Genomic DNA, 70,415 nt, shown 5'->3' on the forward strand with positions numbered 1-70,415 from the left:
GCCCCTTATCCAGCTCAGCAGCAGAACCAGGACGGGAAATTGGCTTCAGACACAACAAAAACCTAGAAGGGGAAATCTTGACACATGTGAAATGAGAACGGCAGCAGGTGGGGGGCGGCGTGGCCCTGGGCTAAGGAGGGGGTTCCTGGGGTCCTCTCTTCTCTGCCTGGGGTCTGTGTGTGTATAAGGGAGAGGGGGAGGGCGCCAGCAGCAGCTGGGCAGGTCCAGGCTTGGGCCTGGACCGAGTGAGGGATTCCCACACCTGAGCCAGGTGGCCTTGCCCTGTCTGGGATCCCTGGAGGCTGTGCTGAGCCCCCAGCAGTGACAGCGAGCACACGAGATGACAAGCCGCCAAGGTGCAGGAATAACATTTCCTAGCTGACACTTCTGCCCCTGTCCTCGGGCCCTTTCTCTCTGAGGAAACCGGAGCACGTTTATTCCCCAGTGCCCACCTCCCCCTGCAGAAGGTCCCTGTCCCCGCACCGCAGGCCCCAGCACATCTCGTTTAGCAGCGCTAAATGGCGCGCCCCGAGGTACAGCGACGGAAGGGGCCGGGGTAATGAACTCCCATTGGCTTCCTCCACGAGATCACTGCCTTAATTTACGAGGCCTGAGTGAGTCTCATTTCCCCAGTGCGCATTGAGTAATTAACTATTAATAAAAGCATTACTGAGTTAACCACGGGGGCATGTTTAATTCATGGGGCAGCCCAGGAACAGGATGGGAGGCTGGGGCTCAGTGGGGGATTCCTCCCAGAGCAAAATATTGCCAGCAGGATGCCTCCAGACCCTAGCCCCTGCCCTATTTCTGTCCCTAACCAGAGGGGCCTAATCGCGGGAGGGTGGCAAGAGGCGGCCCCAACCACAGGGCCACTGAGAGGAGAAGAGGAGAGAGCAGAGCTCTGAGAGGTGTGAGCCCCGGGTGGGCAGAAGGGCCCCCTGCTTGGTGGCTAATGAGGTGAGTGACCTTAGGCAAGTCACTTAGCCTCTCTGCACCTGTTTCTCATCTGGGAAGTGGGGAAGTGGGCTGCTAAGAACAAGGACCTCCCAGGGAGGACAGCAGAACAGGAAACTAAGGATGGGGAAGGGTGCGTAAAGGACCCATTGCTCTTCACTTGTATGGACTTGTCAATAGCACCTCCCTCCTCCGCCTCCCCCACCTAGAGACACAGGCCATTGTTGTCATTGTTGAGTCCTGGCTGATACCTGCTTGTTCAAGAGAACTGGTGGAACAGTCCCCATCAGGATACCTCCTGGGGACTTGTGGGCTTTTTGAAGGTGACTCAGTAGCCCCCTACCTTTCCTTGCTCCCCAGCTGCACCTCTGGCCACCATGGCAAACTGATGCTCACAGTGCCCAAGCACACCACCCTCCAGCTCACTCACACCTCTGTGCCTTTGCTTCTGCTCTCCCCTCTCCATGGTACACCTGTCCTCTCTTATCTGCCCGGTAAACTTCTACCTAGTCCTCAAGACTCAATTCGAAAAGGTCAGCTCTTCCTGGAAGTCTTTGCTCTCCTAACAGAATTGGTTGCTCCATTTTCTTTACTTCTCATACATTTGTCTCTTATGGCTTCCATCCATCCACCCACCCATTCACGCACCCACCCATCCATCCACCCACCCATCCATCCACCCACCCATCCATCCACCCACCCATTCACCCACCCATTCACCCACCCACCCATCCATCCACCCACCCACCCATCCATCCACCCACCCATTCACCCACCCACCCATCCATCCACCCACCCACCCATCCATCCACCCATCCATCCACCCACCCACCCATCCATCCACCCACCCATCCACCCACCCATCCATCCACCCACCCATTCACCCACCCACCCATCCATCCACCCACCCACCCATCCATCCACCCACCCATTCACCCACCCACCCATCCATCCACCCACCCACCCATCCATCCACCTACCCATTCACCCACCCAGCCATCCATCCACCCAGTCATCCTTTTATATTTATTGAACACCTAGAGTGTGCACCTCTGATCACATTGTTTTTAAGTTATGGATGAGTCTGGCCTTCCATAAGCCAGCAGTTCTTAATCTTTTAGGGGTCAAGGACACTCTCTCCCAGAAAAACGCACATAGGTACGTACATGCCAGATACTGCTCTCCTCTTCAGGGATCCTGGTGGTCACTGAAGCTAGGCTGTGGACCCTGGGTGTGGTAGGTGCCGCGATGCTCAGACCCCCCTTTGGGAATGAAGGACTTGCTCCCTCAGCTGCTGGGAGCATGGCTGGAAGACAGTCCTCAGCTGTTAGTCATTTTGGGGCATTGTCTTGATTTGAAGAAAACTGCCTCACCCAAAATCACACCTCTCTCCAGGGGCAGGCCCACTTCCAGTGACAGGTCAAGGGTGAGGTATGAAGGCCCGAACCTCTCACCCCCACTCGGGACAACTCTGAGAGGCCCCATCTCAGCTCTACAGCCCTGATGGGGTTGGCTGAGGACTGAATTGGGACTGCCTCGAAGCTTAGCTTTCCCCCTCTGCCAAAACCTGCATCTTCGCCTCCCTTCCTCGGCTGTTTTTCCCACTTTCTAATAAACAGCCTGCCCTCTAATCTCCATCTCTGCGTCTGCTTCCCAGGGAACCCACTGGATCAAAAAGCCCTGCAGAAGTTCCTTGAGGACAGGGACAGAGTTTTAATGACTTTTCTATCTCCAGCAGCTATCACTGGGCAGGGCACACTGCAGATGCTCCAGAAACATTTACCGAATGCATTTTAATGCATTTTCTTTTGGTTCTATGTTCTGTTCCCCTGTTGTCTCCAGCAGGAGAATTCTCATCAGACATCCAGGAGGAAGGAAAGCCCCACCAGCAAGATGCCAGCAGGACTGAGGGCTGCGGACCTGTTTCTGGGAAATGTAATGGTTGCCAACAAAATTTTAAATAACCATGGGACAAGTATCAAGCTAATCGGTTACTACAAAGCAGGGGTGCAGGGGCCTGGCGGATGGCAGGGCCGTGCCGTTGGGGTGAAGCTCCACGGGCTGGCGGCTGGCAGGATGGGCGGTGCTGGCAGGGAGCAGCCTCTGCTCACAGGGCAAATCATTTTGTTTCCACTGTCAGAAATTCCTTCACAAAACAAACATCTATTAAGCGCCTCCTCTGCGCCGGGCACCGCAGCAAGGATGGGGCAACAGAAAGCTCCAACACTGGCTCCTCCTCTCACTTGCTTTGTCATCCGGCAAGTTGTGTGACATCCTCATCGCCGGCATTTACCGAGTGGTAACGACTGTGTGCCCTGCACTGTGCAAACTGCGTCACTCGCATCGTCTTCTTTCATCTCTACAGTAGCTTCATCGGGAGGTTTGTGTTATTATTCCTTCCTCATAGACAAGGAAACAACGGGCTTAGAGCAGACCAGCAGCACGCCCAGGACCACACTGCTAATCACAGGGCAGAGAGGAGACGCGTCATTCAGCCTGCGGCATCCCGAGGCTGTGTTCTGAGCCACTATTATGCTCCGCCGCTACGAGCCGAGTTTCCACCACTATGAAATAGGTACAATCGATTCGCACTGGAATGTTATGAATTAAATCACCTACGTGGAGGGCCTAGAAGCTGCCCAGTGAACATTCTACTCTTGTTCTTTTTCCCCATTCCCCACCCTCCTGCTTCAACATTTCCCTGGGCTGGGAGGAAGGATGGCTCCAAGGACAAATGTCTCTGTCCCCAAGTCCAGCAGTGTCTGCTTTGTGGCCAGCACTCACTGAATGCTGTCGACCTAAATGGATGATCTGGGAGTCCCTCCCCTCAGTCCTCTAGACTACAAATCGGGGACTCAACTCAGTTCATCACTAGTCCATGATGCAGAAAGCTTTGGCAAGCACCATGAAGAGAATTCTCTTGGTGCCATGTAATTCTCCTCTCGAGCCACTGGGATTTTCAGGTTTTTCACAGCAGAATGGAGCAGAAACAGATGGAGACGATCCCTTGCGCCCTCAAGGCAGAGAGGGTACCAGAATGAAGATGAAGGTATGCCAGGTCCCACCTGGTGGCTCGGGTCTCCCCCACAGGCAAACTCCAGCCCGTCCTCATCCCCACCACACCGCCAGCCACAGTCGTCCTCGTATATTGGGGGCATTCACCTTCCTTCCACTGCAGGCTCCTGGGAGAGGCGGTGGCCATATAAGCACTTAAAACTTGAGCCTGCAGGTCAGCCCTCCTCTCCTCCCCCTTCTGCAGAAGCCTTGGAGCTGGAGGCTGTGTGGGGACAAACACCACAGCCTTGGAGAGACCAGTCATATCCTCAGCTTCCCTCAACCTGTGCAATCACCGAGTTGCCATGGCGACACTGCAGCCCTGAGATGCAATGGCTGCAAACAGCATGGGTGGTTCTGGGGCTCCAAGCCGAGGGTGGACGCTGTCTGGCCTGGGAGGCCAGGCGATTGGGCAGGCCGGGTGGGGAGGAGGAGAGGGAGCCCTCCTCCAGGCCTGGCTGGTAATTGCCGCTAAATGAGGGGCTGTCATTGAGCCCAACATGCGTGAGGTAAGGGCCCCCCGCTCCGCACCCTGTAATTACTGCACCAGACAGCACCAGACAGCAGCGCTTGTTCCCTGTGCCGGGGAGGGGGGCAGTGGGGAGCAGACAGGAAGCTCTCATCCACCTGAGCCAGCGGGGCTCTGGCAGCCTCTCCCCGCTGCCCAAGCAGCCTCTCAGACGGAGGCGATCACTCTCCTGTCATCCGGCTGGGGCAGGAGCTTCCTTTAATCCTGGCCTCTGGGCTAAAAACCCAAAGGGGGGCAGAGGTGCAGGAGCCAGATAAGGCACCGCTTTGGAGCAGCCTTGGTGCTACAGCTCCACATGCCGAGTCTGTGCTGGGAATCTGAATTAGCGACAGATATTGGTTCCAACTCCTTCGGAACACAGCGGATCTGAAGGCCTTGGGCTAGTCACCGCCCCCTCCTAGGCCTCAGTCTCTCTAGCTGTAAAACTGGAAGTTGCACTCAGTAATTCTTAAGGATTCTTTTACAGCAGGGGTTGGCAAACTACATACAGCTGGCAAGTCGAATCCTACTTTTGTAAACAAGGTTTCCCTGGAATATAGCCACGCCCTTTTGTTTCTGTATCGTCTATGGCTGATTTCATGCTACAACGGCAGTAGTTGCGACAGATGCCATATGGTCCTCAAACCAAAAATATTTACTATCTGGCCCTTTACAGAAAGTTTGCAGGCCCGTTTCTAAAACATTTACATTCTCCTAGGTTTCACCAAGTGAGCTTCAGCGACTCCAGTCTGATGAGAATAATTTTATAACAGGCCCTATCCTGGTCCCCACCATGGACACCCAGTGTCCTCTTCCAAGGACCCTTTTTCTCCTGGATTTGGATAGCGGTGGCAGGTCGGACTGGGCTCTGGGGCTGTAGCGTAGTGCAATGGCGCCACCTGCTGTGAGTGGCTAAAAGCACTTCTGCCTGGAACGCCTGGGCCCCACGTCAGGGCACCCAGCCCTCAGGGGCAGGCCGGGCAGAGCCCAGAGCACAGCCCATGGGACGTGGAAACCAGGTCTTGTCCGCTCCCCGTTTCAGAGGGAGGACTGCAGTCTAAACAGTCCAAGGGACGTGAGTGGAAGGCCCAGGTCCCAGCGGCCCATAAACCCTTCCTGGAGACGGCTGGATCAGTGATGCAGGGACAGGGACATAGAGGCGCACAGGCCTGGATGTGAACCCCAGCCTGGCCACTCATTTTAAGATCTTTACCTTTTCTAGGCTGCAGTCTCTTGGTTGCTAAAAGGATTAAAATAAACACTTATGTAACTCTCTGTTACCAATTCAGACTCAATTTTCCAAATAACTTTGAGACAGACATTCTCCCCATTTCACAGATCATGCAAAGCCTCCAGAACACAGTGCTCAGTAAATATTAATTTATTTCCTGCCTGCAGGTGTGGCAGGGCCTCAAGGAGGGGGCACACACGCTGGAACGGGAGGCCTGGCTTACGACCAGTCGTTTGAGGAAAGGGGAAAGGAGGGGAGAGGCCAGGCCCGCACCGCCCCCTCCATGGCCCCACACCTCCAGCAACGCAAGGCGGCCAGTGAACTGTGAACCATTTATTTCAAAACTATCAATAAATCAGCTCTCTGAGAAAAGCCGCCCGTGGGTGATGAGGCCCTGACCCCTCCAGGTCCCCTTCCCAGTTGCTCTGCAGGCCAAACCCAGCCCCCTGGAAACCCACTATGGCTCTGAAACCAGTCTCGGCTGCCAGAGCCCGGCAAATGGTTGGGAAGAACCAGCCCTCTCCATTCTCCTGCTGAGATTCCAGCACAGCGTGGTCCCAGCCCCACCGGGTCTCAAACTGCCCAGGTGCTCACCACCTGTTTGGCCAAGCTCCAAAGGGTGAGATAGGAGCCACAAGCCTCAGACCTAGCCTCACCACACGGTCAAACCCGGGTCTGGGTGACTCCCTGGCCACTGTTCTCAGCTGCCGTGAAGAGCCACCTGGGGCCCTGAGCCGCTGGCAGGTGTTGGCAGCAGGATGGGATGGGGAGGGTCTGCTTGCAAGCTGCTCCCCCTGGCTGGTCACAGCTGCCCCTGGGCCACAAAGTACTGCTCCTCCTCATTGTCATCTTCCTCCTGCTGGCTGCTCCGGAGCAGCAGCTCCAGGTCGGGGCTGGAGCCCAGGCCCTTCAAGGGCTTAGGGCCACCATCACCTTAAGGTAGAGAGAGACCACAGTTAGGAACCCAACAGTGGTTTTCTTGGTTTGCCCTGATTTGCATGTGTACTGATTCAAGTCCCCACCCACTCTCTGGAGATGACCCCTACATCTTCCCAGGAGTGGCGGTGGCAGAGCCACCAGGCACTGCCTGAATTAGAGCGACAGCCGACGCAGAGGCAGCTGAACCATGGAGACAGCCACCCGACTGGAACTGCCTTGGGGAGGGCAGGAGCCACCTGGCTCTTCCTGGCAGGGCTGGGGCTGGGTCAAGGGGAAATCTGAAGTGCTAAGAGTCGTGGGGGGACGACATCAGAAAACAGGCTCCTGGAAGGGGCTCTGGGTTACCTCTGGAGTGCAGGGCTTTGAGGGCAACATGCAGGGATATTCCCGAGAGGCAGAGGGCAAAGCCCAGCCAGTTCAGGAGGCTGATCTGATCGCCCAGAAGATGAGCTGCCAACAGCAAAGTGCAGACTTCCTGGGGGCAGAGAGGCAGGAAGGGGAAGGGATCAGCAGGAGGATGTGGCTCCTGTGCAAGGAGGGTGCGGGGCGGGGGCCCCGGGCACACTCATAAGACCCATCCGGACCCGCCCGAACTCCCTGGCCCAGGCACGGCAGGCTGGCCTGCAGGGCAGGCGGGCCAGGGTCGCAGGCCGGCCTGTAACACTCCCCTGCCGGCCTCCCTTTGTGTCACTGAGATGCAACTACAGAGGAGCTTCTCACAGAATTCTGTCATGAATAAAGAGGCAAAGCTGATCCAGGGCTGGGGACGCAGCTGTCCGGCCCACACCACGCCCACAGGAATAGAGGAGAGCTGCCCTCCAGAAGGCCCTACGGGTGGGGAGCCCCCAGCTTCCAGTGAGAAGGCAGCGTGACACTGGGCTCTGAGGACACACACTGGTCCCAGGGTCCTTTGTAACCAGTGACTGCAAGCAGGACTGCCGAGGCAATGCACTCTGAGAAGCACAGCTGTGCCTCACTGTTCCTCGGGCAGCCAGAGCCCCTTGGGGAGGCCTGTGTTCCAGGTTAGGCTCATGCTCCGGTATCAGTGTCCATCTGGTCAAAGAGGAGTTGAGGTGTGGTGGGGGAGGGGAAGGGAGAACTGAGAGGAGGGAGCAGGGGGGACGGAGAAGAGAGCTGCCAGGTGGCAGCAAAACAAGACTGACTACCCGTGGCACTCGTGATGTAACTGTCCCTGGCTGTGCCAGCAGCAGATACTGCCAATCAATCATGGAACTCTCTACTGATGAGTCTGGATGAGGGCTTCTCAGCCTATGGCTCCAGCCCACTGCCAGTGGGCATTCAAGGCAAAACGTAAATGTGCCCCAGCCCCAGCCCTGCAGCCCTGGGTGGAGCGCTCCGTGCTCCCTGGTGACGAGAGGGGCAGAGAGAAGAGCACAGTACTCAGCACAGTGCTGGCGCCTAATGGGGCACTTCTGGGCCCTCCCCGGGGCCCTGGTGCAAGTGCAGGGATGGAAGCTGCTGCTGAGAAACCCTCAGGGGCTCCCCTCTAAGACAGGACCCCCAAGTCTGTACCTTAAAAATGCCAGCAATGGAGAGAGTGAGGCTGGAGGTTCTGGAGACCAGGAGGAACTCAGAGAAGCCCAAACCAAAGGCGAGAATCCCGCCAAGGAAGAGGCTCCCAAGTACCCGCAGAAGCAGCCCTGTGTCCTGGAAACGGAAGATTTTCTCAGATGTGGACAAATGGAGACCTGAAAGCAACGGGGGGAGAGAGAGCGGGAGGCCGGGTCCTGGGCTGCCTTGGCCGGCCTGCCAGCCAGATGAGCTCTGCCGTGATCACCGTCACCGTGAGCACTCACGGAGCACCTGCGGACTGTCCGAGGCCGAGAGAAAGGATGGGAGGTACAAAAGGATCCCATGACATGGCCCGAGACTTGGAGAAACCAAGGAAGCAGTGCCGGCTGCCCGAGAGCCCCGGGGCAATACACGCCTGTGATGACCCACCTGAGCCTCTGGGCTGAAGTAGAGGGGGACAGCCCCACACGGAAAGTCACGCATGGAAACACCCTGCTCCTTCAGACAGTTTTTGCCTACTGGCCTTCGGGGGGAGTTGGTGATTTCATATGGCCTTTGCAGCTGGGACAACCAATGGGACAAAGAGAGGCAGGGCGACCCATCAAGCTCAGGACTGACAATGCCCTGGTCCACTGGGGAAGTTCCTCAGTCTAAATTTCAGCTGGGCCACCTACAAACAGGTACAAAATTCTAACCCTACAAATCTCCATTTTAATCTAGGTGGGTTAAAATTGCTATTACAAAGCTGTGGGACTTGGGCTGAGATATGTCCCCTTTCTGGACCTCAGTTTCCCTTCTGATAGAATGAGAGGACTGGGACCAGACTGGTGTTTCTCAAACAAGCAGTATAACTGGATGAACATTTCCCCCAAAGCAAACACACAAACACATAAATACGTGATGGAAGCCACGGCTCCTTGCTCTAGAAACATACACACATGCACGTAGCCCCCAAATTTTGCTTAGACTTTCAGAGGAGTCCCAGCCCCTCCAACACTGTCCCTCCCACAGGACAGGCCCCGTGGTGGACCAGCAGAGGCAAGGGAAGCCCCCCGCTGGGCACAGCAGAGATACCTGTGGTAGCTAGAAGCTGGACGGTGCTTTGAGATTTTTGGAAGGAAGGACTGAAGAAAGGCAGAGTGACGGTCCTCCCACCCCAGGCAAAACAGCCCCACAATGCAGGACATCTTGTTTGGTGCTGGGCTCAGCAGTACTGCAAAGGTTTCGGCAAATTGAAGGGAAGTCGGGGAAAAGCAACATAAGTAACGAAGGTGCTTGGGGGATTAATTTACCAGAAAAGATTAAAAGAGCTAAATCCATGCAGCTTTGCTGAGTGACGACTACCATGGGCTTTCGGATGAGGTTTTGCAGAGATGGGGCATGGTGTAAACACCCAGGAAGGGAGGGAGAGTGTGGCGTCTGGTATGAGCGGGTACAAAGGAGGAATGGGGAGAGATTTGAAAAAGGAAAAAAAGAAAAAAACCAAAAAACCAGGACTCGAATGGAAGTTTCCTGGACAACGGGCTGCGGAATAATTTTCTCAGGGAGGTTGGAGACGCTTCACTGCTTGAAACTTAAATGGATGTGGGACAGAATTTTCTGTAACAACCCTGAGGGCAGATGGGATTCTGGGAGGAAGGATAAACAGACAGGGAACAAAGACTAATCCCAAAACATCAGCGAGAGGAAGGTGGCACCGCACGCCCTAGCCTGCACAGTTCTCCCTGCCTCTCCTCTCCTCTGGAACACGACGGTGGAGGGGACCTGCTCACGTCCCCAGGCTCCTGCGTGCTGCCCCTGGCCTCCAGCCCCTGGCCACTCACACTCGGCCTGCGCTGCCTGAACACACAGCCCAGTGTTACGTGCCTGGACACAGCGAACCTGCTGTCCCACTTCCTGTCGCCATGCCTCCCTCCGACTGCCAAAATCCCACTCCTCGTCCAAACTATGTCATCTGGGAAGGCTTTCTGACTTGCCTCACTCCACCATCCTGAAACAATTCATGACAATTCTTAGAGCCAGCATGCACAGCAGCTACCGGGAGGGCTGAACCACTCGGAGCCAGGCCGCTGGCTCCCAAGCCTGGCTCATTTATGAGCTATGGGACCTTGGGCATGTTATCCTCTGTGCCTCAGTTCCCTCCACCTGCAAAATGGGGTAATAATAGCACTGCCACACAGCACAATGGTCCGCAACCTTTTTGGCACCAGGGACCGGTTTCACGGAAGGTAATTTTTCCTCGGATTGGGGAGGGGGGCGTGGGCGTGTGCTGCGGGTCCTGCGCAGCCCGTTTCCTAACAGGCCACGGACAGGTACTGGGGGTTGAGGACCACAGACAGGATTCTTGGGAGGATTAAACGAGTTACTCTGTTTAAAATGATTTAGGACAGTCCTGGTGTTCTTCAGGGCTCTGTACACACTCACTGTCCTTGCCGCTCCCTGGGTTTTACACACGCTTTCTATGTAACATTTGCCATGCTGGGTTCTAGCCATCGTTTACATGTCTGTCCAGCCCCCAAACCATGTGCTGTCGGGAGGATGGATCTCGGCAACCTCTGCAGCTAACACCATGCTGGGCTCACAGCAACGATTTGGGACCTGCTACACTGAGGTGTCCCCGAGGTGGATGGCCCAACGTACCTTCAAAGACAGCAAAGAGAGGGAAGAGTCCCAGGAACATGAGTGGCTGCAGGTGGAACATGGTGTCGATGGGGTTCTGGAGGCCTGCAGGGTGGGGGCAGGGGTCCGTCAGATCTGGCTGCCCCTGCCCTGCCTCCACCCTGCCCCCACCCTGCCCATGCCCACGCCCGTCTCTCTGGGGGCTGGGTGGCCTGTGCTCACCAAGTTCAGCCTTCTGCAGGAGTATCTGGGTGAGGGTCCAGCGAATGCCACCAATGAATGAAGCCCCCAGCACCAAGGCGAAGCCCTCCATGTTGAACTGTGTGGACTTGTAGGTGAACATGAAGAGACCCCCAGCGATGAGGAGGACCACCAGGACCAGTGCTGCGCGCTAGTAGGATGGGGAGCAGTGGTAGCTAGCTCACGGGTCTTGAAGATCAAGAGTTCACCACACCTGGAGTTTGGGGTCAGCAGCCATCCTGGCTGTCCCCGGGCAGGAAACCCTCTACCCCTCAGCCCCATCCTGAGGGTCCCGGACAGTCCTTGCCCACTGCTGTGTGCAGGGCTGACATTCAGCTGATATATACCCGACGCCCCTACTTGTTCTCAATACTGAAGTACTTTCTGGCGGCTGTCCTCGGCCCCCAGGTGGCCCTCCCCCGTCCCTGGACCCGCCAAACAGGGGTCACTGCTTTGCACAACAGGAAGCCCCAGCCCCTGCTGTGCCCAGGCCCTCGAATTTCAGTGCTTTCTCCCTCAGTCATTACCCCACCGCACCAGCTTCTAAATTTACTGAATATTGGCCCTGCCCCTGCCCCCGTCTAGGTCCCTTCTCAGAAAAGGGAACTATTGCCAGCTGGGCTGGGCCTGTCTCCTCTGTCACACAGAGTGACAGGCTACTGCTCAGACTCCCTCTTTTATTCTTAGCATCTGTGGGGGCAGGAGGGACAAAAGAGAAGCTGGGACCTCACCAGTTCCTCCAGCTTGAAGATCAGAGAGAAGATCAAGATGAAGAGGACGGCTGAGGATTTGGTCATTGTGTACCTGGAAGGGAAAATCGCCCACAATACACTGCTGGAGCACGCAGAGAAAGGAGCCCGGAGCACGAATCAGTGGGCTGGAAAAGGGGGCACTCCCTGACTTCCCTGAGGGCACTCTGGGTACAAAGACCAAAAGGAGCCGGCCTGAGCCTGGGCTGATAAGCGACCTTTAATCAGAAGAAATCTCGGACTAGGCGGCCTCTGATCACCACCAGGGAGAAGAGGCTGCAGCTCTGACGTGAGCACACCCGGTTCTGTCCTCTACCTCCCCCTCAGCGGAGAACAGGACGGGGAAGGGAGGGTGGAGAAGAGGGCAGGAAGAGGAGGCAGAGATTGTATCTCTGAAGCAAAACATCAGCGAGAATGACCTCGTGCCCACATGAGGCTCCGCTGCGGCCGGCCACCCCCCGCCTGCTGCTCTGCCCTTGTTCTCCCTGCCTGACTGCCGGGGCTCTGCGTGAGCTCCCCGGCTTCCCCAGGCAGCCAGGCACAGCATCCCCTCTGCGCTGGGCTTACGGAAGAGGCTGGCGACTTCCTGGAGAGCTGCTGGGTGCCAGGGAGGAGCTGAGAAAGCAAGGGCTGGTCCCACAAGTGGAGAGTGGCTGGCCCATCGGCCGGGTGTGCAGACAGCCAGCTGGATGGACAGAGAGCTCGAGCCTGAAGGGAGGTGGCAGGGTGTGGCCGGTACTCACAGAGAGACGGTGATGTAGAGGAAGCTCCAGTTGGACAAGCCCACGTCAAGTGCTGTCGCCAGTGCTGTGGAGACAAAGGACCCCAGCAGACAGCGTGGGCAGTCAGCACTCAGCCAGAGGGGACCGTGCCAAGGCACCCGAGTGTCCCCCACTTTTGTATCTCCCTGGCTCCTCCTCTGGGGCCCTCAGGCCTTTTCCACCCAGCGACTAAAGGTTAATACCTGGCCAAAAAGGCAGAGGACTGTTGCAGCGTTAGGGCTCCAGTCCATTCTGAGCGGCTGTGGCCTGTGTCATTCTCATCTGTTAAATACTTTGATTATCGCCCTGACGAGGGGTATTAATCTGATCTGTCGATTACTCACTGCAAACCCTTCTCCCTCAGGAGGGAGCACAAACGCGACAGGGGACTGGGGCCTCCAGGACCCGACCCCGGCCGACCCTCTCGTTTCTCCTTTCTCCCATCTCCTCCCCCTCGAGGTCTCAGCATCCTCAGACACTTCAGTTTCCCCTCAGACTCCACGAGCTGCACTAAACCTCCCCGGGCCACGAGCACCCCTCCGTGCAGGACTGGCCAGGCGCACGGTGGGCGTGGGGGGTCTCTCTTGTGCCCGGCCTGTGCTTCCCCGGCAGCCCCCCTCCTGCCCTGCCCCCGCCGAGGCCCTGCTCCCGCACGTACCTGTGGGAGCCACCCTTCTGAGGTAGTCGGTCCAGCTCAGCACCACGCGGGCCCTGTGGCTGGAGCACTGAACCAGAGCCCTGGACAGGGCAGAGAAGAGGAAGATCACGGCCAGGTGCAGCATCGTCATGAAGAGGGGGAAATGGAAGCTCTGTACGGGGCCCAAAGCAGACACCCCAGGCTTGGTTTCGATGGCCTGCCCCACACCCAGCTCCCTCCCACGGAGCCACAGTGGGCCAACAGCCGCATCCGTGATTAAAATATTGCAATACTTCTAGGTGGAAACAGCTGCTGCCTTGAGCCCCCAAGTTTCCCCAGCTCATCCCTCAGCATCTCCCCTCTCTCTGATTTTCCCCGATCCAAACATTCAATGGGACCCCCTGGCACGGCAGGCTTGGAGGGCCCTGTTCCACCACCAGGTATGAATGGACTCTAGTTTGGCTAGTCGAAGCCTGTGCCCTCCTGCTATTAAACAGCAGGGGCATCGCAGCCATGGCTCCGGCCACCTTCGTCCCAGCTCCCTGCACCGGCAAGGCCTCCAGTTACCTTCGTCAGCCATTTGTTGTAGAAGGTGATGCCGATGGAGAAGCAGTAGTAGAGAAGGACCAGCCCCAGAGTCAACACCGCCTTCCACACAAAGGCCACGTCCAGGGCCCACCTCCCCATCCGTGGAAGCTGCAACACCCTAGCTCCTGGGTCAGCGGGGCAGGCACCTCTCTTGAAGACAGACTGTGGGAAGAGCCCGCTGTGATGGACCAGGACTCTCAACAAGAACATCTCCTGGCCAGAAGAGTTCTCTTCGCCTCCATGATTCAGAATGGTCAACGGAGCCCCAGGCGGAGTCCTCACCCAAGGGGCTGGTGGCCTGAGCTGACCGTTTCCATGGTTAACTGGATGCAGGGCCCACAGGCTCTGGGTCTGCTGCTGGAAAAAAGAAAATTCAGCTCTGGAGGCTCACGCAGAGACGCGCCCCTTGCAGCCACAGGCGCCAGTGAAGGCCGCGTGACTCGGGGCTCCTGGGGTCTGCCTCCGCCGTCTCCACCCCACAGGGAGCAGGTCCAAGCAGCCTGGGCAGCACGGAGCCCACGCCCAGCACAGGTACTCACAGAGCTCCGTGCCATGTCTACTCTTGTCACCTTAAGCTGTTCTCCATGAACTGCCACTAAAAGTGACCTTTTAAAAACATAAATCTGTTCATGGCAGACCACTGGTTAAAGTGCTTTGGCGCTTCCAGAACTTTTCTGATAAAGACCCAAACCGTTCCTAGGGCTCTCAAGGCCCTGAACTGGCCCCTAACAGTCTCTCCAGCCTCAGCTCCAGGCTCTCTGGGCCCAGGCCCCAACGGCCACCTCTCAGTTCCCCAAACACACCAGGCTCTTTCCTGTCACCTGGAGGAACAGAAAGAATGCTAAGCCCACCCTTCAGTCCTTGCTCATTGATCCTACTCATCGTCGGCTCCAAGGTCGCTCTCTTGGGCTCCCCACATGCCCTTGATCAGTCCCCGTGAGACACAGGTGGCTCTCCTTGAAAGCACTCGTGCAGGGCCTGATCCGTGTCTGTCCCCTGGGAGGCCACGAGCTCCACAAAGACAGGGACCAGCGCGTCCAGGCCCGTGCACACCTGGCATGCTATACATCCTCCATGCAGTCTGATGCTCAGTGACAGAGCACGCATGTAGTTTTCAGGGCACTGATCTGGACTTCAGGGGTTAAAAATGGACCAGGAAACCAATACCCGTTTTGCCCTAACTCTAACAACTACCCCAAGAGCCGGGGCCTGCTCAGAGTCTTGTGAAACTAAACCACTCCCAGCCTCTCTACCAATCCAGCCAACCCTAACGAGTACCCATAGCATGCCAGGCTCCGGGAGAGTGGGCAGACCACCTGTGCCCAGAGGGGCACTCGGTCCAGCATTACACACCTGCTGCGGCTGCGTCCCCTCCTCCCCATCTCCTCCTTCGAGATGTTCCCATTCTGTTGAAATGCCACCTCCTTGAAGCCTTCCTAGAATCATCTGATCAGACACCCCTCCTCCTTCCCCAACCCTAGTCCTTTCTGCGGGGAGTGACTGCATTCTGCCCTGTACCCGGGAACACACGTTGTCATCTCCCCTCCCTCAGGGTTGGCAGGGAGCTGGCACAAGGCTTTGCCCAAAGGTCTCCCTAGGGCTACAGTTCTCTTCAGAGGAGCTGTGGAAACCTGTGGTGGTGTTTTGGGGGATGCTCCTGCCATTTAGTGAGCAGGGACAACGAAGGGGCAGTCCAGATGACTAAGAATCATTCTGCATCCTGCATGACTTTGATATTACGTAGGCGAAAGACCAGCTTATAATCACCTGACCCTAGAACCTAACTCTGTTTCATATGTAAACACAGAGCAGCTCATGGTTCTACTATGAACTAAAATTTCCAAGAAGACAGTGACCCCTGAGGGGACACTGTACTCTCAAAAAGGTCAAAATGGTACCACGATCTCCCATTCTGGAAAAACTACACCTACAGCAATGGCACTAGTGGTTTTTGAGCTGCCAACACAACATGGCTGTGTTGGTCTGCATTGTGGCTGTCACACTCCCAGAGGTTCTACAGGCAGGGGACAGCGGCAGCTGCTTCGCCGTGAATCCTAGTATCTCTGTGCCCCAGAACTCACATATTAAAACATGTTTTATTTTATTGTTAATTACTTTGTTTATATGATGGTTAGGGCATTGTTGATTTTTTAAAAATTGTGTGTAGGCAGTTTTTATTAACTCTGTCATTTCAGGATAATAAAGGCAGTTGCTATAAAATATTTGTAATAAAAAGAGGGTGTTGGATCCACTGGGTTGAAAGTCACTGTCCTACCTGACCTAATGCAGTCTCACTCCTCGAGGTGCCTTCTGTAAGCTGACGTCTCCCTACTGTGTACCCAGCTGATTCCCCGTGAACCCCAGAAGAATATCCAACTGCCAGCCTGTCCTCTTCCCATGGACGTCTAATACCAGGCATCTCACACCCAGAGTGTCGGAAACTGACTCCTGTTTTCCACACCCGCCCTCCATCCGAACCTGCTCCTTTTCACACTTCCCACCCCAGCAAACGACACCCCCACTCACCTAGCTGTTCAGGGAAAAAACCTGTTCTCCATCCTTGACTCCCCTCTCTCCCTCAGCCCACATTCAATCAACAAACACTGTCACCTCTACCTTCAAAAGTAGCCCAAATACGACCACATCTCCCAACCTCCACCACTACCATGGTGGAGCCACCAAGCTCTCCCCAAATGACTGCGTAGTGTCCTCCGTGGTTCTTTCTTCTCCTGCAGCTCCCGCAGTCAGACTCCTGCTCACACGGCCAGAGAGTGGGGCACACGGGCACAGATCTCAAGGCCCACATTCTTTCCTCTACACCAGGACTCCTCAACCTTGGCATTACTGATATTTGGGGCCAGATAATTCTTTGTGGGGAGAAGATCTGCCCTATGCATTGTAAGATGTTTAGCAGCATCCCTGGCCTCCACCTACTAGATGCCTGTCGCATCCTTCCCGCTCACCCCAAGCTGTGACAACCAAGAATGTCTCCAGATATTGACAAATGTCACCTGGGGATCCAAACCCTTCCCTGTTGAGAACCACTGCTACCCTACACAGGTAATCACAGGGCATGCTGCACTAAGAGAGCTTTCTTCTTAGCACTCTCCCCCCATGGGTCCTTCCTGTGGCTTCCAAGCCAGGGCAGTCTGCTCACCCTTCTGTGAATCAATTTCCTGTACTTTCTGCTTCTGCTGCAGTTCCTGCTCCAACGCTGCAATGCCCCCCGTCCCCTGTTCAACTCCTGACCTTCCTTCACAGACCTAGCCCAGGTCCTCTACCTCCAAGAAGTCCCCATGACTGCTCTAGCCGCAAGGAGCACTGTTTCAAAGTTAACTCATTTTCTTACTAGCATTCAGGTCACCTAACCACAAACATAAAGCCAAACCTCAGCCAGAGGGGCCCTTGGAAATCATCTAGCCACTTATTCAACGTGCATTTATTAAGCACCCCTGTATGACTAGCACTGAAGGTACAAACATGAAACTGATAATGTCCCCATCCTTATTTTATGATAAGGAAACCAGGCTTAAAGGGATAAACGCTCTTTTTGAAATCTCACTTGCCCAGGAGAAGAATTCCATATTCTGCCTCATTTCCCCCCAGGGAGCAGCTTAGCTGGGAACAACAGCATATGAGGGTAAGGGAACACATGCTTCCTCAGTTTCAACTGTAACATGGGCAGTGTGGCTTAGTGCTTAAAAGTGTGGACTTTGGAGTTAGAAACCTGGGATCAAGTCCTGGTGGCTCCACTTACTACTGTGCCGCTGCCGTAAGTTACCTGATCTTTGGATTCAGTTTCTCCAAGTGTAAAGATGAAACCATCTGCCTCCTGGGAAGGGGAGTCAGTGGCATCAGACAGAGCACTAAGTGTTGGCTCAAGGTAGGGGCTTATTCCCATCCTGGTCCCCTGACAGCAAAACTTCCCCAGAGGTCCCTGCATTGCCAGCCCCACTCCCTCACCTCCTGTCCTCGCTTCAGCCTCTCTCCCCTGCTCCAATGAGTCACCACACCCTCCTCCCCATTGCCCCTTTAAGGGTCAGGTCTCTGTTCTCATCTTATACAACCCACCACTTCCTCCTCCTGGAACAACCTTCTCTTGGATGCCACGACACCACGCTCTCCTGGCTTCTGCTTTTCTGGATTCCTTGGTCGTCTTAGCTGGCACCTCCTCTTCAACTCAACCTGTAAAAACCGGGTCCCTGAAGCTTGGACCCTGGTTTCTCTTCTCTCTCTTAATTCTTACCCTAAGTAACCTCATCCCACCCAATCGACTTGCCAGTGATTTCTAAGTTCTGTACACTGGCCCTAACCTTCTCTGTGAGTGCCAAACTAGTATATCTAACTGCCTATTTGGTAGCTCCACTGAAGATATCTAAAACTTAAAATGCTCTAAGATTTTTAAATTATTCCTCATGCCCCCAACTCAAAGTTATTTATTAAATGCCACCAAAATACACCCCGTTACTTAAGTCAAACCCAAAAATCATTGACGTCATCTTTGACCACCCTCTTTCCCTCATTCCTCAAATCCTGCCCTGTCAGTTCCACCTTCAGTATACTTCACACATCTACTTCTCTTCACCTCCGCTCCCATCACCACAGCCCGAGCCACAGTAATCTTTCACCCACTGACTGCAACTGGTCTCTTAACTGGTCTCCCTGTTTCCTTTCCTCCCTACAACCTGGAATCCACAAAGCAGCCAGAGAGATGGTTTAAGCACACAAAATAGTAGATCATGCCCTTTTAGGGCTAATCCCAACCCCTCCACACAGCCCACAAGGAAGTCCTCCTACGATCTAGCCTCTGCCCATCTCTGCAACCTCATTCCCCTACCACTGCCCCCAGCACCCGCCACAGTGGCCTCCTGCTATCTGTCCAACACATCAAGTCTGTGTCCTTCTTTGTACTTGCTGCTCTCTCGGCCTGCAGCACCCTTCCAAAGACCTTAGCTTGGCTGAAAACTATCCCCCCCACCATCCTCGTGGCGCTTCCCACCATCTGACGTTTCCTTGTTTGCTCACGTGTTCACTGCCCGACCCACCCCCGCCGCGGGATGCGGCCTCTGAGGGCAGGGCCGTGTCAGATTCTCGCCTGGGTCCAGGGCCCGGCACGTCGCAGGTGCTCAGTAAATACCAGACAAACCGATGCGGGGCACGCGCCCCGCAGGAGGGGGCCTGGAGACCCCTCCCGCCTCCACAGATTGGGAGACCGAGGCCCGGGGAGCGGCAGACGCATGGGCGTGCCCCACGCCGCCGTGCGCAGAGACCTGGCGGCGATCCCGCTTCCGGGCTCCAGCCCCAGACCAACCCCCAGCCCCCAGCCTCAGGGATCGCACGGGGACTCCAGCCGCGAGCCCACTCACCTCCACCTGGGGCGCTCCCGGCAGGGACCTTCCCGCCGGAAGTGCGAGGCCAGACGCAGCCGCCACGCCATGGGAGGGGAGGTAACTTCCGCCGGAAGCTACTGAGGGCCAGGGCGGGGCCGAGCCGGGGGCGGGGCCGATCGAGGATGGCTGTGGTCGAGTATTTCTCCCGCTCTCCGCTGAGACCTTGCGCAGCTGCCTCCTCCGGGAATCCCCGCTAGCCCCGAGCACAGCCCTGCGTTGTAATTGTGTCTTCTCCGCCGAAGCAGGGGTTTGCTCTGGAGCCCTGGCTCCTACTAGTGCTCTGCATCCAAAAAATGGTCACCTGTTTATTTTTCTTGGACGAATTGTTTTTCTCATGCCCAATCCAGTGCTGGGCAACCATGGAAGGAACCAGGAAGATAAGTATCTCATGGGCCTTTTCTTCTGGGAGCTCAAGCCAGCTGGAGAGTGATGTCAGAAGCACTAAACTTTAAGACTTAAGAGATCCAGAAATAATAATAAATATTAGTGAAATATTTTCTTTATGCCTGAAACTTTATAAGAATTACCCCTATTTCAATAGCATGAATAAGGGGATAGCACGTCAGGTAGAGGAATCAAAGAATCCTAACAGAGGGGGTGAGAAGGCTCCACCCTTGCTTGGAGCCCAGGTTGTTTGTGGTTAAAGTAGCCAAGGGACAGGTTGTAGTGGCCCCAAAATGCCAGCTAGGGAGTTCAGATTTTCTTCATCTTGCAGGATGGATTAAAAGGGGCAGCATTTATGGACAAAGGAGACCATTAGGCAAGGGCAAGCTAGGGTTGCACATTCGAGCCCAGTTTTGTGCTGTTTGCCTTCCTTCTCCAGCCTCGCCCTGGGCTCTCTGGCACTAAGACAGCCTGCAAACACGGACCCTTGCAAATAATTCAGCTGGGATCCCTGGCCCCTCTGAACAGAAGGCTCAAGGCCAGAGTGTAAGCAGTGCTTTGTGCAAACTGCTGCTGTCACTGCCGCCAGCTGGCATCATACAGGAATTAGTTCATTCAGTGCTTCCCAAGCACCTACAATGGTACCCATCGCTGCCCAAGGTCTTGGCTTTATTCAATCCTGGAGGCCTGAATTGCATGCACTTTCTATGCCTTTTGAAAGAGCTTGTCCTTACCCCCTTCTCTCTCAGAGGCAAGAGAAAGTATCTATTTTCATCACCGCCCTCATTCAAGCCTCCCAGCTACCAAGGCCAAGGTTTGGAGCAAAAGCCTAAAACACCAGCTGGAAGGCTGGGCACTAAGCACAGGCAACACACAGGGTGAAGACCATGTCTTCTTTGTAAGGCACAAGTACTCGAGCTGTTCCCTGGCTGTGTCCCTGGCAGGGAGAAGAGGGAGGACGTGTTCTTGGGGGATTACAGTATGCCATACCCTGCCATACCCAGCAGGACTGAGCAGAAAACACTTTGTCCCAGTGCAACAATCTGTGAGCATCCTTAACCAGCAGGTGTGTGTCTGTGTGTGGGGGGGTGTGATCGGGGGAGGGTGAATGATGAGGAGGAAGACTCTTGGAAGGTGGCTAAGGGCTCCAGCTGGAGCTCTCCACTCTCCCAGACACGCTGAAAATGGCTTGCCAAGGTGAAATCTTCACCCTTGGGCAGGGAGGAAGTACGTAGAAACAGCTGCTAATAGGAACTACAGTTTGTACATGAAAGAGTATTTATTGAAAACATGATTACTGACAGGAAGCTCCTGGCTGCTCTCTGGTTACAATCTTGGCTCACAACTGGAAGTATTACCTTTCTTCCCCCCTACAATTCTATTTTCCCCTAACATTCCATCCTAGGATAGGTAGATCTTATATAAATATATATACAAGTCTGTATAAGTATGGCCTATAGTAAAGAAAATATATAGTACAATCTTCATTGGGTGGTACCTACCATGCCAGGCTACCAGTCCTGTATGCCACTGTATTAACGTACATCCAAGAAGAGAGGCTGTGCGTGTGGTTTACAAGTGCTGCAGCACCAGGGAAGCCCCATTGGCACAGCTGTGGCCTCAGCCAGCTCCCTGAAATCATGGCCAATGGCAGAAACCACAGCACTAAGAAGGAGAGGAAGGGAAGGCAAACTTCCTGGGATATGGAAGGCCAAAGGAAAGCAAACTGGAGGGTTAGGTGGGAGATTTCTCCCCGAGGAAGGAAAAGATAAACGTTAGGGGAAGGGAGTAGAATCTAGTGACCTTACCACAGTCTAGGCCCAGGCCTCAGCTGGGCTTTCCCTGCAGCATTCCCGGAGACTAAGAGGGTGGGACTCAGCCTGGAGGTCCTCGACTTGCCAGGCTGAGACTGAGAGCTTGTGGGGAGAAATTTGTATCTGCCCTGATATCTGCAAGGACAAGAGAGATGTGGTGGCTCTATAAACCAGAGATGTTAGAGCCAAACCTCAGAAGCAGCAGCATCTTGGCACCATATGAGGCTGGAGTGAGCCCTCATGAAAAAGACAAAAGCAAAGGCCCAGGTATCCACTATGCCAAGGCCCAAGGCCTATACTTAGATCTGAGACATAGGCATGGGTCACCCAAAGGCAGTCACTCCAAGCCTCTTAACACACCCAGCACATGTGTCCTCTGCAGGCAGCCTTTCCTGGGCCGGCACTTGCTCACATGGGAATCCAGCTAACCAGAGAGCAGGCTTAGGAAGAAAAGGTAAGTGGCTGTTAAGTCCATTTCAAGAAGCAGTTCTTGGGCTGGAAGGCAAGGACGTCTGCTGTCCATTCCTCATGGCCCAGTCCCAGGCTTGACGGTGATGGGGAGGGCGGAGCCCCCTGCCTTCATGACTCTTAGTGGACAGCGACCAAGAGGAAACTCTGGGTGGTCCGAGGTGGGTTTGAGGAATGGCTGGCATTTACTGGCCACCACAATCACTACGGATTTTGTACAAGCAAAAGACAAGGCACCAGACTGTGAGTGTTTCTCCTGGGGCCCAAATCCCTTCTCCTGGGTACCAGTGTCTCCGGCTCCAGGCTCAGCCATAGTGATAGACAAAGTCATAGCTACTGGGCTCCTTGGGGACTGGCGGTGGGGCTTCAGGAATCTGGATGTTCTCCAGGTCCAGGAGCCGCAGCTTCATCTCCATGCTCAGCAGGGTGTCCAGGTCACTCTTGGTCAGCTCGCTGGACATGTCCTTCCCCAGAAGGGCACTGAGGCCATCAATCCAGATGCAGTACTGTGGGGGCACGTTGAAAATGTGAGATCTTGTTTTTATGAGGGGGGTTACATTAAAACTTCTTATAATAATATGAAATATGGCCTAAAATGCAATTAATGAATAGAGCACAATGAAATCTGAGTGCTGGGGTATCACCCAGTTGTCCCCAAAACTGGAAATGGGAGGGGAGAAATAAATATATTAGGTGAAAACAGCAGGACACAAATCAGAATCCCTGTGAGATCTTAATTTTGTTTTAAAAAAAAAAAGTAAATTTAAAAAAACCCAGTCAATTAATGTTAAAAACTAAGTACTAAAGAAACTGATGTAGAGGGTCTCGTGCTAAGAGGCAATAACAGAGAAGTCTTGTCAACCCATCCAATCCCAAGTCCTGTCCCCTCTGCTGCTGTTTTCTTTGTTCCATGACTATGTTCACCTGGTTCTCCTCCTGCTTGTTCTTCATTTCCTCCAACAAAACTCCACTAGCAACTCCACTAGGTCAGGCCCTGCCCAAGTGTCTCCTCTTCCAGAAGCCCCACCTCCAGTTCCCACTGATGGCTCTCAGAGCTCACCGGGCACATAGAGTCTCAAGTGCAGGTACTTAGTTAATATCTAGTATCTTCCAGGGCTGCAGAGGGACCTGTAAGCCCCTTGTCAGAAGAATTGGATCCATCTGGCTTCAAAGCCCAGCCTGGATGGACTATAATGTGTGACCAGGAGCCTCAAGGAAGGAAGATCTGTCCAGTTCACTTGGGGTAGGTGGCCACAGAGAAAATGCAAAGAAGAGAATTTTCCTTATCCCAAGCAAATGAATCATCCCTAGTGGACCATAACTTTCTAATGACAACCTACAGCTGCTGCTGAAGAGTAGTGTGGAGAGCCCAGCTCAGGGCTGAAGGGCCCATCACGTGGCAGATCCTCAGCATCCCGCAGCCTTCATGATATGCTGTGGTCACCTGCCTTGACTGGGACATTTCTATTCTGCCCACTCCTCCCCTCCAGGTGGAGAGTCATTCTGCCGTCTGAGGCTGTGCCACAGTGCTCACCTCATACTTATTAGGTGCAATGAAGTTTAAGGTCTCATCAGGGTCATACAGGATAGAGAAGGCCAATTCTAGCACTTCCTGAAGGAGAAAGGGTTTCAGTTACTTAGAGCAGTGGAACAACCTGGGCTCTGCACACCAAGATCCTGACCAAAGTCCTAGTAACTTGGCATCGTTATCAAACGTGTTGATTGAGATATGATGTCATCCAGGCCCCCAGGCATGCACACAGGCATGGCTGGAGACGAGGCCCTGAAACAAGCAACCTTAACTTACCCACTCCCCGCCCAAGTCACACCTAAGATGTGGTGATACTTTTAAGATGGGGAAAAAGGTCATTTTCAACACTCAGAACCCTTGAATGTCTGAGTTCATCGTGGTAAGTTATCCTAGAAGTTTTTATTTTATGTTACCAAGATGACTGATTCTTCTTTTTATCAAGCTGTAATCGGCATAGGAATGTCTTAATAGTTTAAAAAACCACAACAAAAACAAATTGCAGACAAAGATGGGACAATTTGAGCATCAACAAAATATGTGACTGTAATGGACTGAAACAAATATAATTTGCTTAAACCCTTGAGTTCATAATAAAAAACGAACAAAACAAACACAAAATCGGTCATATTGAATGATACTGGGGAACTCACTCATTGTTTTAAGGGCAGGTACATAAAGGAAAAATCAGCTTTATCCTCTTTTCTTATATTAACTGTACCACTGGGAAGCCAACAGCAGATAAGGGCAAGCTTCTCTTCAGAGAAGTAGTTCAGCTAACAAATGAAAAGGAACGGCTGCATTAAAATATCACTAGTTTGCAAACCTTAGTTTACTAATGGAATAAGGCATTGAGCATCAACGGTCTGCTAACATCACAAGAAGAGAGACAGCCAGACATTATGTGACCCTTGATAGAACATAACACCATCTATGACACAGTCTTGCCAGAAAGATGTCAAAGCTGAACTGGATCAAACCTCTAGATCCCTCTGCCAATTTATAGATCCAGGACAGAGGAACAAGTCAAACTATACCACAGGGAGACAATCAGCAAAATTCAGATGCTGGGAAACTACCAAACAAGCAACCTGGTTTCTTCAACTAATAAACTGCAAACAAAAAAAAAAAGATGGAAAAGTTGGAGGGGAACTTATGAATTAAGAATCTTAAAAGACTAATCACAATGTGTAGACATTATTTGGATTCTGGTTTAAACAAGATGGGTATGATTGTATATGTACATATAAATGTTTATATATTTTTATATAGACATTTATAAGACAATTGGAAATTCAACTGGTAGAAATTCAATGTAATATTTAATATTAAAATAACTACTTTTTATTTCCTGTTAGGTATGATAGTGGTACTGTGGTTATGTTAAAAGAGTCCCTATATTTTAGAGATATATACTAAATATTTACAGATGAAATGATATTATACTTGGGATTTTCTTCAAAGTAATAGGGAGAGGAACAAGTGGATGGGCAGATGTTGTCACAGTTGCTGAGGGTAGGTGATGCATACACAGGAGTTCTATCTATTTTTGTGTATGTTTAAGATTCTTAATAAAACATTCAGGAATAATTTAAAGAGAGGGGAAAAGAGCAAGCATGCACTGAAAAAAACCCACTACCGACTGTACTCTCCAGGTAGCACTATGACAGCCATTCAAACCCTCCTCTCCACTCACCTTGTTCTGTTTCAGAGCACTTTTCTCCTTCATGTGGGGACAATCTTTCCCAGTGACAATGGCCTTAATGTCTGCAACAGGAACTGATAAATGATGGACATTAGTCTCTGGAAGCCATGCGCAAGTTGGTCAGTGCTTGTGTCAGTGCTGGAAGGGAGGCCCTGGGCCCACAGACTCAAAGGGCTGTATTAGCTCAGGCAGGGTGAGGGTGTGAGGTGGCTTTGGACTTGCTCCCTCCTCCCTAGTCACTTCCTATAGACCAGGGCCTGGTGAGCCTGTGTCAAAGCTAACTGGGGGTCTCTTCAGGGCTCTTGAATTTATCTCCCCAAGGAATGGGGCCTTGGACACTCACCTCACTTCCCCTTCGCAATAATGGAGATGAAAATGCCACTATAGCAAACAGCAGTGGCAGCTGCTGACAGCTGTGCTTACTACCTGCCAGTCACAACATGCCTGTCATACAATCCTCGAAGGAGGAGGAAAGTGGGGCCATTAACCCCATTTTATAGGAGAAGAAACCAAGGCAGAGGGGAGAACTATCATGCAATTAATTAGATTTCACAACTAATTTGGGGCAAAGCCAGGATTTGAATTCGGGCAGTCTGGCTTCAGAGCTTCTGCTCTTAACTACCGTCTTTCAACTTGGTCTCGAACCAACCCTTACGATCTACACACCACACTCCCATCTGTGATCTCATTAACTCTCCCAACAACCTGTGAGGTAGGCCAGGAAGAGATGATCTCTGGCAGATAAAGAAACAGGTCCTGAGAGATAAGGAGCACAAGCCCAGATAATCAGTTTGAAACAGCAGGACCAGAACCGGGTTAAATGACCCAGCCACCATGACACATCAACAGAGAAATGAACCTACTTTTCTCCTGCAGGGATTCAAATGTCACCTCCCCTTGAGGGTTGTCGTCCAAGTCACCGTAGTGCAGGACCTTGTGGTTCAGTGCCAAGCGGCAGTACCAGAACCGCTCTGGAACACAAGGGAGGCCAAGTAGGTGAGCAGGGACAGTACTGGCAAAGGTCAGGGCACACAAGGGGCAAAAGGGCCACCTGTGGCCTGCCTGCTTCCTTCAGGGCCACCTAAGCGGCTCCTCCGGGCACCAGGGACTGTGGTCAGCGAGGACCAGCCCCGGCCCATGCCTCCTCTCACCTTGCCTCCGGCGGTTCCCGATCTTCCGGAAGCTGCTGCCCTCACAGAGCCGGTTCAGGCGCTGCTGCTTGATCAGCTCAAGGATCTCAGGCTGGATCTTCTCCCTCAGCTCCCTGGAGTGGACACGCACCGGGGTGAGAGGAGGTCATGGGGACAGTGGCGCTCTGCAAGGGAGGCAGAGCTGGCGGCTGCCTCTGGGATGGCACTTACACAATTGGCGGGGACTGGAAGTCATCCTGACTCATCCTTTCCGACTGGCGCAGTCGCAGAATCTCGGAGTAGCTCAGGCTACGCAGTTTGCTCTTGAACTGATCCAAAGAGTTGGGTTTGGAGGGCAAAGCTCGGGTGATTTGCTCTCGGACCACTTGCATAACCTAAGAGCAAAAGAAGGCAACCAACTCACACCATTGTTCTGATCAATGGACAGGCCAATTCTGGAACACCAAGCTCTCTCCTACCCCAGCATCTGAAGCAGCCAGGCACTACAGACATCTGCGGGGTGGATAAGGTGCACTTTCTTAGGCGGTTATTCAGATCAAATGACTGACAATGACAGATGCCTCATTTCTCATATGTTTCAATTAGTCAACAGTGTGGGGAAATGAGCCTGGGTTTTTGGAGTCAGAGGGAAATGGGTTCAGATCTTGACTCTGTCCCTTAATCTGTTCCTTGAACAAATCACTTAATATCCTCAGGCCTCCATCTGTTTACTTTAAAGTGAGAGAAAGACACATCTTCTGATACGTGCTGCCATAAAGAACATGAGATGCTGCACGGAAGGCAAGCACAGTGCCTGGCACACTGTGGTGTGTAAAAAAAAAAAAAGCGTTAGCTCCCCTAAAACAATAACTGTTAAAACCACACTGCATGTGCAGTATGATCTCACTAGTGTAGGAAAAATGCAGAGGGAAAAAAGACTAGAGGAAAATACAAAAATGATTGTCATTGGGTGGTGGAATTATAGGTGACTTTTTCTTCTTTATACTTTCCAAATTTTTTATGATGAGATGATCAACTTCAAAACAGTCAACCCCTAGATTATCAGCTTTTGAGGGCCTGGCGCAGTGCTCTGCATAGAATGGGTACTCAGAAAGCACAGAGGGACGACTGTCGATTGAGCACCCATGATGTGCACACCCTGCCAGTCCACTCCCACCCCCCTAACATTCCCCGTTCCCAGAACCACGGCAGCACCTGCACACAGGGAGTGCTCGATAAACCATAGCTACTCTCGCTATGCTTACTCTCCTGTCCCCTAAGGAGGACAGAGGGGGCAGATGCTGGCTTCAGTGGGCAAATGAGGGCCTAGGGCACCAAGGAGAAGACACCTGCTCAAGGTTACAAGGGAGTAACAGCCAGATGGGACTGAGCTCTCCAACGCCTCAGTCTTGTGACTCAGCACTGCAGACCGAGCGGCTTTTCCAGCTCAGGGATTCTCCGGGCGCTGGCCAGCTGTCAAGAGACTGCTGTGTGACAGTCTCCTTCCATAGGCCTCAGAGCAGCTCAGTGACACTCACCTTGTTGAAGTCCTCTGCTGTTGCCCTCATCTCCTTCCAGGTCTTGTTCAACAGCTGGATGCAGATTCCAAAGAGCTCTTCAAATGCTCGGTCATGGGTAAAGAACATCGGGTGGTAGTCGTTGCGTCCTTCGTTTGCTGTGGAAGAAAACAGGGAAAGGGTAAAGCCTCTGCCTGTGGGGGCCTGGGAGCTCGTGTCCAGAAACTGGATTCTCTGCACCAAAGTCCTGAGGAACAAAAGCAGACCAAGGACTGTGGCGAAAAGGAATGTGGGGTAGGCCTTTCTCCCACTTCCTTAGCCTTCTTCTCCAGGGTGCTTGTTCTTGGTCCTCCTCTCTCTACTCTGTTACAGACCCAGCAAGCCCTTATCCACAGATGTGGGGTCGCTTCTGAACACAGCTCAAGTTGCCAGCCCAAAGCAACAGCCATGATTCCTATAAACAAGGATAAGATGAATTATCAGGGCCAGGCACAGTGGCTCACTCCTGTAATTCTAGCACTTTGGGAGGCCAAGGTAGGAGGATCGCTTAAGCCCCAGAGTTCAAGGCTGCAGTGAGCTATGATTAGGCCACTGCACTCCAGCCTGGGCAACAGAGCAAGACCCTGCCTCCTAAAACAAAACCAACAAAACAAAACAAAATAAAAAGGTGAATTATCAGTTCATGCAGTGATTTTTTTAAAAAGCCAAGAAAACCCCACATAAGTTGTCCAGTCCCACTGACATCTGACTGTTCATAATCTCGAGCGTCACTAGGAGGAGAGGGAGAGGCAGAGACTTACGTAGTTCCCCAACCTGCAGGATTTCACAGAGCATTTTAGTGAGCTCGATGGCACTGCGGCCAAAGGGGCATTCGTGTTTGTCTTCTCGGCTGCTGTTCTCCAAGACGATCTGTGGGGAGAAGAGGAAAGGAAGGATCAGGGAGATGAGGGAGGAAAGCAAGAGATGCGGCACTGGGACTGAGAAGGCCAGCCCCCCGCCTTTACCCGGATGTAGGTGTCCTGGTGGAATTTGGCCAAGTACAGCATGTTGTCCAAGGCCAGCATTCCTGGAGGAGTTTGGGTGAAGTCCATGGCCGGGTTGATGTGGTTCTGGAGAAACACAGTTGGAGACTGGGTAGTATTCCCGTGTGCGACGTGACATGAGGGGAGGCCCTCTCATCCCTACCCTCTAAGCCACTAGCATGTGGTGCCCACCTCCGTCCCAGCTCTTTCCACACGCCCATTTCTGCTACTGAACTGTGAGACCCCGGAGCACTGTGGCTGCTCACCGGGCATCCCAGCGCCTACCGTGCTGCTGGGCACCGAGGAGGTGTGCAATAAATACTTCACCAAATTAACCCCATCTACAAGCCACATTCTATTACAAAATATTCACGGTAGCTTTGCAAAGAACCTAGCTGTTTTGGTGAGAGGACAGGTCCCCTCTCTACCCACCTTGGCTGACCTCATTGGCCCTCCTATACATGGATTTGTTTCACGGGGCCAAAGGCTGCACATAAACTCGCAAACTCGTCACCACCAAAGCAAACCAAGCATCAGGGCCACTCAAGCTTCTTACTGTCATCTATTCCAGGGCCACCATTAAGAAGGAGGAGCTGTCAGGGCTCCGTCTGGGTGGGCCCTCTGACTTCCCGTCAGGGGAGAAGGCCAACCACCATCTACACTTTGGGGTACTTACAGTAAATCCCAGCATTTTGTAGTCCTTTGTGTACATGGCTTTGCGTTTTTCGGTCCCACTCCCAGGGACATTGCTAGGGTCAGACTCTGCGTCAAAAGCAATCCTCCTCAGTTCAAATATAATGTCTCTTTGAGCCTGAGAGGTAAAACAGACAGCAGGTGAATCAGCTAGCTAAGGGAAGAAAGCAAAAGAACAGTAGGTCAGGCTTTTCTGGCCTAATCAATACCTTAGGAGGTATCTCCTCTCCCATAGCAGGACAGAAATGGCCGTGGCCCTTATAGAGTCACTCCACAGGTACAAATCACACTAGATTTTCCAGGGCAGATACAACCACTTCTGCAAAGACCAAGCACAGTGCCTGGCACATAGACTAAGGGGGACTGTACCACAACCAGGAGAAAACAGCACACAATGTCAGCTAGGAAAGCTCTGCCCCACTTAGCACCTACTTGGTCATTGGGGTCCATCTTGGTCATCATCCTTTCTTCCAGAAGGTTAAAGGTCAGGACTTGAAGGACATACAGCTGATGGGCCATCTCAGTTTTGATTGGGCGGTTCCCTCGGATCACATGCTAGAAAAAGCAAAGGCATAGAGCAGGGAACTGAACTGACTGTCCCTTTGACTGAAGAGCCACATCAGTGCTAGTGAAAAAGGAAGTGTGCCAGGCAGGGAACAGAGCTCTCCTCCCACACAAGGGGACTTCATGTTCTAGAAGGGATGAAGCATGAACAGGCTTGGTTCAGGCAGAGATGATTCACTGCGTGCCCGAACGGCACCATCCCTCCTCTGCGCTCCCCTGGGCAGGGGAAGTGGGATGAAGAGCAGGGCCACACTTGGCCACACCAAAGATGGAGGAGGCCACTCCGCCAAGGCTGTGGCAGGGAACGTTGGTAGCTGGGCCCTACTCCAATCAGCCTCCCCAAAGGACTGCTAAACCCAAGACAATGGGTAGTGTGTGTGGAGAAAGATTGTTTTTCCCTTAGAAAAATAAAATATTTTGGATGGCTTCACCCCGTGGAGGGGCTTTAGATGGTACCGAGACAGCTAAACAAAGGAGAAACGTCTAAGTCTTCCACCCGGCCCCTCACACCGCCTTCTCCCCCTTCCTCTCCAACACCCATCCCTCTCCCCACTCCCTGCGTCTCCCACACCACGTCCCTCTCCGTCATCTGACTCTGTCCTCCCCATTCTCTGTGCCCCTACCTCCCCCTGCCAGTTTATCAGCTCCCCTTTTGTCCTCTGATGCCCACCCCTACTTTTGGCCCCCTCATTCTCTCTCATGTTCCGTCTGTGCTGGTTGGTCAACACTTGATCGTGCTCTTGTCTCTCACTGTCCTGTTCTCACTCCTGCCACATCCTGCTTTCCTTCTCGCTCTCTTGTACTTCTCGCCGCGCTGTCTCACCCACCATCATGAATCCTGCCACTCTTGGTTCCTTCTTGCCCAAGTGAGACCCTTGCCTAGTTTCCCACATGTACCACCTTTGAGTCCTTCACGTTCCCTGACTCAGTGCTCTCTGTCTCTAGAGCTGTGCTGTCCAGCATGGTAGCCACTAGCCAGATGTGGTTATTTGCATTTCAATCAGTTAAAACTAATTGAAGTTCAAATTTTGGTAAAGCATCATCTTCACATTAGCCACATTTTTTTTTTTTCACAAGATTATATACTTCCTGACTCATCAGCCACATTTTAAGCACTCAAGAGTCACATGTGGCTAGTGGCTACTGCACTGCATAGTGCAGAGACAGAACATTTCTCTTAGCACCCGAAGTTCTACCAAATAGCACTGCTCTAGAGCTCTCTAACTCTAGGAGACTATCTTTTTAAAGCTCCCTCTAACTTTAGATCAGCTCACTCTAGAGCTTCCTCTGGCTCTAGATCAATCTCTTTAGACCTGCACAATCCAGTTTGGTAGCCACTAGGCCCGTGAAACCGAGATGTGCTTTGAGTATAAATGCACACTGGATCTTGAGGCCTTAGTATGAAAAAAGAAAATTTGAAATATCTCATTATAATGTTTTATATTATTACATATTGAAATGATAATGTTTTGGATATCTTGGGTTAAATAAAATCTATTATTGAACTTGATTTCCCTGATTCCTTTTTTAATGTTGCTACTAGAGAGTTTAAAATCACGCAAAGGACTTGCATTATATTTCCACGGGACAGCCCTATCCTAGACCTCTTTGCTATTTGCGTGACTCCAGAGCTCTCTCCCTTCTCTGTCTCTTTCTTTCTCTAGATCTGCACTGCCCAATACAGTAGTCAAAAGCCACATATGGATAAATTTAAACTGAAATTAAAATCACATATTCAGTCCCCAGCCACACTAGACTCATTTCAAGTGCTCAAGAGCCACACATGGCTAGTGGCTACCATTTTGGGCAGAGAGTAGTGTGTCCAAACTAGAGTGCAGCGTGTGCTAATGCACTCAAGCCAGCACCCCTCCCCCTGAACTGGTGACTATGCCCAGCCCTCCAGCTCCTGCTCTGTCTCTCACGCATGAGATCTCTCATCTTAGCTCAGTTTCAGGGTTCCTCTCAACTCCCCAAGTTTACTTTCTCTCTCTGCTCTGCACCTGTCTCCCCTGAAGCTTCCCTTCCCTCCATTCTCCCCCAGTCTCTCTCCTGGCGCAGGGTCTCTTCCTTGCCATGCCACTGCTTCCCCTCCACACCCCTCCTTCTGCCTCACTCTGAGCCTTTCTTCTCTCTGCTCCCTCTCTCCACCACCCTGATTTCTCCCTACCTGTCTATCCCTATTCTTTCCTCCTCACTTCCCTCCATAATTTAGAAATAGCTTTGAATAGAGGTGGCAGCTGATGCGATCTTGTTTTTTTTTTTTTCACTTTAATCTCCTTTCTCAAACTTAAGAGACAGCATAGCTGGAAGGTAATTAATCACTCTAGCCATCAATGGCTTAAACAAGTACAGCTCCAGTCTGATGTGTTATAGTTTCAGGGTTTTTACCTGCAGTCGTAGTTGGCTGTCAAGCATCTCGGGGCCTAAGCTCTCTGGCTTGACTCAGTGAAATCCCTGGACTTCAGGGACCATGCATTCACCATTTCCTGCCAGACCATTTAAGTCCTGAGTCCTGATGCTGAATTGCTTTCTACTGTGGAATCTTTACTTGTTCACAAGGTTTGTCCAGAAATTAAGTTGAACTTCTAACCCTACCGAGGTCAATAATAAGTCTCAAACATAATTAAATTTCCCTCAGAAGGGCACCCTCACCCCGACACGTGCAGAGGAGAGTGCCCAGGACAGCTGCGCAGGAGTGTGGATAGCATGCGTGGGAACCTGGGCACTCCCCGCCACTTGTGGGCAATGTGCTAGCATTTGCTCAGGGCCCCTCCTGCCAGGCCGGTAGCTGGGTGTAACCGGTGAAGCGGTCAGCAGAGAGGACTTCTGCACGGGGAAGTCTGTGGACTCTGCGTGTTTAGAGCATGGCCGACTGCTCAACCTCACAAGTGCTCAGAGCTAACTTCTTCGATTTCACACCTTGGCACCGTGTTCTGCCAGTACAAGGAGCATGCTTACCAAAGTGCCAGACACCCTGCTGCGCACTCTATGTACCTGAGATCAGTTCATTTATTCCTCACATCCAAACGAGCAAATTGAAGCCCAGAGGAGTTAAGTGAATTGATCAAGATCAAAGATTGGAAAATGGCAGTGCAAGGAGGCTGGCTGACTCCAAAGTCCACGTTCAACATCAAGTGTTTTACACTTGACTTCTAGATTCTCATTTTATTCCCTTCACTGTGGTCTACCAGTTTTGCCCTGTTTTTGACAACTGATAAAATTGCTTCCTTTTAATCTAGATCCTTCACTCTCTTTCCCAGGTCCCACCTTAGCCCTCTTCCATCCCAGACCACCACTGGGTGACAGGGAATCAGACCTCCTTCCAGATCCCTCCACCACCACCACCAACTCCCACTCTACTCTCCCTGCCTCAGACACCCCTGAGTGCTCTTTCTCAAGTGCAAATCTGGTTATTTCACCATCCTAATTAACCCCCTCAGTTGTCCTTAGGAGTTAGACTAAGGCCTTACCTGATCCAGTGTTTTCTACCTCTCCAGCCTCATCACAAATCTGCTCCTTGCCCCACCCTGAACCCAATCACACACTCCTAGGTTCCAACCACCCTGTTCCTGGAATTCCTGTTCTTCCCGGTCTGCCTAGTTACCCTGCGCTGCTCACCTGAAGAGACTCCTCCAAAGGTTTCCTGACACCCTCTCCTTCAAGGCAGGACTCACTGCTCCCCAGACCACAGACACTGACCACACTGTGCTATGATCACTGGTCTTTCCTACTTGACCAGAAGGTCTTTAAGAGCAAACACACTGTCTTTATTTATCTCTGTCAGTGTCCTACACAGTTCAGATTTATGATCAGTATTAGCTGAATCACCTTCCTCTTTTGTGCTGATTTTGACATATTTTCTCTGGATAAAAATTTTGGAGCAGCAGGGTAACAAACAGTATAACTGGCCTTGTCCCTCCCTGGAGGCACTGCAATTCCTGGTGGGATGACTTCCTAGAGACAATTCTGCTCACAGAGGATTACAAGAAAAATCTTTCCAGTTTAAGAAGTGTTCGGTAGCTATTGCTAAGTTCCCTCTGTGTACCCTCAGCACACTAGAAATTTTAATAATACTAATAGGACAACACCTATAATGGTAATAATAATTGCTATTAACAGGAACAAAATAGTGTGTTCCAGGAACTTACATTCAGGATTATAGACCGAAGGTGCTTCTGTGCAAATGCATTGGCCATATCCTATGGAGAAAAATAAGTACATGTCAGGGAAGGTGGCAGACGCACACCCGTGTCAACTATCAAGAGGACGGTGATGTCATACCTCTGGGGCTTTTTCTTAAAGTTTTTTCTTTTCAAATGAAAAGTGGGTGAATGAAAGAAAATCTACCATCAATTGTATTTTATACTCTGAAAAATTTCTTCACTCTTTTTTGAGAGTGCAAATTAGCTCAAGTAGGGTTTCCCTTCTTAATGGCATAATGGACCGCATCATCTTCAAAGACAGACGTGGACTGCTTGAGGATGAGACACTTGCGTCACAAGGATGCCGGCAATGGACATTGCACGTGGAGCACAGAGCAGTGTGATGGATTCCAAGCCACATGCATCGTTCCACGCAGACCCCACCGCCAAGGCTGGAAGGGCCCCAGCTCCTCCCCAGCCCCCAGCAGACGGGCTGGGGCACGGACGCGCTAAGTCAGTACGTAGTCTGCGACTCACTTCTGACTGGCCGAGGGAGCAATGTGTTGGGTGCTTTGGGGTGATTTTTCATAATAGATTCACCTTTTTAATTCTATTTGATTCAGACTTTGACAGTAATGCTTTATTTATTTAGCAGATCCAGGAAATAAGGTATCCTACGTAAATGAATCTTCCAGGGAGCAAAGCTTTAAGGGTTCTCTCAGAACCATTATTTTGACCATTCTTATGTAAATTTAAAAAAATATATTACATACACTTCTTTATTTCTGAAGCAACCATAATGATTATAATTTAATCACTGCCAAGGACTTGGCTTCATCAAAAGGAATATCGGTTATTATTCTGTGTTGTGACACCGTAATACCCTGAGGAGCTACTGAAATGTGAAGCTATTTTCCCCTAAACAAAATGGTCCCAGATTACAATGCTTTTAATTTTTCTGACAGCTTTTCATAATTCTTCTGTCTCCTCCTTCCAATGTCAGCCATCACTTCTTACTAATGTTAATTAGCATGACTTCACTTTCTAAACTGCTGCCTTCATTTACTTTTATAGATAATTCTAAATCAATGGGCCTCAGGGAGCTGTCACACCTCTCCCATGGAGCAATATCCATGAGCTCTGTCATTTTTCTCGGAGCTAAAAGGCCTTTCTCTCTCACTTCCAGATTTCTAGCCATATTCCAAATGGCTGACACTGCCAGGAACATTAAGTTTTATTTTGCATTCCCTGAGCACACACTAGCTGGCAGAGGAGGAAGGTGGCCTAGAAACTTCTCTGGTAGCTATAGGCGGTCGGTTGAGATTAAATCTTGCCGTGGACAACTCACAAAGTGAGTAATTGACAGTGGTCTACAGCTCAAATATAAAGGTCTTAGACCAAAAGCCTCTCCGTGGTGCCAGGGGGAAGCACTTATCCTCTTTCACATCCTCACAAAGCTGACCTCTCCAAAGCTCCCTCTAACCAAGAAATGAGCATCCAAACTCCCTTTTGTCAACTGTCTAACCTTGTCAGAGTCCTACAGTCTAGTAAGAGTCCAGAAAAGGCATGGATTTACCTTTACTCTTTTGCTAAGGCAAGTTGGACGGCGACGCATCTGTGGTATTGTCTAGATGAAAGTCACAAGCTGTTTCTGAATCTGATCTTCCCTAGTTGAACCACAGACCCATGCAAAGGGAAATTACAAAGGAAAGCCTGGGCCACATACCCCAGGGCAGCTACCCCCTAATCCTTTCTGTGACTCTAATCTGAAGTACTTCCCTAAGAGTCCTGACAAAGGAGATTCACAACACGTGACCTTTCCCTGGGTCTGGACGTGCCCTGAACATCTAGATCAGACCGTGACATTTTGGCCCAGCTTTGACCTCCCCACCTGGAAGGCCCGGGGCCCTCTCCACACAGCGGTGCTACTTACAGTGACAGGCAGGTCTAGAGGATTAAGGTGCTTGTCCTGCCGGCAGGAAGCAAAAAGCACAGAGAGAAGCAGACGGAATGAGCTTTCAGCTTACATTCAAACATGGACTGGGAAGGAAGACATTAACAGAGCCAAGCCATCCAGAAGGACAAGGACAGACAGAACCACAGATGCCCTGGTCTTCCCTCCAGAATCTACCAAGAGCTTGGTACGTGATTCCACTTGGATGTCATCTCACTGAGCCCATGATATTGACACAGAATTAAGTCTTATTTTTGTACACGATTAAGGTTTTTCTCAGAGAAATCTAGAATGTTAGTGTTGGAAGGGCCCTCAGAGATCATTTAATCTAGCCCTTTCGTTTTACAGAAAGAGAAACCGAGACCCACAGAGGTTAAAAAGACTAGTCCAGCCAGTAGCAGGGGAAGTACTTAGTCCCAGGCCCCTCAGATCTTAGGTCAGTGCTCGTTCCACCACCCAGCTGATTCCCTGTTTCCTCCTGGGTAAAATGGGGGTCTTGTTTTTCCTCATGACATTCTTGTGAGGTAAATGGGGCAGATTTTTTTTTTTTGTTGTTGAGACAGAGTCTCACTTTGTTGCCCAGGCTAGAGTGAGTGCCGTGGCGTCAGCTTAGCTCACAGCAACCTCAGACTCCTCGGCTTAAGCGATCCTACTGCCTCAGCCTCCCGAGTAGCTGGGACTACAGGCATGCGCCACTATGCCCGGCTAATTTTTTCTATATAGATTTTTAGTTGTCCATATAATTTCTTTCTATTTTTAGTAGAGACGGGGTCTCGCTCTTGCTCAGGCTGGTCTCGAACTCCTGAGCTCAAGCGATCCACCCGCCTCGGCCTCCCAGAGAGCTAGGATTACAGGCGTGAGCTACCGCGCCCGGCCAATGGGGCAGATGTTGTTGCTCCCACATTACAGGTAAGGAAACTGAGGTTCAAAAAGGCAGAGCTATCTGCATGTTACACAGCTAACGGATAGGGGAAGAAAGATGTTTAGAATCTGGATCAGAGGACCTTTATACACGAAACTCAGTGTGAAGTCCCATTTATTTTGGACCTCTTGGACTCAGTGGTGCCCACAGGGTCTCCTCTTCCTTATTCTTGATCCTCTAACACAGGAGTTAGCAAACTATGGCCATATTAGGCTTGTTGCCTGTTTGTGTGAACAAGGTTTTACTGGGAGACAGCCATACCCGTTCATTTACCTATTGCCCGAGGCTGTTTTTGCTACAACAGCAAGGTTGAGCAGCTGCCACATGAACCATAGGGCCCATGAAGTGGAGAATATTTACTCTCTGGCCTTTTAGAGGAAAAAGTTGGAAGGCCCCTGCTCTGACATAAGACCTGGCTGGTTTCCCCACCTAGTTCTCTTCTCAGTCTTCCCCAGCAAAGCCGCCCTGCTGGGCTCTGGCCACAGAGGGCTAAGAGGACTCTTGGGAAAATGGCTGGATTTCTGCTTTCTACACAGCAAAGAGTGGGTGGGGTCAGCATTATTCTCAGAAAAGCCCAGATGAAAAGTGTGTAAAGGCAGCCACAGACCTGTCGCTTGTCTTCAGGAGCCTTCAGAAAAAGTGCGTTAATCAGTGCAATGGCGTAGGTCTGAATCTCCTGGTTGGAGCTGTGTCAATGGAGAAAGAAGGCAGAGGGAGATTAGAAGACTGAACAGCAAGATGATGCTTTGAGATGGTCTAAAACAATCACTCACAGATTGTAATCAAATCGTAATCTGAGGCTGAGTCTCAAAAGCATTAACGGTGGGCATGCTCTCGACCCGGCAATTCCACTACTAGGAACGTATTCTGAGACAGTAATCAGAATGCTGTGCAAGACTTATTGACTAGGTGTTTCACTAAAGTACTGTTAAAAAAGGACAGCATGGTAAGTGATCCAAATGTTCACCTTAGCAACTCTGTTTATACATATGAGAATCCTAGTAATTATTCAAAATCATGTTTTAGTGTAAAGATTCTTAACCTGGGATTCAGGGATGGACTTAGAGTATCTGTGAACTCCAGAAATGGTACGGAAATTATTCTATGTAGTTAGTCAACTATGTAATATTTTTTCCAAAGAGGTGAGAGTTCATAGCTATTGATGGATTTTCAAAGGTGTCTGGGATGCAAGAAAGGTTTAGAACTACCCTTTTAGAAGAATCTTTGACATGGAGCGATGTTCAAGATATTATTCAGTTAAAAAAAATCATGGTACACATAGTATGTATAGTAAGATCCCAATTTTGTACTGGAGGGACATTCAATTAATGTTTACCAGTGGGTATGTCTGGAGGGGGCATAATGGGAAAATAATTTACTTTTTGTGCTTTTCTGTATTTTCTAAGTCTTTGAATACAAACTTATCTTACTTTATTTTAAACAAACAAAATAACTACAATCATTCTCTGGAATCTTATAATCCTGGCACTTCACAAGATGTCCCCACCTGCCATGTTGTGGGTGCCTTCTGTGGCTCTTTCCAGAGGGGCTGATGGGCTTTTTGGTCCTGGTCAGGCAGGGGGCACCTAAGAGTCTAATAGAGGGCACCAAGTGTCCCTAAGCCCAAACAGCAGAACACGTAAGTTCTGGTGACAGCTGTGGACTTAAAGTATTCACCAGTAACCCTTAAGAAATGCCATGTTCCTCTATCATCCTTAGGGAAGCAACTGGGGTCATTCTCAATTCTGAGACAAAAAGAAAAAAAAAAAACAGAGAAGTTCAATGCTGTGTGCAGAAACTTGTAAAAAAACAACAGAAAGATAGGTGTGAGGTCACAGGAAAATCAGAACTCTATCTGGAGTTTATAATGTCCCTCTCACTCTAATCAACCTTGTTGGCTCTTTGGATATGAAAGCTGAGGGTGAAGAATTCTTTAAAAGTGACAGCAAGAAATCAGAGCTGCAAGGAAATCATTGTGCTTTCTTTTTACTTGGATTAGTGGAGAAAAACAGGGTGGGAGCACAGCTGAGCGAGGACAGGGCTGCTATGAACTGTCAAATCCCTGGAACCGGCAGGGGATCTGGCAGCATTCTGGCAATACCCAATACGACAGAAGTGAGCGTGAGTCAGAGAGGAACCAACAATATTACCACCCTTGTTTTGGGAAGTCCAGTTCCCTTAAATTGTATAGACCAGTTGAAAGTGAAGTAAAAAGAATGGAGAGGAGAGAAACGGTACTCCAATTGGTTCATTTGTCATCTGTTTTTTTAATCTGGTAAAATGTTTTAGAATGTGATAAGCTTCTTTTTTTTTTTTTTTGAGACAGAGTCTCACTCTGTTGCCCAGGCTAGAGTGAGTGCCGTGGCATCAGCCTAGCTCACAGCAACCTCAAACTCCTGGGCTCGAGTGATCCTCCTGCCTCAGCCTCCCAAGTAGCTGGGACTACAGGCATGCGCCACCATGCCCAGCTAATTTTTTCTATATATTTTTAGTTATCCAACTAATTTCTTTCTATTTTTTTTTTTTTTTTTAGTTGAGACAGGGTCTCGCTCTTGCTCAGGCTGGTCTCAAACTCCTGAGCTCAAACGATCCACCTACCTCAGCCTCCCAGAATGCTAGGTAGAATATGATAAGCTTCTTAAAAAACAAACACAAACAAACAAACAAACAAACAAAAAAGACCCTGAATTTATTAAATATCTACTGTGTGCTGGCCACTCTACTAGACCATTTTTTAAATCTTCTTTGATCCTCACAGTCTGAGAGGTGAGGTGATTAACCCCAGTCTACAGATGAGGACACTGAGGCCAGAAGAGACTAGGTAACTTGCTACAGGCAGAGACCTTGTACGTGGTAGAGCCTGGATTTGAACTGACATCCTGAACTCACATCCTACACAATACTTCTTATTTTACTATTCTCCACAGTGCATTGTTAGTTCAGTTAAGTGTTCATTCAGCAAATACTAATTGAGCTTCTACTTAAAGCAAGGGATACAAAAATGGTTGGTCCATGTTTCCAGGAAATTCAAAGTTTAAAATGGGCAACAGATAATAAAAATACAGTATTTTATATAATTATCTTAGGTATAGACAGACACTATTTGGCCCATAGGGCAGAAAGCATCTATCTAATTTGTCTGGTATCAGGGTGGTATAGGAAGATTGGGAAAACCTTCACTTTAGCCTAAGGGGCAAGGGGAGTTACCGAGGATTTTAGGCAGGAGCATGACATGATCAGGTCTGAATTATGGGAGGAATTTTGGCAGTAGTGTGGAAGAGGTAATGAATGAATGAACAAGCAGACCATAGCTTGGAATATAAGCAAAGCAGAGGTAGGATTGGAAGACTTAAACAAAATAAGAGGAGAAAAGAGAACAGACAAGTGAAGGGAGGGGTTACGGTCTCTTACTCACACTTGGAGGTGTGAGATGAGCTGGCCCACGGTGATTTCCTCTGCTATCTTCTGGTACAGACTCTGGCTGTTCAAGACCATGCTCTCCAGGATGGCCAGGGACCTCTGAAGGATTGACACATCCACCATGGGCTGGCTCACGTACCCTGCAATCTGGACCAGGGAAGGGTAAATCAGCCAGGAAGCTCAGGATCCAAGAAAGCTGGACAGCTTATGTATCTGATGCTAGCTCTTAAAGTTCTTTCCTTTTAGGCATGATGACCACATTTGGGCAGTTGCTGCTATGTGGACTGTGGTATCTGGGTTATGGCTACCCTAGCCAATGTGCCAGGCATCCCCTAGGCATGTGTAGCTCAATTGCAGATGACAGTATCCATTCAGTTATGCTTCCTCAGAATCTAAAAGCTTAATCCTTTTTTCCCCCCCCAAAATAAGGGTTCAGGGCATGAGAAAGCAGAGTATAGAAAGCAAAGGATATTACCGATAGCGGGATCTCATTTTATCTCCATGTATTCTTTCTCTAACATATACTTTCTCCCTATGCACACTTACAATATCATAGACTTTGAGAGGCAGAAAAGACCTAGGATTCTTTTAATCTAATCCCTCTTCTCAATCCCCAATATTACTGACACATGGTAATTTCACTTTTGCCCAAATATCTCCAGTGTTGGCATGTCCCGTGTCCTAAGCCAATGCGGGGTGAAATTCTAGGTCAGCAGATATAATATTCATTGGTTTTAGTTCAGTTTTCTGAATTGACACTGCCCCCTCTTGCAGAAGAAAGGGGGGCTAAACCAGAAGTGCCCCCTCCTACCTACTGAGTTCAGTCTGATAATTCAAACAGGCTAACTTGCAGATTTGTAAACAGAAGGCAGATTTGCAAATGGAATGCACATTTTTTATCCAAAGAGAAGGGAGAGCTCAGGAAGCCAGTCAGAAGACTCAAGGATAGCACTGGCTGACTGGCTGGTTTTATCCCAAGTGTCACTGACAATCCAATTCTACTTTGACCACATTCAGTTCAGAGAACCCAGTTCCATCTCCTCAGTGCAGGCCCTGAGAGTGTAACAAAGCGTAAATCTTTCAGGAGCCACAAGAAGACCGAAGCTCATGGATGAAAAATCTGGCCCCAGGGAACAGAGAGCTGACCCTCCCCAGAATGGCTGTCCTGCCCATGTCTCCCCTTAAGCCCAGAGAACAACTGGCAGCCGAGAGAGGAGAGAAAGACAGACTGTTGGAGGCCTCACCTGCTTAATAAAGGTGATTGAAACCATGTCCCAGGAGACAATGCCATGGTCCATGAGCTCTAAGAAGGCAGTCAGGGTGAATGCCAGCATCTCACTGTAGCTGAGACATGTGCAACACACACACAAAATACAGAGATTCAGATCCGGGGAACACAGATATGAAGGCAGCCACGAAAGGGATGGATTTCAATGTAAACCCCTTGGGAAATCAGTCGCTGCAACCTGAAGTGCCTGCGTGCACACCTAGCCAGACGTAGAACAGATTCAGCCCAGGTATCTGTCATCAAAAAAACAGGCTGCTGGATGATTAGCTTTCCTTCCTCATATTGCTTCATCTTAGGGAAACAGAATCACTTATCCATTTCCCAGGACCTAAGAAGACATCAGGCCTTTGTCAAACTCCAACATTTGTTGGAGGGGCCTAAGGGAACTTAAGTCCCATGTTAATGTTTAGGCCAAAAGGCAGCAGAGTGCAGGAGAGAGCACAAAGTGTGAACATGGGTTCAACTCCTATTCGACCTTTTACTAACCAAGCAAATTTTATCTTTTCAAACTGCAATTTCTTCCTCTGTAAAATTGAGTTAGTCTCACAGCATTAACCTCACTGGGCTGTGGTGAGGGCAAGATGATGATATATGCACAGCCCTCACTGGTCAAGAATAAGGATTCAAACGTCTTCTCTTTTTTTGTCTCTCCTACTTATATATTTAACCCTTTATAAATCTGTGCAGTGCCCTAGAATTAACAAACAATATTCCCATTTACAAAGCATGTTCAGACACATTCTCATTATCAATAATCCTTACAACAATACTGCAAGGTAGGTATTACTATCCCCAAGTTAAGGAGGAGAAAATTAAGGTCCATCTAACCCTGCACTCTTGGGAAACTGCAGAACTCTTGTGTCAGTGCTGATGGCAGCCAAAGGCTTCAGGACTTCACTACAGCTGGAAGAGCCAAGACTTAAAACAAATAACTATGATTAGTTGCTCAATTTGGCTGAAAATCTTAATAGCTGATCCATCGGCTAAGAGAAGATTTCTGACTCCCTCTCTGCCAACTTAGGCTCTACAGGCTTAGGTGAGAACCCAAGCATCTGTTTATTCACTGCTGATCACAAGCCACAGCTTCCCACCACATTCTTCCTAACTCTGGGATATTATAAAGACGCCATGGTATATCACCAAGTTCGGGATCGCCTCCTCTCTGTGCAAATGTGTGGCAGGGAGATGGCGAATGGGTAGGGGTAACCTGTGGAGAACACAAAGGCAGGTGTGTGTGTGCGTGTGCATGCATGTGCACGGGAAGGATGGGGCCTGGAGAGGGAGGGAGCAGGGGAGGTTAAAAAGAGACAGACACCTGTTCTGGGAGATGATGGGCAGTCTGCGCGCAACCCTCAGCAGACCAAGCATTTTCCATAAAGTAGCAGGTCTATCAAGGACTGAACTCTCTCTTCCTGACTTCCATATCCCCAATTTTTACTACTCATTTGGCACAGCTTTGTTTCATACTGTTACTTAATTTGTGAGAGCCCAGCTACACAAGATTTAGGACCACAATGGTGAATCAGACCTCTCTGTATGGACTCTAGTGCTTGGCACACTACTCTGCATACACGTGGTGTTCAATATACCCCTTATTTGGACCCAGTGGAATGAGACTAGGATGCCCCGCCGAGTGCAGTAAATCTTTGAAGTCCCTTGGGACAAGACCTCAGTAATACTCACTGGGACAAGAGCTTGGTTCCACTTTCCACGAGCCTTGTCAGCACAATGATGCCATCCATGTTGATGAACTCAGTGGCAAAAGTCACGTCGGCGGAGAGCTTGGCCAGCTCTTTCATGGCATCCAGCCGGGTCTCCATGCTGGATGACTGGGTCCTCTCCATCAGCTGGCGTGCAGCCCGGGACTGTGAGACCAGGGACAAGCTTTGTGCCATCTGCTCCTTGCAGCAGGTGACTACTCTGTGGATAGCTCACAGGCGCCTTTCTGTGGACATCCAAACCTGAGGCAGAACTAGTTTTTCACACCACTTAGGAGTTGCTAAATAAATGTTTACTGGATCCATCAGGGAGTTACTGGTATGCCAAGACCAATGTGTAGTTATCAGTATCTTTTCTGTACTACTCTGGTCTATGGATTAAAAAAAAAATTCCTACCTAGGGAATACAAGAGAGATCTGTGAGACTCACCAACTATGGTAAGTCACAGAGAAACAGATAGTGGTTTAATAGAGGAAAAACTCCTATTAATTAACACTGTCAGACAGTGGAAGAGGTTTCTCTTGACTTACTGAGCTCTCTGTCACTGGAAGCAATCAAGGAGAATCTGGACAACCACCTGTCAAAGATGCTATAGAAGAGATTCTTGCATTAGGTGGAGAATTTAATCTCATGACCTTTAAGATCCTTTTTAATCCTAAAATGTGATAAGCCTGACAATTTTTTAAAACTTTCTCTCAAAGTCCATATCATTGTTCCTCCAAGTGATAATCCTGGGAAACTTTAAAAATATCAAGAGCCAGAAACAGTTAATTTCAAAATAGTTTCATGAAAATGATGGCTGGTGGAGACAAAACTTCCACCCAGCACGTGAACTTTTCCTAGCAGGAGGCTTGCCTCCTTTTCTGCAAGCCACGGCTAACATCCCTCTTCTGCGTTCATTGGTCTTGGCTTCTGCTGAACTTATTAACTTCATAGTCAACATCTCATTATTTACCATTTCATCATTCTCTATTTTAACGTTCAGTGTTAATGTTCTCTGCTGGAAAAGAAGGGCCTTAAGAGCAAAAACACTCCTGTTGTCTCTCCCTTTGCTCACAGTATTAAGCAAGTGACTGGGGCCCAGTTCCTGCTGCTGGCTGAGGAGTCAGGCCTGCGGGCCCTCTCCTCTTTTCCCGTTACAGAGATGGCCCTTCACAGCACACTGCTCTCCAGGACACAGAAATCCCCCACTATCTCTGCAGTGGAGGAAAAGTGCACCACGAGAAAAGGTCACAGGATAGAACAATTTGAAGAGCACTGGTCTGCATCCCATTTAGAAACTTCCAACTCCAAAATGTCAATTTTACTCCTGAGACAGCATTTCTGGGCTGCTGCCTCCCGCTCCAGAGAGATGTGCTCCTGGGAAAGCCAACTGTGCCGCGCAAGAGGTCTATAAATGCTTCAGCACTTCCATAAAAGCGACTGACTCCTAGACTGTCATATTAAATCATCAGAGCTTAGGACGTATGAAGTCCTTAAGGTGAGAAGTGCAGAAGACAGGGAGGCAGAAGAGCAGGATGGTAAGAATACAGGCCTAGAGTCAGACAGACCTCGTTCTGAGAGCCGACTTGGTCACTTTTTAGTAATGTGACAAGTGGCAAGTTAATTAATCTCTCTAAGTCTCTGTTCCCTTGTCTGCAAAATTGGGCTATCAAGAGTACTTATCTCATTGAGTGTTTGTAAGGATTAGATGATACAATATACACAAAGTATTTACCAAAATACAGGTGTTCAGTAAATGTTAGCTGCTATCACTCCATACCTCCCTCCTCTCAGATGCGCCAGTCTCACTGCACCAAGAAAACAGGTGCCATCATGCCCTTAATTTTCTGGCTTTTCTCCTACAAATGTAACCAAAGCTGCACCCACACTGATCGTCTTCCTCAAGCGGGGAGCAGTCACCACAGTTCCCTCCACCTGGGCTTTGGGTCCGTCCCACCCTGACCCAGTAAGGTCCCCTTCCATTGATTACCCCATTTCTGCACCTTCAACCTTCCTCTCTCTTCCATCTTAACACATTCGCAAGGACACACAAAAAATTGCAACAGACGTTAACAACTGCGAAGGGTTGGAGAGGAGGGGGACTGGGTAGATGGAGACAGGAGTGGGGTGAGACTTTTCACTGTATCTTTATCAAACTTTCTGATTTTTGAAACACATTGCTATATTACCTATTTTTAAAAAGCACATCTTTTTGACTCACATCCCTCTTGAGTTACCACTTTCTCTGTGTGCTTCCTTTTAAAACCAAGCTTCTTGATATCGTGGTAGACTAAAGGTCCTCACTTTATTGCCATTCTTCTATTCAACCCACTATAATCTGGCCACCGGGCTGGCCCACCAAAGCTGTTTTGGTGAAGATAACCAGTGGCCTCTGACCTCCCAGGTCAGTAGACAGCTTTTCCATTTTCAGTTTACTAAGTCTCTCTGCTCATTAAAAATCGCAGACCACACATCCCTCCATCCTGACTCGCTCCCTGCCCTCAGCTCCTGAGTCACTTCACACTCTCAGTGTTCTTTCTGCCCTTCTGGTTGATTCCTTAGTCACCTGTAAGGCCTGCGCTTGCAGAAATCAGAGGGTCAGCCTCAATTCTTCCCCTTCTTTCATATTCAGCATATTGCATATTCATCGATGTCACCTCCTAAATACTTTTCATGTCCATCCTTTTACCTCTATGGCTATCTGCCTTCATTGGGCTGTTAACATTCCTCATTAGCCTCTTACAGTTTCCTCCTACCATCGATCTTCCTCCTTTTAGCCCATCTCCCACACTGCCACTAAACTGATCTTTCCAAAACTTAAAATCTAGACCTAATATACCTTCCTGCTTAAAATCTTTCAACATCTCCAGTTTCCTTCTGGAGAAAGTTCAAAGCCATGAGCAGGCCACCCAGTAACCTTCAATATCCGGCTTCTCAATGACTGCTACGGGCCTTCCGCCACCCAGCACCCCTGCCTTCCCCAAACGCAGCACACCTCTGTGCCTTTGCACATGCTGGTTTTTCTGCTTGGAATACTTTCATTTTCTTCTTTCTTTGGCTAATTCTTGCTTATCCTTTAACATCTGAGCTAAGCATCCCCTCCTCTGGGAAGGCTTTCCAGAAATCCCCAGGATTAGACAGTTCCATTTCTGAGTTCCCATAACTCTCTAAGCAACTTTCTCTCAAGACCCTTATATTTGTTTTTTTCCTCACAGCTGTGAGGCCCGAGACTGACTTTTTAATCTCCATAGTCCTAGTTTCTAGAACAGAGCTTGGCCCATGGTAGGTGCTCATATATGTCTGTTAAATGAATAAACTCCTAAAGAAGGAAGAATACCTACCGGGGAGATAGCCAGTTGTAAGATTGTCCCATTCTTAATGTCACTGCGAGTCTGGGTAGCAAAAAACAAAAAACAACTATGATAAAACATTAAAATAGCATAAGCAAGTTCAATGAACAAGAACTTTTTGTCATTTTAAAAGTAGTTGTAGCTGAGGCTTTTCAGTCAGGCTCTTTGTCCCTCAGCAAAGGGCTTCTAAGATCCTCTTCAAGCACCCTGGGCTCTCAGGAAAAAGCCACCCTTTTCCAGCCACTAGAGGAGGACAAGGGCTAGCACGCCCCAATCTGCCCAGGGAGCAGTTCTTCACCCAACAAACAGAAGCTACCTGGATGCTAAGTAAGATAAATACCTGGGTGGTTCACTTCCAGCAAGGCCTGTCACGATTTTGCCTCTCCCTGTACTAACCTGTTCGGTGATGTAGAGCTGGGGGCCGTCTGCATAACGGAGGGTGTAATACTCCGGGTTTGGCAACGACCACCTGTGTAAGAGAAAAACCGTACATCCCATCTGGCCATTCCTCTGAGCCCGTCCAGAAGCTGCGAATGAATAATTTTCAGTAGAGTTGCTCAAGGCCTGTTTGAAGTATAGTAGGAAAAAACTAAAGCTTTAGGTTGAGATGTTGAAAAAAATCACTTGCTCAGCCTTTTGTAAAGATTTGTACCACCAAAGGAGGTGCATACAATTGAGGGTGGGCTCAGATCCCACCAGGACCTCAAATAGAACATTCCTGAACTAGAAAGAAAAAATTAAGATTTATAGGAGGTCTTAGGGGCATCCCCATCAACTATATTTCCTTCTTAAGACAGCGATCCACAAGAGCCCCACACTGGGGTCCTGCCTAACTGGAAATCCTTTGCAGAATTCCCTTCAAGGTCTGGCAGGCTCCTTCTGTCTGAGCTGCCAGTGTCAAAAACGAGGTCTGTTTCAACCTACCCGTCACAAACTTCCTTGATGATGGATGCCAGGGGCCGTTTCTGAAAGAAAAAGAGAGGAATCTTCACTAGCAACCACATCCTACTCATGCCAAGGTTCTGCCAAGCAGGATCAAGAGATGGGGCATGAGAATAGACCTTTCCTGATAGCTTTTGTTGAAGAGGAAGCCTCTCCCAAGCCATGTTGACTGACCTTCCCTAGGGTGGACCAGGCTCAAGCTCAGCCATCCTGTTGCTTGTTCTTCCTCTCAATGCCAAGGGTCCCCAACCCTTGAGACATCCCCTGCCATGCAGTCCCCAGCCCCCACTCCTTGTATCACTGCTTCTCGTTTCAGGAGCGTACCTGGTCGATTTCAAGGAGCTGGGCATTAGCACCTGGCCACTCAATGGCCACTTTGACAATGTCTGATGGTGGTGGCATCGTTTCCAATGGGCCAAACTTCTCAAAGACACACACACAGACACAGCTGCCTGGGCAGAAAGAATCAGAATAAAGAAAAAAGTTGCAGAGTATGCCTTCACTTTTCATTCTTGTTATATATTTTGGAGGGTCTGAAGACAGATACTGTCTAAACTAACATGGAACTATAGTTGACCCTTGAACAACATGGGTTTGAACTGTGTGGGTCCACTGACTCACAGATTTTTTTCAACCAAAAGTGGATCAAAAACACAGTATTCGCAGGATGTGAAACCCACATACATGGAGGGCCAACTTTTCCTATGCACAGATTTTGGAATGCATGGGGGTCCTGGAACCAAGCCCCCTTGAATACCAAGGGATGACTATACTTGGTTTGAATTTTTCTAGATCAGACTGAACCTCTTCTTGGGCTTTTGTCTCTTGAGATTAAATCAGCAAGTAGAAATGGGACAAACCTATCTATCATCTACAGATCAGCCAGTAGCAAGATCTGCCACTATGACACTTCCTTTTAAAGGTGAAGAGGTCTTGGTGGTAGATGAGCATATTCACTGCAAATTCCTGTCTGAAGACCTCGGGAGGGGTGAAGCATATGCTCTGAGACGGATAAGAATAGACAGGCTTTGCATGGTTGAGTGGATAGCTGAAGGAGCCAGGCTCCTTCTGTCTGTGGGAAGATCCCAGTGTCAGCAGGGCCTAGCTATGCTCTCTTGCCTCCTCTCTCTACTCGCTGATGCCACTCCTTTCCCCTCAAAGGATACAATGCCGAGCCTCCTCTGTGTGGGATGATGTTCAGAAAACGGGGAAGAGAACTGGGACAGGAAATGCTATTTCAGTCCTATTGCCAAGGGCAAGGGCTGCTGAGGGCTCAAGAGTAGGGAGGTAAGGATATCCTCAAACAAAGGCTCCTCTATAGGAGAACAAGGCTTTGCAAGTATCTCTGACCCCCTCCCCTACCTCTCTGGAAAATAAATCATTTTGAGCAAGTCTGGAAGATGGGCCCATGTGACTGGTATCCTAGGCAACTCTTGATAGCTTAGTGGTATTCCAAGCAGTAGCTAAAGCATTCTCCCTCCAAGGTCTGACAAAGGGAAGTCACTCGACTGATGGATTATTTCAATGTATATTTACACTCCTTGCCTGCAGGTTCAGGAGAGGCCTCTCTCTTAATGAAAAAAGACCTTTCTGCAACCTCCAGGTTTAACCACTCACCCACAATCCATGCCTCGCTAATGGGGACCACCTGCCTCTCCTGGCATAGCAGCATAGCTGTTGCTAAGCTGTTATTCATGTACACTATCAATTTTTCAGCCCAAACACAGATGTCAGTTCTCACAGCCTGGTATGTACAAATCTCTTTGGTGAAAAGGGGTAAAAGTCCCGTCCCCTACACAATCACAGGCCTCAGAAAGATGGAAGCTTTCATGACCATTTCCTAATCAGGGTGGGCTGCTTCAAAAGTCGACTGTCAAAAATATCATGTCAGAACACGACAATGTAAAAGAAATGGTTTTCAAGGTGCTTTCACTTATTTTGTTGAGTCCTCCCAGCTGCCCTATGAAGCCAGCAGAATAGGATTATCACATCCATTTGAAGATGACAAAATTAAAGCTCCATGTTTTATTAAGTGTCCAAGTTCACCCACCTAGTAAGTAGTAAAGGGGGAACAGAATTTGGAGCTGTCTTTGGCCAGTGCTGTATTCTGAGCTAGCCTGAATTTCTACCCGTTGCAACTAAATCAAGCCCAAAGGGATTGAAGTGGGCTGTCCTGATGGCCCCTAAAGCTTCCACAACTTCTGCAGCTCCAGGCAGAATGTTTCGTGTGTAATTTTTATGTGCCTAGACACACACAACAAACCTCAGAAAAGAAACTGGCCCCATCGTGAATGCAGAGAGATAGGAACACTCATACACTGCTGGTGGGACTGCAAACTAGTATAACCTCTATGGAAAGTAGTATGGAGATACCTCAAAGAACTAAAAGTAGAACTACCATTTGATCCAGCAATCCCACTACTAGGTATTTACTCAAAGGAAAACAAGACATCTATAAAAAAAAAAAATCTGCACATGAATGTTTATAGCAGTACAATCCACAATTGCAAAGATGTGGAAACAACCCAAGTACTCATAAATACACGAGTGGATTAATAAAATGTGGTATACCATGGAGTACTACTCTGCCATAAAAAAAGGTAAACTAATACTTCATGTATTATCCTGGATGGAGCTGGAGCCCATTTTTCTAAGTGAAGTAACACAAGAATGGAAAAACAAACACCACACGTACTCACCATTAACTCGGTACTAACTGATCAAAACTTATGCGTACATAGGGAAGTTACAATCATCGAGTGTTGGGCATGTGGGAGGGAGGAGAAGGGGATAGCTAAACTTGCACCTAACAGGTGCAGCAAGCACTGTCTGGGGGATGGGCACACTTGTAGCTCTGACTTGGGCGGTGCAAAGGCAATTTATGTAATTCCGTAATACTTTGGAAAAAAAAATAATAAATAAAAACAAAAAAAGAATATCAGGGTCTCCTTCAATAAAACTTTGTAAAGTTCACAGTATGTGGCATTTACTCAATAGTGTCCTAAAAGTTGGGTTTAAAAAAAAAAAAAACTGGCCCTATTAGCATAACTTCTGCCCTGTTCCAGTGCCAGAGCAATGGAGTTCTCATTCCAGGGGTGGCACAATGAAGCCCTGGACGCCTAGGACAGGCATCCTTATCCTCACTGGTAAATCTGCTGTAATTAGGAGGTGTGACTGCACAGTTGTGAGGTCGTTTTTAAAAAACTGATATATAATTTACATACAATAAAACGCATAGAGCCTAAGTGTACATATGTGTGTGTATCTATAAATATAAATACACACACATCTTCCTGTAACTACCACCCAAACAAAACACTGAGCCTTTTCATCACCCCAGAAAATTCCCTCATGCCTCCTTCCAGTCAATCCCCCACCTCCCAGTCCCAAAGGCAACTTCTGTCTTCTATCACCATGGATGAGTGTTGCCTGGTTTTGTACTTCATATAAGTGGAATTGTCCAGTATGGCTTTTTACACCATTTGTTAGTTTGGTTTCTTATTTCTAAAACAAGTAGGCAGTGAAGGTACAGGAGAAAGAGCACTGGGCTGGGATGATTTTCCCAGCTGAAGAAAGCAACTGGATTTAGACCCAAAAGACTTAGGGCCTAATCCTAGTTAACACTGCGGTATGTATAACCCAAATCTCAGTTTTCTTCTATTGTAAGATGTTGAGTGTTTCAGGTGCCTCCTAAGTCTAAAAGTCCATGATTCTGAAGTGGAACTTAAAAATCCAAATGAGGGTGCCCATTTTAAAGTCCTCACCAAAAGAAGCTTCACCTTTAATTGATGGTACTGCTAAGAAACAAACCATGTGTTTTTTAAATCCTTTCTGAATACTATCTTTGGAGACAAATACACTAAACCTCATTACTTTATAGCTATTACTTTCTTTTGACCCCATGTGACACTTCCTAGGTTGGCTGTCTCTTTATTTATTAAAACTAACCCTGAATGATTCTTGGGTGTTTCAAAAGTTCATGCCCATTTCAAAGCATGGAGATTTGCAACCAACAAGATTATTCAAGAGGTACCAATAAGCCCCCATTCTCGGCGACTCTGTCCTTTCCCACAAACCCCAGTCAGCCTATTTGTACTGAATGGCACTGTCCACAATCCTGCCATAGCTGAAGGGATCAAAGTGGACAATCAACTTTAGCTGGACCAATCCAGTTTTTTCTCTTGAACTTAAAAGGCACAGTCTAAGGGAGTTGGATGATAAGGGGACTAGGATTAGGCCCTAGAAGGGGCACTGGAACAGTAAGGTCATAGTGAGCCCCAGAGTAGGTACCATGGCAAGCCACTCACAAACCAAAGACACTGAGAAGCAAAAACCAAGAGCCTTGCAGCGGAAGCAATTCTGCAGGAAGAATCCAGAAATAATTAGATGAGCTGGGCCAGAAACTACAAAATCTCAGAAAGAGATGGAAAAGGTCACTGCCTGATGACTCTCCAGATTACATGGCTATACTTCCTATGCTTGGGGTACCTGAAATTCCCCTGAATCCTGCCAATAAAACTACTTTAAATTAAGCTAGTCTGTGTTTCTGTTCATTGCAACTAAAATGCCTAGACCAAAACTGACACCAAGCTCTGGAGGAACTCTACAATGGAGGTCAGAACAGACAGCAACATCACTGGCATAAGATGATGGTATCAAGTAGGCACTTAATTAACAATGGCTGAATTAATGAGAGTAAAACCCACTCAGATAAGTCTGGTTTGTTTAAAACAGACTAGTTATGTGGTGACTTTGTAGTAATGACATTACATCTGGTAGTAATGACATTACATCTGATAGTAATGTACAGACAGCCTCTTTATAGCTGAATACTCACTTCTATAGCATTATTATAGTTGATGCTCATAAGAACCCTGAAAAACATTCCTATTTTTCAGGTGAGGCAATTGAAGTTCAGATGGACTGAGACACTTGTCCTCCATTCACCTCTTTCTATACCCCTCTCAAAAGAAAGAAGGCAGGCAGGGAGGGAGGGAATCAATCAATCAATCAATCAATCAGAACTGGGTCTCACAGGTAGGTCTTAGGAATCCAAAGTTAGTTCTCTTCCCCCTACATAAAACTTTGATGATGATGACAACAATGATGATATTAGCTAACAATTACATAATGCTAAGGCACTATTCTAAGGGCTTTACATATATTAATTCATTTAATTCACACAGCAACGCAGTGTGGTATGTTTTTGTCCCCACTTTACAGATAAGAAAATGGAGGCACAGAAAAGTTAAGTAGCATGCTCAGTGTCACATATCTAGTAAGTGGTATAGCCAGAATTTAATCCCAGTTGTCTGGGGTTGTTAGAAAGCCAAGTGCAAGCAAGTAGCTCTGTACCTGGCCCACAGCAGGAGCTCTGTGGAGATTTTGGGCTTATGTATCTAAAGCTGAGAGATCTTTATAACAACAGCTCACTAATGTAACAGAAAATAGTACCCTACTCTCTAAAGGTGCTCCACATTTTCTTGTGTGGTCTTCAGTCCTTCACAATTTAACCAGATTCTTCCTTGGACTACTTGTTATTTTATGAGGCAGGCCATGTTCTTTCGATTCTTCCGTACCTTTGCACGTTCTCTTCCTTCCATTGACTGTCAGAGGAGCTCCTATTCAAGCTTCAAAGCCCAGCTCAGATGTCACCTCCTCTCTGTACCATTTTTAGCTTTCTCCACCTTTCCCTGGCAAAACTAAATAGGATAGGGGCCTCTGTGTTCCCACAACATTCCATTCATACTACCACAAGGATCCTGTCCTGCTCTATTACAGTTAGATATTTACACATCCCTCTTCTTAGCTCCTCCTCCAGGGCAGGTACAGCCCTGTAGTCTCATAACCTAGCACAACATCTGACATACAGCTAAGGTTCAGTAAGTGCCTACGTCTCCTTAAATCCACCAGCTCTGACTGCCTCCACTCCTTTGAACCAGAGGATGGCTCTGAGCGGTCAGGAATTGGCATGAATTGTTCAGGTTGTCCAGTAGTCCCTGCGTGTCCCACTATCTGCCAACGACATGGTATTTCCATTGCTTAAAGCTTTGTTTTCACATCTAACATTAGAACAAGGCTTACTGAAAAATCAGATTTAGCACCCTTGACTCTTGTTAAAAGAAAGAGGAAAATATCCCTCTGCTTTTCTCCATATGGAAACATCAGGTGATGGGAGAAGAGAAGTAATAATATTCTCTAGATAATATTCCCAGGATAAAGGATCTCCTTGTAGGGAACCCTTTTAGCACGTGTCTGCTTACTCTCTTCATTTTCATTTTTAAAAGGAAGTGGAAATTAGGTCGAAGCAATTCAATAACATTGCAAAATTCTCAGGGTTATAAATAGCCTCTTGCTCCACCACTCAGCAGTACTGTAGTTCAATAGCAAACAGCCAGGATAAGGGAGCCATAGTTCCTCATCTAGGCCCAGGGGGCCCCTTCCAGATTAAAACCTCTCCACCCTTTTTCCTCCCACCCCCTTTAAAGCATCACAGATATATAGATGATTTAGAAAATTCAAAATGCCACGAAACAGGCGAGGCACACAATGATCTGAAGAAGATAATTCTACTATAAGGCATAAGAATGAAAGACCAGCTTTTCAAATACAGAGCTGGGGTAAAAAAGAGAAAAATAGCAACATCAGTGTCTCCAATGGCGGTCTGGTCTCCAAGTGGCTTCTGGAAGGTGAGCTTATAAAATCTGTACCTTACAAAAGGTCCCATGGAGTTTTATCAATCACCCATGCAGTGACTGCTTCATGAGCTGGATTCTGACAGCAGGGTTGGAGAATCTATCTTAAGGAAGGAAGTGAAAGATGATCCCCTCCCATTAGTAAGGAATTCAGAATGCCAGAAGGTTTCCAGCTTCCCTCCCTCTCCCCATTCCGTTAAGATAAGGATGTTGTGTGCTTTTTGTTCTGCTCTTTTGCTTTTGATTCAGTGGAGGAGGCCTGGGAAGTTTGGTTTATGTTTCCTGCAACAGAATGCAACCTCACTACGAAGGTAACTACAGGTCACACTCTCTTTCTAATCAAGAACACAATCTCAATAGAGGCTTCCCTCTCTGAGATCTTCTCATCTGAGAAGTGACTCAATTTCCTAGTTCAGCCCACTGAATGAAGATGGGGCTCTGAGGTGCAGAAGAGGGTGGACTCAGTTGGCAGAGATTCAGGTTCTTACATTTACTGCTCAAAACCCTGGGAAGGATCACCACACTAACAGCAGCTGAGGCTTCTTTTTGTTGAAATGTGTTGGACACAGGACTCACCCAAACGTGGTTAAAAGCCACTAACTTAACATAGAGGAAAAGTGTGGTGAGGAAGGGTGGGGGACAGGGTAACAGTTTGGGTTTCTTCATCTTAACTCCGACCCTAAGAACTGCCTGGGTTTCCTCTTACCCTGCATAGACACCTTCTACATTGTTCCTATTCTTAAAGAATAGTGTTTAAACTCCTCAGTAGAGGATTCAACCATGGCTTTCTGGGTGGAACGGGCTTTCAGACTCACCCTTGCCGGATGCTATGTTCCCACCAGACCACCTGTTCCCGGAAAAACCCCGTTCTCCTGAGTCTGTACTTTTGCTGTGCTATTATTCCCCTCTCCTTGTCCAGCTGTCAAACTTCTACTCAACCCTCAAGGCCCAGCTAAGGAAATCACACTTCTGTGCGGCTTTCCTAATCCTCACCTCAGGTAAGACTAATTGCACCCCTATCCGTGCTCCCAGTTTTTTACACATGCCTTCATACACATACCTACTGATGTACAATTCTGTGTGTGCAGTCTCTTCCCTGCTACTAAAAGTGTAACCTGCACGCCAGCAGCATCGGCATGCCGGGAGCCTGCCAAAGGAACGCGGAAGCGCCCCTCCAACCCAGACCCACCAAATCCCAATCTGCCGTCAAACAAGATGCCAGGGTGGTTCAGGTACGGGAAGCAGGCTCTAGACCAGTGGTTCTCTACTCGGCTGCCCGTCGTCAATGCCCACCCCAGGCCATTTAAAAGCTCCCCCAGAAGATTTTAATGGGCAGTGGTTGAGACCCACAGCTCAAGGACGGCTGGCATCCTGAGGGCAAGGACTCATGAAGCCTGTGTCTACGCCCCCACCCACCTAATCCCCCCACCCCCGCCCCCCGTTTGTAGCACGGTGCCTGGTGCACAACTGTGTCCATAGAATTCCACACCAAAAGCACCCTCTAGGGTGATCCCAGGCCTAACTGCCTTGAAAAGAGAATAAAAATTCCTGACAGAGGATTATCAATTGCCTAGAACATTCCACAACCCTAACTACAATAACTGAGGAGACGGATTTAGAAAGGGTCAGCATTTACAGACTATCTGCCTCAGTTTTGGGAAATGAGAGGAAACAGGAACTGAGATGGAAAATACAGATGAACTTCAGAAAAGTGTTTCCCCTCAAGAGACTACTGCGGCTGCCCAGGGAGATGGAGCCGGGGTAGCGAGGGAGTGTGGTGTTCTGTGAAGAGTCCTGGGGTATGACGGAAATCTTGGGCTGTGGGCCTGACTCCTTCAACACTCCTACACTGACCATAACAACACAGTATTGTTCTCAGTGTAAAATCAGGCCAAGCTCTCTCATTATATAAGTAAGGGAACTGAGGTCCAGAGAAGCTGGCAAGGCCACACCACCAGTTAGGGACAAAAGAAGGCCTTGGCCCCCCTTCTTGTTTAGTCCTTCCCCTGCAGCACAGCTTCGCCGCAGCACAAGGCTCTCTGGACCAAGGTCCTGATCTACATGAGGGGGCTGCACTGGATGTTGTCGAGGTTTCTTCCAACCTTGACCTTCTAGTGAGGCAGTGTAGCTTAACAGGCGCTTGTGTTCTAGAGTGGGAAGGACCTGAATCTGGATCTCAATCTAACAATTTCCTCATCTTTGTAACGTGGGAATTAGAATCAACCCTGTCCTGTAAAATCGTTGTGAACATTAAGTGGGACAATAAAGCATTAAGCATAATAGCAGAATTCTGACTGTGAACTTGAAGAAATTACAAAAACACTATAACCATGTTTCCAACATAAAAGCCCTACCTGCTAAGCAGGTACATATTTTGTATATTGATTACAAAATGAGAGAATGTATGTGAACGCATTTGGGGAGAGAAGTCAGTATAAAAGGGAAAGCATTTGTTAGTGCCGTACTATTATTGATATTACAATTTCCTAGAGGAAGAACCGTGGACAATTTTATAGATAGTTCCAGAGCAGCCTGGCACATAACAGGTGCTCAACAAATCTTTTCTTGTGACTCAAGTTAAATCAGCATGCCTAATGGAGTTATAAATTCAAATGTCTTAAGTAGCCAGGCAGGTAAGTAAATAAACCAAGTATCCTCCATGTGGGGACTGGGCAAACTGCAAAGTACCACACTGCCTAGAGGAGTGGAGTTCAAATTCAACATTTTTTAAAACATACGCAGCTTGGCCAAGACAGCCACTTTGCAGCCTCTGGCATACCACTGATTCTGGTTCCTCATCACACCACATGATGTCTTGTACATCATCTAGTCATTTTATGTGATCCAGTCTTGTCTTGCTGAGTATGCCATAAGCATCCTGAAGATGAAGGCTGCGACTTAAAAGTCCCCAATCACCACAAATGGCCTAGAACAGTGCCGGCCTCAAAGTAGGCACTCAGTGAGCAATAGTTAAACTGAAACCCGGACTGTAAACTCATGCCTAGTATTCCCAGCATCTTTAAGATGCTGTAGGGTATTTAAGTTTCTCTACCCAGGTCCTGGGACCAGGCTGAGTTAGCGCAGGCTGGGCTGAGGTATGGTGACTGGGTCAAAGAAGGACTTGCCTTGCAGATTTTTCTTTGATTGCATCAAATATGCTTCTTCCTGAGCCACCTTGGCAGGTGTTACTGCTATATCCAGACATATTATCTTGGCATGAGACATGCTAGAATATGTTGTATACTGCCATCATTGTTTTTAAGAAGTTTGGTCTTCACTTCCTGCACCCCCAAACTGCCTTGGCACCTCCCAGACAAAGCATGAGGTACAGAAAGACCAGACTGAAGATTAACAGATGGAAGTTCTAATCCCGCCTCCTCCACTCATGACCTCTAGGATGGTCCCTGGCAAGTAACATCTTAGAGGAGCTTCACTATTTTTATCAGTAAAATGCAGATAACAATAGCTATCTTAAAAGAACTCTAGAATGAATTAAACACCATCAGGTATATAAAGTGTCTAGCACTACATGGCTCAATACCGCAGTCCCTAGCCATATGTGGCTACTTGAAAAGTGGCTACTGTGAAGTGAGATAGGCTGTCCTCAGTGTAAAATACACACCAGATTTCAAAAACCTAATACAAAAAAAATGTAAAATGTCCCATTAGTAATGTTTGTATATTGATTACATTACAATAATGTTATTTTGGAATATATTGAGTTAAATAAAATATATTACTACAATTAATTTCACCTTTTAAAAAATATGGCTACTAGAAAATTTAAAATTACATATATGACTCGCATTATATTTCTATTGAACATCATCTAGCACAGAGCTTGACACATAAAAAGTATTCCAAATGTTGGTTTCCTTCCCCCACAGGTAGGACATCAGGGACCACGATTCACATCTCCTTCCTCTTGCCAAACCCAAACCCGAATTCATTTATTTAGTAGATATTTGTAGTGCCTGGCCCTGTGCGAGATGCTGGAGACATAATAAAGGGCAAAGCCACCCACTATCTTCTTCCTTGTGGCTCCTACTATCTGGTGGGACGGATAGACAGGCATCAATACTTTTGTAAATAAACGCAAAACTGCAGTTGTGCAAGTGTTGTGAAGAGGTATTAATCCACATGGTGATGAAAGCGGAGAACCGACTTGGGTCAAGGACTCAGGGACCAGGGATGCCTCCCCTGTGTAAGTGACACCAGACCAAAGATTTTAAGGATGAAGAGGAGTTTACTAGCCAGGGAGGAAGAGCAGCCCAGGGAGAAGGAATAGTGAAAGGCACTGAGGAAAGCAAAAGCTTGGGATGCAGAAGGAACAAAAAGAGGCCAATGTGTGGAGAACACTGAGCAAGTGGGACTAGTAGACTGAGACTTGGGAGAGAGAGGTCGGTGGGACCTCCAGGGACTGGGGGATGATCTGGGGCTGATCCGGCCAGGGGTGGAAAGCCGGCCAGTTTCATGCCCGAGTGTCCAGATCTGATCTGCATTTTGCAAAGATTTCTCTGGGCAGGGTTCGAGGCGGACAGAAGAGCGGCCCCAGTGCTTGTGGGCAGACCAGTTAAGACACTGCAAGTGTCAGGCAGGAAGCGACAGGCCTGAACCGAGGGGTAAGCGGCCAAGACAGAAAGTAGACGGATTGGGGAGCGGAGGGGCTGCTGAGCCAGCAGGATCGACGGGGCGCGGTGATGGACGAGGTCAAGCTTGACCCCCGGGCTTTGGACCTGTGCCACCCCGCCCCAAACGCTCTCCCGGCTCCCTTCAAGCCTCTCCCATCCCCTCCCTCCCCCCGTCCTCCCACCCTCCTCCTCCCTCCGACCGCTGCCCGGCCCAGCCCCCGCGCCTCACTGCCTGGCCCGCCCTCTCCCCCCACCCGACGCCCCTTCTGGGTCCAGGACCCGAACTCCCCTCACGCTCCGCGGACCTTGCTGGGCCGCGACCCCTCTAGGGCCGGACGAACCGGCGCAGTCCAGCCCAGGCCCGCCCTCTCCAGCCCCTCAGCCCCCAGGGCAGATGCAGGCCGCAACCCCCGCCCCGGCCTCTCCTCCCTGCGTCCCTCGGGCCCGGCCCTTCTCCGCCGCCCGGCGAGCCCTGGCCCCTGGAGCGCCCCTCACTCACCAGGGCGCTAACCTAGGCCCAGCTCCCGCGCCTGGGTCTAGCCTCGGCTGCTCCTCCAGCCTCCGCCCGCCCCGCCTTCCTGGGACCCCGCCCCGCGCAGGCCGGCCCAGGCTTCGATTGCTCCGTTTCGCCGTCATGTTGAACTCTCTTTCTTCAATTGGATCGTTTATCTGTCATTCAAGAAAGGGCGGGCCCAGCTGCCAGTTGGGGGAAAAACGCCGGCGGTCCCCGCCCCCCTAGTAGAGGCCTCTTAAAGAAACAGAATGCCATTTCCCGCGGGCTTCGGGTTTGGAGGAATGTGATTTCCCAGCAAACCCTACAGGCAGCTTTTTTTTTTCCCCCCAAACTTTTTTCTTTTTTTTCACAGTCCGAGAGTAAAGGAAAAGGCTTTGGCTCCTTGTGACAAATCACGTTGTGAGGACCAAGCTGTCCTCTGGTTTCACGCCACTCTGTGCCCAGCGGACACTTAACAGTGGGGATAACTGTGGTTTGGGGAACTGAGTGGGAGGTGACAGTCGTGTCAGAGGCACCACCGAGATGGAGCTAATTATACCGGCACCCAGGGCTGCCCGTGGGCGCTGAGCAGAGGCAGAAGGGTACAACTCAGCTGTACTGTTGGTAGAGATCCGTAGGAGGTGGCATTCGTCACTGCACCTGCGGATCGGAACAAGGCCGGGCACCGCGCCAACGACTCACTCCTGCTATTTCTCTTCATGCTCACAGCAGCCCTGTGATGTAGGTAGTATGCCGATCCCCTTGTTACAGATAAGGAAACTGAGGCTCAGAGAGGGTCAGAGATCCTGTAGCTGGTGATGGGCAGAACAAGATGCCAAGCTACCCCTGTTTGATTCCCAAGTTTATACTTTAATCAATTCGTCTAGAAGATCCTTACAACAATCCCGGGAGGTAGGCATTTTGTTGTCCCTTTTACAGACCAAGAAACGGATACTCAGCAAAGAGACTAAGTGATGACTACCACTTACATGGCACTTCACAGTCTGCAAAGCAGTTTTACAGATGTTGTTTCATTTGATCCTCAAAACGTCTTGGGATCAAGATGATTTTTATTAGTCCTATTTTACTGGTGAGTAAAGAGATGCTCAGGGAGGTTGGGGTTTAGTCATAGCTAACATTGCTAAAGCCCCGGCAGAGGTTGCTCTTTCATTTTCTCACTGGCTGGACCCAGCCTTGACCTTGTGATGATGAAGACATGCTGGGAGACAGAGCCGCAGCATATAAGGTGCCAAATGATCAAATGGAGCCAAAAGCTACCTGCTGACCTGGGATACTCACTTCATGCTTTTATACGAAAGAGAAATAATCTTCTTTGTTCTTTAAGTCACTAATTTTTTGGGGGGGAGGGAGGTGTTTGTTAGAGCCAGCCCTGCACTAACCCAACACTGAGAGCGAGAACCTCCTTAAATTTTGTTCCCTGGGTGCTTCACTTGCCTCATCCCAGTCCTGTCCCTGCTTAATAATGCACATTTATCCAAGGAATGAATCAGTCACTTTAGCTTTACAATACTTGGTCTTTTTTTTTTTTTTTCTTGATTTGCAAGTGCAAGTTCTTTGATTGCAAGTTCTTAGGAACCAATTCTGGCTAACTTTATCAGGAAAGGATTTTATTGCCAGGCCAGTGTCTAACTCACAGAGGTGACAAAAGCTGGAGAGTCTGTCCTTAGAAAAGGACAGAGAGCAGAGATGCTTGGGAGTTTAGGTAGCCAAAATGAATCAGTTCCATCCTTTTCTCCACTTCCTTGATCAGAGCTTCCTTTGATCAAAGTCTCTGGAGCAAGAGTCCAATAGTCCAAGCTCTGGTTAACATGTCTATACTTCAGCTAAGAAAAGCAGGCATCATGGTTGACTGCTCCACCAAGACTGACACTAATGAAGAGTTCCAGATCCTCTACCCACATCCCAGCTGCTACTACTGGGGAACTGAGGTCAAGGACCCTGTTTTCAGGCTGGGATCAAATAGGAGGAGGACGTGCAGCTGAATGTCATTATTATACAAACCCAACACAATGTCTTGCACATGGTAGAGCATAGTAGTTAAGATCCTCAGCTTTGTAATCATATAGACCTCTCTGCTACTTACCAGCTGTGTGTCCTTGGGTAAGTTACCAGCTCTCTCTGAGCCTTGGTCACCTCATCTGTATAATGGGGAGAATAACAGTACCAGCCTTAATGGATTGTTGTGAGAATTAAACGAGTTATGGTAAATACACAACACTTAGCACTGTGCCTGGCACATAGTGCTCAATAAATTGTAAATTTTTAAAATTATAGTAGGCTTTCAATAAGTATTTACTGTGAGAGTGAACTATCTATAATTAGTTCCCCTAAAAATCACATCTGAAACTGGAACATATCAACGTACCCCTCCCAGTTCTCTAATCCACTTGACCGTATACACTTGTGAACTCTGTCATCCGCTTTGGGGCCTCACTTCCCTTCTTACAAGCTTAGAACCCTGGTCTTCACTATAATCACTCCCTCCTGTTCACCCTCAACTCCCATGCTCCCTTCTCTCTCCAATTATTCACCTGGCGAATCCCCACTCTGCTCAAACCCAACTCACCACCATTCTATACCTATGCCCACAAGTGAAAGAGGCTGGAGAAAAATACAGAACCTTTCTGGCTCAAGCGGGTCCTCCGCACTGCGGGGCCATCCTGCTGTTGCCCTGGTCGATACACTCTCACTTGCCCAGAGGCTATGTTGCATCTTCTTTTCTCTTCTGCCTTCAACTATTCACTTTTAATTCAGGACTTTATTTCCTTGGAGATGAGAAAAAGAAAGAATAAGGAGAAAATGATCTCATCTTTTCATCTCCAAATCCACCAATCCACTTGCATCAGCACCCTGCTCCTGTGTAAGGGCAAAACTCTGCAGTTGTACCCTAGATTTCATTTCCTTTCCTCTCAGAAACTTTGCTTCTGCAGTTCTCCCTTCTCCCCTGCAACCTCAATGCTTCTGTCTTTCTCATCAGCGTCCATGTGCGCTATGATAGGGCACATCTTTAGAGTGGTGAGGAGCATAGAGACAAAATCTTTACCGTGTTCCACAACTGCGGTCCCCCACCCTGGACTGGTACTGGTCCGTGGCCTGTTAGGAACTGGGGCTGCACAGCAGGTGAGCAGCAGGTGAGCAAATGAAGCTTCATCTGTATTTACAGCTGCTCCCCATCGCTTGCATCACTGCCTGAGCTCCGCTTCCTGTCAGACCAGCCACGGCATTCGATTCTGCAGTACGGAGTTGTATAATTATTTCATTATATATTACAATGTGATAATAATAGAAATACAGTACACAGTAAATGTAATGCACTTGAATCATCCTGAAACCATCATCCACCTCCCTCTGTGGGGGTCCATGGAACAACTGTCTTCCATGAAACTGGTCCCTGGTGCCAAAAAGGTTGGGGACCACTGGTCTACAAGAGCTTAAATCATCTGGCACTTTACTTCTTTGACTTAATCTATTTCTACTCTCCCCCTAGCTCATGGCTTGAGTCTTACACTCAAATTTCCCATTCTTCAAACACAGTTCCTTCCAACCTCTGTGCCTTTGCACTTGCTGTTCCCTCTCCTAGAATACTCTTCCCCTGGTCATCCCATGGCTTACTTCTTCACTTTATTCAGGTCATGCTCTAATACCTCCTTCAGACAAATCTTTCCTGACCACTCTATTCTTATGATCCAGCCCCTCCACCCCACTCTGTTCCCTTAACCAGCTCTAATCTTATTTCTAGCACTGGATGTCACATTGTTGCTTTTTTGTTTTCTGACTTTCACATTTATTGTAAGCTCCAGGATGGAAGGGATGTTGACAGTCTTGTTCATAGCTGTATCCCTGGCACTTAGAGTATATTATGTGGTCAATATCTTCTTTATTGCATCATTGAATAAACAAACATAAATCGTGAGTAAATGGAAGGTCTCTATGAACTTCACATATGTTTGAATCTTTCTAAACACTCATAAGTTAAGCATGGCCCTTCTGACATACAATTATTGTCAAAATACAATACCTGCCACCTCACCAGAAGGGATTTTATATGGTAGCTCATAAACATCAAAACTTGCATTAATCTGCTAAAGGAAATAGAATGAGCATTTATCGTGGGTCTACTATCTGCCAAGATTTATATTGGAGGCTGTTCTATACATTATCACACTTAAAACTGTCAACTTCCTATGGTATATTAGAGTGCCCATTTTACAGATGAGGAAGATTGAGGTTTAGAGATGTGAAAAAGCTTGTTAAGGCTGCACAGCCTGGCTGGTACCCAAGTCAGTCTGACTTCAAAGTGCATGTCTTTCTTTTTATCTTACCCTGTGGAAACAACGTATCTGGGCATGTCATTCAATTCAGTCTTTTTTCACACTTATTAACCCTGGATACAGATGAGACTATGTGCTAAGGTCTTTACATGATTTCTCATTTGATCCTTCTGTTCCTATGAAGTACATACTGTGACCACTCTTATTTTACAAATGAGGAAACTGAGGCACAGGGAGTTTCCCAGGGTGATTTGGTTGAGTGGTGAAACCAGAATTCAGATCCAGTTCTGTGTCATTTCAAGGCCTCTGTCTTTTCTGCAACACTGTTCTGTCTCCCTTAAGACAACTCTGCCTCAGATAGAAAGACAAGAAAAATGGCTAAAACAGGCGAATACAGTATCATTAAGAAAATTCATGGTGACTTGGTTCTTTAAGCGGGAAGAAAAGGGCAGGAGGCAGACAGCCAGTCTAGCATCAGCTCTTGCGGGCGGGGGGTTCACATAACTCACGAAAACTTAATTTGCGAAGATCGTTCTTCCAGGAACTGGGGGGTAATCGCGTATTTGTGTGAGCGAAAGGCGAGGAAGGGGCGGGGGGACGCGAGACCGCGGGGAGCAGTGGCCTGTGGCGCCCTCTGCTGGCTTAGGAGGTCATCTCCCAACATCTAAAGGAAGTGGGGGGCGGGGGGAGTGGCTGGGTGGGTGTTGCGGGGTGCCTACAGGGCATTGGGGAAGCACAGTCAATGAGATTTGGAAAATTTCTAGTACACATGGTAAATAAAAATAACAGCTACCACTTACCAACGTAACATTGGGGGGGGGGGCAGGCATTGTTTGGAGGATTTTACATTCTTTTATTTACTTCTGGGGTCTTTACATACTGCATCTAACTTAACCTTCACTCCAACTCTCTGAATTAGGAATTATTGTTACGCCTCCCGTTTTTCACAGGAGGAAGCTGAAGCACAGGGAGTGTAAGCAATGTGTTACACAACTCAAGTGGCTGAAACAGGCGGACTCTGACCTTGCTGTCTGCGCCCTGGAGAGCGCGACGTTGCCATTCTTGCGGTCTGGAGCGCCCCCTGGCACGTCTCTTGTAAAGAGCTTCACTCGGAGCAGACAGCCAGCAATGACTCAATAATTTCTTAGAAAATGGTAACCATGCTAGGCCTTGGTGGGGACTTTGCTGCTTTCTGTATTCAAGTGCAAGGAGGCTATAGACTCCTCTGGGTGACGGATCTCAGAACCCACTGCGTCTGTCTGAACAGGGGATAAGCCCCCAGCCAGCGCTGGGCTTGGCCCCAGGATCTGCTCGTCCAGCAATAAAACCTTGGCTACAATAGAAGCAGATAGTCCTGATGAATAATGTAAAATACGTAGCAACCAGTGAGACACCAACCGGTAGGAGACACCCCCTCCACCTCCCCCACAGTATGGCCAAGGCCTTAGTCCTTTAGTTACTGGAATGTGGGCAGGTGAAGGGGTTAGAGGTGAAGGAAAAGGTCAGGGCTGCTGGAGAAATGGGGCCAACACTCAGTGGTCCAAAGCAGCTGCTATTTACCACGAATATGGAAGAATTTCCGTATTTTACCAATCGGTATGGCTGTGCTGGCTGCCTATTGCTGTCTTTACTGTGGATCCTGGGGCAATTTGCTTGACCTCTCTGAAATTCATTCTCTTCACCTGTAAAACAGGGACAATAGTAGGAACTACCTCATGAGCCTGGTGAGGAGGTTATGTGAGATAAAGTGAGTAAAGGTCCTGCATCTACCTCACAGTAGGCATTCAGTCAAGGGGAGTTGCTGGTAATGGCCTGGCCAGGTGTGCACGTGTGTGCCCGTGAGTGTGGCTGTGCGGTTGATGTGGTGGGGAGAACCATATAGCCTCGCAAACCCAGGGCCCCTCTGTTGCACCATCCCTGGCCTTCATCCTCTGCAGCTGTAGCTGGGTCCTGGAGCTCAGAGCCTGGCTGGGGGCTGGGGGTCCTCTCACTGCTCTGTGCTTCCTTTGTTCCAGTAAACGCCTCCTCAGGTTTTACTGAACTGGCCTGGTTTGTCCAGAGTAGTTGCCCATTTGTTGAAAAATGGGGGTAGCCATCACAGAAGAAATGAAGGCCCACTCTTGCCAGACGGCCTGGTGGTGGACGGCTGGCTGGGGGAGGTGACCATATGGAGAGGCCCCCGTCTTTGTCGGAAGACCTCCACACCTGATGGTTTATCTATTCTTTCCACAAATATTTGTTGAGTATTCAATAGATGCTAGCCAGTGGCTATATGCTAGTGAGCAAAACAAACACGGTCCCTGTCCTCAAGGCATTCCTAGCAACACTGGGGAGACAGACAGCATGTAAACAAAAAAATGTCATTATAAACTGTGGTAAATGTTATAGGGGAATGATTGGGCTCACCTCCCCATATTCCAGCAACCAAAGCAGGAGGGTAGTGTAGCCATAGAGGCCCTCTCTGAGGAGGTGATGATTATATTTAGACCTGATGGATGAATAGGAGTTTTCTAGGTAAAGGGCGAAGGAAAGTTTGTTCCAAGTAGAAGGAACAGCATGTGAGAGGATTAAACGACAACAAAAAAAGATTATGACTTGAACTGGGCTGTCGATCACAAAAGCAAAGAGGAGAGAAGGGTAGAGAGAAGCCAGCTAAAGCCGGCCTTGTTAGCCCTGTTTCGAAAAGTTTCAGTTTTATTCTCTGTATAATGGGAATTCACTGGAGGATTGTAAACAGGGGAACGACACAATCTGATTTGAGTTTTGAAAAAGCTCTAGTTGGTTGCTGTGACCAGATTGTGTTGCGAATGGCTAGCAGGATTCAAAGATGGGAGCAAGAAGTCCACATAGGATGTGAATATTAAAAAGCCCCCACACTCGTAGGAAAAGACAGATTGTTCAATGGCCCTAGTAATAAGTTACCACCAGAACTGCTCTTAAACCTGTTGATGGTTCAAGTTGATGAAGGCAACTCATCTCACTAAATCTGTCTCTGAAACCAACCAATCAGTGACAGTCTATGCTTCGAAAATCAGCCAATCTGCAGCAGATTCATTGAAACATTCAGTGAGTATGTTTCTAAGGCTGGAGTGCACCCTCTCTCTGCTTGGTAACCAATCCTAATCCCCAAACAAGTTCTTCCCAAAACCTATGCAAGACCAGCACTTTGCTTTGCTCATCACTCTATGCCTGACTGTCAAAGTGCTCCTGTGCTTAAGGAAACAAGAAATTCAGCTGGTTGCGGAGGTTGAATGGTAGACTTATCCTCCAGTAGAGGTTGGCCTAATCTTTTCAAGCTGCTGTAACACAATATCATAGACTGGGTGGCTTATTATACACAACACACATTTATTTCTCACAGTTCTGGAGGCTGGAAAGTCCAAGATCAGTTGCCATCAGCTTTGGTGTCTGGTGAGGGCCACCTTACTGGTTCATAGTGGCCATCTTCTCATTGTTTCTTCATATGGCAGAAGGCGCAAAGGAGCTCTCTGGAGTCTCTTGCTTATGCCCCTCCCTCATGATCTAACCACCTCCCAAAGGCCCCCCCCCCCCACTATAATCACGTTAGGGATTGTTTAGGTTTCAACGTATGGATTTTGGGGGGACACAAGCATTCAGTCCATAGCAGAGGTCTTTACAGTCATCTAGGCTATAAATGATGATGGTTTGTTCTCTTGTCACTGCTGAAGATGTCCTGCTGGGATTTATGCTTTTGACTCTCCTTGGTCCGTGCTCCTATGGCTGACCAACTTCTTTGGAAGGGCACTCTCTTTCTTTGAAGACTTTATGTCTTTATTTAGGTGTATAGTCACATCTTGTCCTAGGACATGTTCTAAGCCCTCCAAGAGGATGTGTCGGTCAGAGTCTAGTCAGGAGACAGAAACCACACCAGTTATTTGAACAGGCGCGCATCAATATAAAGAATTGCTAACTGGGTACAAAGTTGTTAAGTAGGTACCTGATAAAGGATCAAAAGAACTTTCAGGTCTCATGGGGGTCAGGTCTGCAGAAAGCAGCTACTACCACCAGGGCTGAAGAACAAAGGAAAGATGTTGGAATTATTAAGACTTGGAAACTGGTCTGCAAGTGTTGAATAAATCTTCAAACCGGACTCAGCTGGTGTCATAGGAGGACACTGCCACTGCCAAGGTGAAGAAGGGATGCTCAGAGGAATCCACAGAGAGCAAACAGGAGGGACGGAGCAAGTCCTTTTCCTCCTGCAGCCTCACAGCCCCCCGAGCAGCCCCAGCAGCAGAGAGGAGGAGGCAGCTGCACTGACAAGCGCAGTTTGCAGCATCCCAGCTCCAGCACCACAACGCAGAGTGTGGAAAGATGGGTTTGGAGCTGGGAGTCAGTAGAGCAACAACAGGCACAGGTGACATTCCATATCTCTGTTTCCATTCCATTTTTAAAAATCATTGAATTATCAGAGGGCAGCCCCATTCCGAAGATGTTGAGAAGCCACCTCATTGTTGCTTCGTGGACTTTTTTAAGTCTCTCGCCACCTAGTGGGGCAGCAGATGCACACACGACTGGCTGGTTCCCTGCAAAGTGTGATGCCTTTGGGGAGTGATGGGACAGAGGAAGTGGTAGCATGTGGTGACAGTTCGGCCTGCGTGGTTCTAATCCTTGGAGGTGGCCACAGTGCATTTGTACCGGGAACTGAAGGATGAGTGATGAATAGAGTTCCAACAGAGTTGATAAAAGAAAGGCATTGTCAGGTCCATTTTACAGAAGAAAAAACTGAGGCTCAAAGGGTTTGTTTCTGGAATCAGAAAGAATCGCATCCATCTGGCCGCTTGGCCCAGATTCCCAAACCACTGCCCGGTGACCATAGCTTGTCATTTCTTCAGGTTTATCATCCTGAAAAACTGGGATAATGACAGCTGTCTTTCAGGGTAGTGCTGAGAGTTAATTGGCTCATACATTAAATAAAAACACAAAGCCATTTTGGGAGACAGATGCGGGCACATTTCCACTCCCACTCACCAGCCTTTCAACTTGCAGTTCAAATTCGCCTTAGCAAAGTTATACATCAGTCCATGTCATAGATCTGGAGGTGGGAGGGGTGGCGGTGTTCTCATTAATACAGAGTCATAGTTGAAACCAGGACTGTAAAACCCTTGAATGTCATTATCTCAGTGAATAGCAATAATAAGGATAATGATAATAATGGTAATATGCTTCTACTTAATGAGTGCCTGCTATATATGTGCCAGGTATTTTACATAGATTATTTCACTTTTGCATATTCAGCAAATAGGTATTTGTGTGCACTACATGCCTAGCATCATGTTTGTTAATGCTAATTGCCAGCAAAGCCGAGTGTTAGGTATTGTCATGCCTGTTTAACAGGTGACAAGGCTGAGGCTCACCCCTCTGGCTTGTTTTCTCATCTGTACAACAGGGACAATAATTATCCTCTAGGATGTGTGAGGGATTACAGTTAATTAGCTTATTACCTGGGGCGTAGCAGATGCTCAATACGTGCTTGTCACTTGATAGATTACCAGTACTACTGCTACTAGTACAATCACTGCTCAGGGGCCCACAGCCAGCAAATGGTCTGTCTGACTCCAGAGCCTCTGCTCTGTCCCCTCCGCCATGCTCTCCACGCGAGGTCAGTCTGTCTGCCGTGGCTGCCTTCCCAACAAGGGCAGACCTGGCTTTATTGTAGATTCTTTTGGAAAGCAAGGATACCAACTCATAGCGGGAACCCAGCTGTCCTCAACAGAAGAGGATCTCAGTAAGTGGTAGTTACTATGATTTTCTCTCTCTCACGAAAGTAATAATATATGGATCAAGATGGCTGATGGAACATCGGTAGCAGCCTTGCCCCAGCACAGATATCTAGAAATAACAGAAAAGTGTGTTTGTGTGTGTGTGTGTGTGTGTGTGTTCCAAACCAAATGGGAGATCAGGAAGGCACGCCCCCAGTGGTTTAGAAACTATAAAAGATGAGATTAAGGAGAAGTAAACACACCGAAGAGAGAGAGAGCAGTACATAATGCCAAGTGCCTAGCCCTGCCAAGGGGGGTGGGTACCTGGAGCAAAGGCTGGGGAGAGGAGGTGGCGGATCTGGTGGTCTAATAGAAGCAGCGTGGCGTGCTGACCAGCCCCCTCCCATTCACCCAAATAGTAAGTTACATAAGTGACTCCCCCCAGATGTCGGCAGTGAGTCTGGATGCTCATCCTGGAAAGGAAGAGCTGTATCCTGAGTGGGTGGGTTCAGAAACAGAAGCCTCCAAATCCAGAAAACAAATATCTGTGTCTTTGCTATCCCTGGAGTTGGACTATGGTAAGCGGACAAAGTGCTCTCAGGTGGGAAGGCAGGAAAACTTAAATTTAAAAATAAGAACATAGCCAAGGGTCACCAGATACTTGAGAAATCCAACCCATGAAACCATGACATCAAATTCAACAAGCTGAAGAACTTACCCCTGAGGAAATAAAATTAACAGAACAAATAGAACTAGACTATGGATCAAGTATCATTGTTATGTCTCAGACAAATGATAGAGCTGCTTGCATCCTTTTTTTTTTTTTAGCATCCAAAG

General features: G+C 48.8%; 2 protein-coding genes across 9 annotated transcripts; both read right to left on the minus strand.

Moving 5' to 3' along the window:
- Nucleotides 1-5,915: 5,915 nt before the first annotated feature.
- Nucleotides 5,916-19,219, minus strand: SLC35C2 (solute carrier family 35 member C2). Of its 7 annotated transcripts, none has more exons than XM_069495698.1 (11): nt 19,180-19,212; nt 17,907-17,998; nt 13,793-14,167; nt 13,247-13,397; nt 12,571-12,634; nt 11,810-11,882; nt 11,061-11,229; nt 10,860-10,943; nt 8,220-8,395; nt 7,032-7,161; nt 5,916-6,680 (listed from the first exon to the last, which is right to left on the minus strand). In XM_069495698.1, exons 3-11 carry the CDS (start codon nt 14,021-14,023, stop codon nt 6,550-6,552), a joined length of 1,209 nt encoding a protein of 402 aa, XP_069351799.1. In that variant the 5' UTR covers nt 14,024-14,167; nt 17,907-17,998; nt 19,180-19,212; the 3' UTR covers nt 5,916-6,549. The 7 variants fall into 7 exon arrangements, with proteins under 7 accessions (XP_069351799.1, XP_069351800.1, XP_069351798.1 ...); XM_069495699.1 differs by having other exon boundaries at nt 13,793-14,170; XM_069495697.1 differs by having other exon boundaries at nt 17,885-17,998; nt 19,180-19,206.
- Nucleotides 19,220-20,847: 1,628 nt separating this feature from the next.
- ELMO2 (engulfment and cell motility 2) lies at nt 20,848-59,640 on the minus strand. 2 transcript variants are annotated; one of them, XM_069496436.1, is made up of 22 exons: nt 59,573-59,620; nt 48,072-48,199; nt 47,730-47,770; nt 47,202-47,274; nt 46,797-46,847; nt 43,438-43,619; nt 41,711-41,810; nt 40,462-40,613; nt 37,654-37,732; nt 36,104-36,139; nt 34,177-34,227; nt 29,897-30,019; nt 29,448-29,582; nt 28,754-28,858; nt 28,550-28,658; nt 27,771-27,907; nt 26,464-26,627; nt 26,254-26,366; nt 25,966-26,073; nt 25,094-25,176; nt 23,404-23,481; nt 22,108-22,375 (listed from the first exon to the last, which is right to left on the minus strand). In XM_069496436.1, the coding sequence occupies exons 2-22, from the start codon at nt 48,147-48,149 to the stop codon at nt 22,175-22,177; spliced, it is 2,199 nt and encodes a 732-aa protein (XP_069352537.1). In that variant the 5' UTR covers nt 48,150-48,199; nt 59,573-59,620; the 3' UTR covers nt 22,108-22,174. The 2 variants fall into 2 exon arrangements, with proteins under 2 accessions (XP_069352536.1, XP_069352537.1); XM_069496435.1 differs by lacking the exon at nt 36,104-36,139 and having other exon boundaries at nt 20,848-22,375; nt 48,072-48,170; nt 59,573-59,640.
- Nucleotides 59,641-70,415: the final 10,775 nt, after the last annotated feature.

This window comes from Eulemur rufifrons, chromosome 20 (assembly GCF_041146395.1).
Source record: "Eulemur rufifrons isolate Redbay chromosome 20, OSU_ERuf_1, whole genome shotgun sequence".
Classification (NCBI taxonomy): domain Eukaryota; kingdom Metazoa; phylum Chordata; class Mammalia; order Primates; family Lemuridae; genus Eulemur; species Eulemur rufifrons.

What these genes read in the sequence shown, in the direction of transcription:
- SLC35C2 (XM_069495696.1), bottom strand. Translation starts at nt 14,023, where the DNA reads ATGTTCTTGTTGAGAGTCCTGGTCCATCACAGCGGGCTCTTCCCACAG. An exon ending in ACAACAAATGGCTGACGAAG is followed by an intron (nt 13,398 to 13,792) that starts GTAACTGGAGGC and finishes GGCCCCGTACAG; the next exon opens with AGCTTCCATTTCCCCCTCTT. An exon ending in TCTTCAAGCTGGAGGAACTG is followed by an intron (nt 11,230 to 11,809) that starts GTGAGGTCCCAG and finishes CCATCCTACTAG; the next exon opens with CGCGCAGCACTGGTCCTGGT.
- ELMO2 (XM_069496436.1), bottom strand. Translation starts at nt 48,149, where the DNA reads ATGCCACCACCATCAGACATTGTCAAAGTGGCCATTGAGTGGCCAGGT. An exon ending in TTCGGTCTATAATCCTGAAT is followed by an intron (nt 30,020 to 34,176) that starts GTAAGTTCCTGG and finishes TGCTTTTTCTAG; the next exon opens with CATGTGATCCGAGGGAACCG. An exon ending in GTGCTCTGAAACAGAACAAG is followed by an intron (nt 23,482 to 25,093) that starts GTGAGTGGAGAG and finishes TTTCTCCTTCAG; the next exon opens with GAAGTGCTAGAATTGGCCTT.